Source organism: Lissotriton helveticus, chromosome 5_1, assembly GCF_964261635.1.
Source record: "Lissotriton helveticus chromosome 5_1, aLisHel1.1, whole genome shotgun sequence".
Classification (NCBI taxonomy): domain Eukaryota; kingdom Metazoa; phylum Chordata; class Amphibia; order Caudata; family Salamandridae; genus Lissotriton; species Lissotriton helveticus.
The window spans coordinates 1,651,797,387-1,651,869,475 of NC_136065.1; the positions used below are offsets into that span (position 1 = coordinate 1,651,797,387).

Sequence of the window (72,089 nt, forward strand, 5' to 3'; positions counted from 1 at the left end):
TCACCAGGGCACAAGTCGTGACATAGGTTTCTTGAAGATGGAACTTCAGCAGCCTGCACCTGAAGAGACACAGAATGAATGACGTCAGAAAGTCCCTTGCAGTAATCCAGGATCAGGTCATCTGTAATATTCAACAAAGCTGTAGTTGGAACAGACGGAAGTCTCATTGCCCTCCCCATTAAAACCTCATGTGGAGAGAGACCTGTCCTCCTGTCTGGTGTGCTACGCATACTCATGAGTACCAAGGGCAGAGCATCAGGCCAGCTTAAGGACGTTGATGAACATACTTTGGCCATTCGGGACTTTAGAGTTCCGTTTATCTGCTCCACGATACCTGAAGCCTCTGGTCGATAGCTACAGTGCAACTTCTGATCAATGTTTAATGCAGAGCAAAGCATCTTCACAACTTCACTGTTGAAATGAGTTCCTATGTCTGATTCCAAGGAGGTCGGCACCCCAAAGCGCGGGATCAACTCTCTAAGCAACAACTTTGCTACTGTGAGTGTATCGCACCTGCGTGTAGGGTATGCTTCGACCCATCTGGAAAATATGCATACAACCACCAGAACATACCTGAGGCGGTTGTTTTTTGGCATCTCAATAAAATCTAATTGCATTCGGTTGAAAGGCCCCCCAGACCTCCCAATGTGACTCATTGTAACTGGTGTTCTTTTCCCTACGTTCAATTGCTGACATGTGACACATCGTTGACACACTGCTTCTGCTGCAATCCTAAACCTTGGATTATACCAAGTCTGCCTAAATAACCTCAGCATGGCATCTCTTCCTAAGTGTACTGGACCATGTATCTGTCATGCCATTGGACTCACTAATTCATCAGGTAATACTGCCCTTCCATCTGCTGAAACCCACAAATCCATTTCACTTTTCACACAACCTGCTGTTTCCCATGCCTTTTTCTCAGAATCAGGTGCGTTCTCTTGCATGTCTTTTAAATTCTCCCAGGTATCAACTGTCTCTAGAATCATGTTTAGCTCTGTCTTTTCCTGAGTCCCACCTACTTCCACTTCCGTGAAAGAATATCCTTGCTCCGCCCAATATCGAGCAACTTCGTCTGCATATCGATTACCTTGTGACACAAAATCTGTATTTTTGGTGTGGGCTACACATTTAACGATCGCAAATGCTGCTGGACCTTGTAATGCTTCTAACAACAGTCGCACAAATTCCCCATTTCGAATAGGCGAACCAGAGGAGGTCATGTAACCTCTCTGAGACCACAATTGCCCAAAATCATGAACTACACCGAAACCATATTGGCTATCTGTATAAATGGTGACTCTAATTTTGCTACCTGCTAAACAGGCACGTGTCAATGCAATGATTTCGGCTACCTGAGCGGAGTGTACTCCTTCCAGGCAAGCGGCTTCCACCACTCCAGTAATGGTGCAAACAGCATAAGCTGCTCTCAACCGACCAGTATCGTCTCTTAAACATGAGCCATCAACAAAGAAAATTTCATCAGGGTCAGTCAACGGCTCATCCACAATATCTGGTCTTGGCTTGGTGCATAGTTCAGTCACATCAAGGCAATCGTGATCTTCACATTCTTCGCCTTCTATATCATTAGGAAGTGGCATCAATGTAGCAGGATTCAAAACAGAGCACCTCTTAAGGGTCACGTTCTCCGCAGCAAGAATAACTTGCTCGTAGCGCGTGAGCCTATTATTGGTTAAGTGCTGTGTCTTGGTCCTGGTCATTAACAGTTCTACAGAATGAGGTACATACACCACTAATTGGTGTCCCATTACTATATTTTCACACTTTTCAATGCTGACACCTGTTGCAGCAACGGATTTGAGACATCCGGGCAACGCTGCGGCTACCGGATCTAAAGTAGCCGAAAAGTATGCAACTGGTCTACGGGCATTTCCATGAGTTTGTAATAAAACTGACAAAGCACAACCCTCTCTTTCACAGCAGTAAAGTGAAAATGGTTTTTCGTAATCAGGCATCCCCAAAGCTGGAGCATGGCACAAGTCCTCTCTCAGCTGTAGGAACAACATCAAACAATCCTTGTCCCATGGTACCGGATCACTCACCTCCTTGTGCGTCAGTTTTTGTAAGGGTTTTGCTTTCAGGGAAAAGTTAGCTATCAACTGTCGGCAATAACCGACCATTCCTAGGAACATCCTGACTTCTCTCTGTGTCGTAGGCGAGTTCATCTTCATTATCGCCTCTATCCTATCTGGTGACACCTTGCGCTTTCCTTTTTCTATCCGGTGACCCAAGTACTGTACTTCTGTCAGACAGTACTGCAATTTGCTCGGAGATACCTTATGCCCATTTTCAGCTAAATGGTTCCGCAAGGCGATGGTATCTATCTTACAAGCTTCTTCCGTTCCTGACGCAACAAGTAGGTCGTCTATGTACTGGACCAGAACCGAGTTCTGTGGCAGTAGTAGACTTTCAAGATTTTTCTTCAATAGCTGGTTGAAAATTGATGGGCTTTCTGTATACCCCTGTGGGATACGACACCATGTTAGGACACGATTTTCCAGCCTAAAAGCGAAAAGATACTGGCTCTCCTCATCTAATGGAATGGAAAAGAAAGCCTGACAAAGATCTATCACTGTGAACCACTCAGCTTGGAATGGTATCTGAAACAATATCACTGATGGATTCAGTACCACTGGACAACATGAAACAACTATGTTATTAATCCTTCGAAGATCTTGTACTATTCTAAATTTCCCACTAGGTTTTTGCAAACCCATAATCGGGGAGTTGCATGGACTACCCACGACTTCCTTCAGTATTCCCTGTTGAATCATAGAGTCGATTACGGGTTTTATTCCTGCAATCGTCTCCGGGGTCAATTTGTATTGAGGCGTTCCTGGATATTCAACATTTGGTTTTACCATGATCTTCACTGGTTCTACTCCTTTGATCAATCCTATCTCTTCTCCAGTAAAATCCCATACCTCTGATGACACCGTATCTCGTAAGTCCCAAGGAAGCTCCTCCACAGCCAGGGTAGGATACAGTTCTACGCATACTCTCGAATTTGCAACTTTAAAGGTAGCATCATCGTCTGTAGTCTGTACCTCCACTCCCTGAGGTGTGCAGTATATTGTGCAGTTCAGTTTGCACAATAAGTCTCTTCCTAACAGACACACAGGACTAGAATCACATACTACAAACTGATGTTCATCGGTGTAGTTTCCTATTTTCACTAGCACTGGTTCCGTCAAAGGGCTAGTCATTCTCCTATTTGCGACTCCTACCACTTGAATTGTTTCCCCCGACATTGGTAGATCTGGAACCACTACCGATCTCAAAGTTGATTGAGTAGCTCCGGTATCTACTAAGAATGTTGTAGGACACCCTGCCACTTCAGCCTCAACAAACGGTCCTCTTTGATCCACCTCTAGAACTGCCCCGAGGGTACAGTCCTCCTCTCTACTTACACGTCGTCCCGTCAATGGATCAACGTAATAACACTCTTCTTCGTCTATAAAAAGAGGCATTTGTCTATAGATCTTTACCCCTGTCGTAATCTTTGGTGGCTGCAGGAACTGAGCTCGTGGAGCCGAAGTCCCCCCTTTGGCCACCTTACTCCTTGGCACTGTCACCCCTTGAACCGGAACTTCTTGAATTTCCTCCTCCCCTACTTCTAGGTCTCCGTTTTCAGGGTTATAGGGACACTCGCGTTTCCAATGTCCCACCTGGTGACACTGGTGACACTTTGTCGTTTTTTTCAATGTAGCAACGTCTATTCTAGGTCTCGGGTTTTCCTCGTTGTCCTTATTCTGACTATTTGATTTCCGTCCCATTGTCCCTGTTCCCTGTTGCTGCTGTCCACCCTTTCCAGCCGACTGCATCTGCACCATCATCAGTTTCTCCTTTAGTTTCTTTGCTTTGGAATCTATTTCATCACTGCAATACCTTGCGTATCTCAAAATTTCATCCAATGGTTTGTTTTGCCAACAAATTAAATGTTGCTGAATCATCAAACAAATATCAGGTCTCAATCCCAAAACGAACTTCGATACAAACTGTCCTATCTCCTTGGGATCCATTACATCTAATCCACTGTATTGTTTGAACGTTTTCAGCAATCGTTTATAAAACTCATGAACTGTCTCCTTGGGTTCCTGTCTTGTTCGGTCTATTTTTACCCAATCTATATCTTGTGGTGGCACCTTCTCCTTCAGCCATGTCATCACCCTTTCATATTTTAACATTACTCTTTCTGACGGTCCATTAGTACGAGCATCCCTTTCTGGTTCTGCAGTTGGCCATTCGACACTAACCTTGCATGCTATCCACAAGTCTCCTGGGACCACAATGTCGAATAAGGTGTTCAGATCAATCCACAATACTTTTGAAATCTTGACAAACCTCTCTACCTGCTTGTACCACTCTACGGGATTTTCCCTTAACTTCGGAAATGAGTTGGTAAATGCAGCCAAATCTCCCCTACTCCAGGGCACGTGTACATAACTCCCATTCGCTATTTCTCACAAAGGGAATGCCTCCATCTGCAGTAGCCTTCCCTCCGGAGACATCACATTTGCGCTCCGCCTAACAGTTCCCTTTTTGGACCACCTCTCTTCCCATTTGTCCAGATCTCTCCATGCTCTTATTCCTGTGATCAATTCCCTTATGTGTGTTTTTAATCCAGTTGTCCTCCTCTCTTCTAAGTCCTGATCTGAATAATGCAACCTATGGTTACCCTGCAATGCCTTTGTTCTGGACAAATCTACCATATACTTGTCTGCCAGTTCAGACAGTTTCTCATGAGTTGCTCTTGCCTTTCGAGTAATATCCTTTGCTATAAACAGCAGCTCATCTTGTTCATACATGTCAATCCTTTCTAAAGGCAACGCACCATCTATTATCTCGTCCAGGTCAGATTTTAAGCTGGTCACATCGAGTCTTTTGGCTTTTATCACAGCTTTCAGTATGCTATCTCTAGAGAGTCCATTTACATCTCTCCCATCACAGCTCTGAGTCCTACGTCTGGGCTCAGGCGTGTTATGGGGAGTCCTCCCATGCTCCCATCTCTCCAGGTCCCATGCAGTTCCATCCTCTCTGGGTGTATAGTGAAACACTTCTCTATTTCCCATAGTCCCACATTTCCCATTCTGCCTGGTTTCTCTAGGTGCATGGTAAGACATTCCATTATTCCTCATGCCTTCGCAATTTGCCTGTGATCTCTGATCAATCGACGCATGGCAAGATCCTTCGCAGTTCCCCATGTTCCCACGATTCCAGTGCTGTACGTTATCATCAGGTGCGTGGAGAGTGCACTTAAACCTATCCCTGTACTCTTGTGTCCTTTGGTCTCCCTCACTTTGAATGAGACGAGACGTCTCTCCACACTCCGTACTTCTACCTTTTCGCTCCTGCCCATTTCCACCGTCAATATGACGTGTAACTCCTCTACTCTCCTGACTTTTACCGTCCCACTCCTGACTGCTTTCGCTAGCCCCGCAGTGAGATAATGTCCCGTTGCCTCGATTTCCCCATTCAGCTTCTGCTCTTGACCTGTTGCTCGGTGTTTCTGTGGACCTATCCCATTCCTTCAAGTCAGCCATCAACTCTTTATAGGATTTCGGCCGTCGTCCCCTCAGGTCCATCGGTCCTCTCTGACCCCCCTGCTCTGTTACGGGACCCACTGCTGAATCCAATGGGGTGCTCCACGTTATCGGTCCTGGCAATTGCCTCCAGGCATTTGTCGTGTTATTCCTTCTTTCCATCTCAACTCTTTCTCTGTCTAGCCGTACCTGTTCTTCCTCTCTCCCTTTCTCTGGGTGATAAACCGACACTATAGGACCTATGGTAACGGGTACTTGAAGATCATCTGGCAATCCATAAGACTCAACCCTCTCTGTTGCTGGCATCTTCTGCACCACAACCCTTCCGACTACACTCTGTACAGGACTATGTTGAGGTGTCTCCTCAGCTTTGGTAGGTACCCAATTCGTTATAGGGAGTGGCCTATTCCCTTCTATGTCAACCCTATCTTCCCTTGGGAGCTCAGTACCTTCTATCTCCCTATTGTCCGGAGGTGGTCTATCTATCAACAACCTATTTATTAGGCCATCCTCCGACTCGCTCTCGTCATCCTCTTCTATGGGTCTCTTTTCTCCTGTAACCTCTCTCACTGGGTACAACTTATCCACTTCAATCGCCTGTACCCTCCATTTCTTGGTTTCCGCATCCCATTTGGCATCTTGCACTGCCCTTACTGATCGCTTTACCCTTTCTTGGTGTCTGTTCTGATTCCTGTTGTGCGCCGCCCTAATCCACGCATTAAGGGCCTCAAACTGTGTTGATCTAGGCAAAGGTCTCAATGAGGACATAACTGCTTTCAGCTGATGCAACACTTCTAGTCTAAACGTTCCGTATTTCGGAAAAGTCAGTTCTTCATTCCCTTCTGTAATCTTACTCCAAGTATCAAGCCACAGTATAGTATGCAACCCAACATTTGTTGCCATATAGTGAGCTGGTGTACCCTCTGGCGGTGCCTCTTCCCCGTAATAAGATTCTCTTCTTTTCCTCTTAAAGATCGCTCTCAAACATTTAAAACACTTCATGTTCAAAATCTACAAAATTTCTATTTTCTCCGCGTTCGTTTACTTCCTGATGACAATCCACCAATCCCAGCGCGGTTCTCGCTAACCAGCCTATCACAGCGCGGCTTCACACCAACCAGCCTATCACAGAGCGGCTTCACACCAACCGGCCTATCACAGCGCGGCTCTCGCTGACGTCACTCGTCTCCCCTTCGCAGCAGTTCCCCTCCTTTCTCAGCTCGTCTCCCGGCCATGCATGCGTCCCATTCAAACTCTGAAAAAAATGATTACTTCCGACCAAGCGATCACTTTCCTTGACTGTACGCCCACAGTCTAACTGTAATTGTCACCTTAACTGACGAAATGTCTTTCCGTGTACGTCCAGACAATCGCCTTAACTGATAGGTTACTTACACATGGTAACTTTCGACCTGCGTCCGTTACCCACACACCCACTCTTGCGTTCCCCCTATCTCGGTCCTGCGGGCGATCAATGGTACCTCATGACCCCCTTTACTCTGGTCGACAACTACTCTGGATGTTCGATACACCCGAACCACTTAAGCTCTTCTCCGAACTTAAGATTTTCACCAGTTCACCGGTTCCCCAGTTTGCCAGGTTGCCAGTTTACCAGTTTTCCAGGTTGCGCGTGCTCACAACCCTCCCTCAATCACACTACAGGCATTCAACTCCGCATGACATTACAATACAGATACAACACAAGACACCGCAATCTGTCAACGCATGACCCTTGTTATACTCACTCTCGTCCGACCCTGCTGCTTTTCTCTCGCACCGTCAGCACCTTCTTCGGCAGGCGATTCTTCCGCTGCTCATCTCTCGATCTCTAGGGACCTTGGGGTAATCTTAACCTAGTCTAGATCACCTTCCTCTAGAAAGTAACCATCCTACTCTGCTACCAACTGTTACGGCGGGATTTCTGGTCTATTGCTATAGATCTAGATCCCAACTCAGGTCGACTGAACCGTTGATACCTGTCATAGAGTAAAAGGCAATCCACTACTAGGTCAAGCAGTTAAGGACTTACACCACTCTAAAGAACCACTTACTACGAATAAGTTTTAAAAGTTTATTATAAAGGCAAAGTTAACTGGAGATACAAACATCTCAAAATAAGATACAAAAGATATACTGGTATCAGTACAAACATACATTTTCTAAATGCTCTTAGTCGGCAGAAGAATATCACCAAAACCAATTCAAAAATCATCAGAGTTGCAAGAATAGACACAAGCTGTAACTTGTGAGTCATTTACAGAAAGGAAGAAAATCCAGATTAGACTGTCCCTACACTAGACTAAATGACATCCCTACTTAGTAAAATCTTAACCCAAAAAGGTGTCAGCCGTGGTGACTTCCAAAGAAGATCACTCACTTCCCTTAGTCTTCGTTGTGAATCGGTGTCCCGCAGTTATCCTATCTGCCTACCCATCCGCTCTCTTAGGTTTCTCAGACCATCTGCCCTAACTCCACCCAGGGGTGCTGTCCCTAATACAAAAATCACATTTACAATAGAAACGCCCTTTAGAGACGCCCCTCACGTGGTGTTGGTTCTGGCATTTTCCATGCTGATACTCCTCTGGGCCCATCGTTAGCGTTGACCTTGCTTCTCAGGCTCTTCTCCGGCAGGACGGTACCCCCCAGGAAATTCCTGAAGCCTCCTCCAGGCCTGTGCCTGGCTCCCTGAACAAAACTCTATTCATCACTCTCTTGATTGGAACCTCCTCGCACCTGCGAACAGACACTTGTACAGTGGGCCCCAGATTCCGGCCTCCACCGTATCTTCTAGCTCGTAAACCTTCGAGCAGGCTCCGCAATTTATGCTTAACATGACCTTCCTCTAACTAACACATGCAGATCAAAAGAAACGACCTTATCTATTCAGGCCTATTAGAATTACATGAAACGAGCCTGTGCACTCTGTAAACCTTTAATTTCTTAGTCTAAACAGTATTCTAACTTATTACACACAATAGTTATATGAAACACTTCTATAAAACATATATTTCAGTTCTATGATCAATAATACTTTGAATTACAACAACATTAAAAATCCATATCATGTAACAGTTTAACGGCACCTTTCATTCTCTGTGAACTGCCATGTGGCCTACACTTTTCTACGTTTAGCAGAATTACATTCTCCTCTGCAACAGCCACATAACATGGGATTTCAACATCATTCTAACATCTCTACACACTTCTACATTAGCTTTTCACACTGATATATGCATTCTATTTTGATTAAACACTCTTATGTATTTTCACTCTATAAATTCAACACTCTTATGTAATCTTTACTAAACTGATGCAACGTGCTTGTAAATATGGTGCACTTCTATTTTTTTCCTCGATTTGCGCTCTCTCAGTATCAAGAAGACTTCATGAAAACCATTGAACCATAAACTATTGCCTCACCCCTTCCGATCGCCTGACGATCGCCTGACGAACGCCTGACAAACGCCATTCGCACCCCGTCGGGCAAAGCCAAATAAGCCATGCATATTTGAAGTTCCTTTGAAAGGCAGAGCTAGGACTATGACCTCTGTTCCGACTGAGTCTGCATCCACAGAAAGGATGAAATAAGGATCTAGAAATTTCACCAAGGAGATGTGAACTTCATCCCCCTTAAAATACTTTTCCTCCCAGATGCCCCGGCTCTTAGTCAAATGAGGTTAATCTTCAAAACCCCACCCCCACTAACCATAAATATCCGACTCACCTGCTGTCCATTCAAATGATACAAGGTATCTTGTACATAGAGAGAATGTGAGAAAAAGCAGAATCGCTTCATAGATTTGGTGACCTTGGATGGGTGGGCTGGATAAAGAAGTGAACCTGATTTCGGGAAAAGGAGTATCGTGATGGGGATGAGGAAAAGAGAACATGGACCACATTCACATGTTAGAGAAATAAATATAATAGGTTGAATGGTTTTAAAAAGTTAACTTTGAGCATGAATTGTTTTTTTAAACTGCAAAGAATTAAAAAATCAATGTGGGATTGGAGACACAATCTGAGCAGAAAGCACTATAAGCTGCTATGGTGCAACTCTTATGTTGACTAGAAACATTAATATGATGACGCTCTTCTTTTGATATGTCTTTCGGTTAAATTGTATTGTAAGTAGCTGATACAGCACTGTTTGCAGCTCCTCAGTATATGGTTATCCCGTGACAACAATGTTTTCATCATATTTATTATTCTACAAATGTATTTTTAAATGCACTGATGTGTTGTTTGCATGCTATGCAAGACGGCACATCATGGAATGTTTATAAGGAGCATAGAATAGGATTGTGATATTTGCACCTGGAAGAGTCGGACAGCCAGATCCTGAAAAGAAGTAAAGACTCTCTAGCATGGGCCGTCTTTACCCTGAGTTTAATCTTTACTTTTAGTGAAATGGTTTATGAAAAACCAGTAAGCTGCTCCAGATGAGGCTCGAACTCACAACCTAGGCATGCCTCAATGCAAGTACTGCTGTATAAGTACCGCGCGCTAACCGATTGCGCCACTGGAGTTCACTGTTCTCATATCTCCCCAGTTGAGCCATCTAGAGATGACCAAGTAGATACTGGCACTGCTCCCTTATTCACTGTGCAAGATCGACTCACATGATAGCATGTTATCATGACTATTAAAAACTACAGTCCTAATGGAACAGATTTGATAATTCTGCTATATCATGTGCTCTGTCTATTGAACACCACATACATTTGCCAGTTCTGACACAGTCTAGGAGAAACTTATGATTATTTGTAATTAGCACATAGTAAGAATTTCCTAAAAAATGAAACATAGTCACCTAAGGCAGACGAGGTGGCCGAGTGGTTAAGGCGATGGACTGCTAATCCATTGTGCTCTGCACGCGTGGGTTCGAATCCCACCTTTGTCGGAACGCCATCAGACACTCTTTTGAAGGTGGGCATGTCTCGTAGTACAATTACACTCTCTTTCAAGACACAGCCATAATCCACTAGAAGGGCCCAACTGACTATTCCATTTTGGCAATTATGTCAAATTAAGGGAAGTGTTTTGTGCTTAATTGAAATTAGATCTTTCATGAAGTGTCCAGAGGATTGCCTTTCCCTCACTCCTGGCCTTCTAACCAGTTTGGATAGATAGACTGATAAGAAAGCAGCTCTTACTCCTAAAGTTTCAGCCATCTCAAGTGTATGACTGTTGACATATGTCTGCCCCACAGAGACAGATCACTTCTAATAAGTGAGTTCTCTATCTGTCACTGATTGCGGACATACTAACTAGTGTGGAAAATTAATATGTTTTGGTAAACATTATCTGCGCCATCTTGCCTTTTCCCCGGATGCCACACTTTTGTCGTGCGCACCCGCCATTTTAGGTGCCTCGATCAGAACCACCCTCTGCACGCCACTGGCCCCCAGCATAGCCCATCACCTTCGCAAAGCCCGCACTCTGACAACCCCCGCTCTCGCATGCCTTGGGTCATAAACCCCTCTCCAGCGCAGCTCTGCCTCAGAGCCCCATCCTGTTCCCGGCGCGACACCTCCCTTCATTCCTTTCACGGTCCCAGACCCTTTGATGCAAAAACCCTTTTCCTGTGCCCGTTTGTCTTCCTCGTTCCCAGGCCGACACCTAGCTCTGTCGATACTGTTTATTGCCCCTCCTCGTACAGTAGAAAGCTTCCCTAATCAAAGGACCCCCAAATTGATCAAAGCCCCCACCCTATGAGATCCGATCAAACCCCCACATTCCGTGAATCGGCGGAATGTCCAGCTGCGCGATAATCATCACCTGTTGTGACCAGGGTGGGGACTTCAACTGTAAATGTGTGTGGGAACGGGCTTGGAGCGGGGATTCCGAGAATGTCTTTCCGTACATCAAAGCATTGCTAAGAATGTGTTATATGTAATAAAGCAGTAAACCTGTATATAAGAGGCCAGGCCTCAGAGATGCAGTTAGAGCACCTCGTGACGATACTTGCTGTCCGAACTGATGTGTTCTCCTCCGGAGAGAATAAACCTTGTTTCCTGCCTTCCCGTCTCCAGCGCCTGCCTCTTCATTGGTTAATATTCTGTGGGTTCAAGTGGCGACACCGCCGGGCAATACTTAAGGATCTTTGTTCATCAGTTGTCCGTGACCTTTTTAACAATTGGCGTCCAAAACGTGGGGCCCATCAGCGACTCGTGGATCCAGTGGGAGAGGTCCTGACGACAGAGTGAACGACTGCAACGATCGGGAAGTGCACCTGTCCGATAGACCATCGTCTGACAGCCGATCATCCGAACTTCACTGGTTCCGAACAGACCTCTCTCGAGTGATCTACGGTCCTGACTGGGAACCATCAGGAGTGCCGCGAAGATTACGAGGAAAAGAGGACGATCGGGCGCTGGATTCGGAAGACAAGAAACTGTCCATGCGGTCCGGGTAAGGTCGTGTAAACACGACGAATGGCGAAATGATTATTTGAATTGTTTAGGAAATACTAGTATTACTCATTGTTAATTTATTTGGAGATCCACTGTCTACAAACGGAGAAACAACAGGCTCTCTCTTTGCAAGCAGTGGAGGATAGGTAATGCAACTGCCGCGCCTATCTTTCTCCCCCACTGATTAATTATCTGAAACTGAACTATTGTTCGCGGACTGTTTTTCTGGAGATTCTCTGTCTGCAAACAGGAAAGGCCCCCCCTCCCCTTTTTGCAGATAGCGAAAGGGTAAGGTAACGCAGACCTTTGCGGGCCTACTTATTCTCCCCACTGAATTATTTTTACCGAACATTGACTATTTGATATTGGTTCATGAGGTATTCACTGCCTGCAAACAACGTAGAATAGGAATATTCTGTCTAGTATTTGCAAGCAGTGATAAGATAGGCAGTGCTGACTTTTTGTCCCCATTGTGCTCCGTCATGTCTGTCTTCTCCCCACTGATTGGTAGCCTGTTTAGCCCGGACCGCTTATTAGAGGTGAACCATCCGGCTCCACTGGAAGGCACCCCTAATAAGGACATGTTCATGAAGCATGGATTGATCGCTATAGCCTATAACAAACTGTGGCATAAATATACGAAAAAGGATCGAGAAAGTCAGTGGCCACTGATAGGATCCTTCGATAATGACAAAATAAATGCGCTAGAAACAGCCCTTGGTAAAAACAAGACAACACCCACTATGCTTGATAGTTTCGGCATGTGGCGCAAAGAAACTGAGCAACGTAAAAGGAAAATTGAGAGTAGGTTGGAAAAAGAGCTGCGAAAAGCAGCCCACCTAGCTGCTCAGAAATTAGAAGAAGAGATAAAGGAAAGGGAGAAAGCCAAACAGAAACTAGAAAGGGAAACCTCAAGCCAGTGCCCGGTTAGAACGTCCTCCACGCTTTACCCTGATCTACCCTCGAAACAACGAGCCAACGATGATCTGCTGTTAGGTCCTCCGATCATCTACATGCCCCCTCCATATGCCCCCTCCCAATCCTTAGCACAACACTCACCACCCCCAGGTACAAACAAGAGTAGTGCCACAGCTTCGGCCCCCATGGTCTCTGTGCCGGCCGAACCCCTTGCACCAAATACTCCACAAACGACAACGTTAGGCGACCCTGAGACCCGAGGGACCGGTTCCGCGAGAACAAACAGACTAAGCAAAGATGAGCGAACAGGGATCGACAAGATAGTAAGAACACTGGTAGAAAGGAAGGAAGGTGAAGAGTACATCACGGATATGTTTAAATCGTATACAGGGAGTCACAGACGACACTTTACTGTACGACTGTGTTACCATGTCTTGAACGCATACGAGGACCGATACCGAGACAAAGGTCCCGAGAGCCTAACGACTCTGTACCGGAAGGTCGATATCGGGGATGAGGGTGAGAGTGATGTGACGGACCTCCTTACGCGTACGCTTGAGGTTCTCCGCCACCTCACTGAACGAGAATCGGGAACTAAACCCACGACATCCGTGGCGACCGAACCACAAACTGAGCAATCTAACACCATGATGCCGATACGAGAGGCTGCCCCTTACTGGGTTCCTCCGCGAGGTACAGGGACTCACGATGACGCGAACCACCAAGATGCAAAAGGAAGGGTAGTGTACAACTGGGTCTACCAGCCATGGGACCGGCAAGAGATTCTGACATTCAGGAAATCTCTGCCTGACCTGCGTAAAAACCCCACTGCCTTCTATACTGAATTGGGTACAGCCCTAGGTTCCACGATCATGACCCTGGCTGACATCGACTTGTTTTTCGGGTTATGTCTACCCGCTGATGTGTGGAAGCAAATCCGAAAGGTCGACCACCTTGAGCTGTTTGGACATACCTGGACACAACTCGATACCATCGATAAACAACGAGGACCTGGACAAAAGCCTTTAAAAACCATTCTAGACCTTCCAGATAAAATTGTACAGAAATTAAAAACCCTGATCCCAGAAAAGAAAGTGGACTGGTCGATAGTAACGGCCTGTCGCCAGAAACCCCAGGAGGATGTATCAGAATACTTCTCCCGGTTTGAAACGGTGTTCTCCCATTACAGCGGCCAGGACATGACCACTGCAACCGGACACCATCTGTTTGTCCAGAATTATGTTAAGGGTCTGTCATCGGAGGTCTCTCAGAAACTGCAGGCTAGCGAGAGTAGTTGGGCAGCCTCCAAACCTACGGCTATCCTCCAGATGGCCCAATATTATGAACATCAGAAAAATGAAAACGATAGGGCAACAGAGAAAAAGAAGAAGGACTTGAAAGAGAGGGTGATGATGGCCCAACTGCAAGGGGTGACTAAAGGACGAGACCAATACCGGGGAAACTACCAGACGAACGCCCCTAAGGCTGCATTTCCCCAGGACCGCACTTTGACTCCCCACACTGGACGTACAGACCTTAGACAGGACCAGTGCGCTTTTTGCAAAGGAACTGGCCATTGGAAATCCCAGTGCCCAGTTCTTCTGGAAATAATCAGAGACAAAGACCCCAAGGACATAGTAAATGGACCAAGAAATAAGGGACAACAGCGAGGGCTTCCAAACGACACAACTAATGACAGATCAGGCAGACCAAATACATTTGATCGACCCAGACAGAACCAATACCAGCAATCTGACTACGATGACGCCCACGACTTTGCATAGGACTGCCAGGGGCAAGGGAGGGATCCAGTCGAGCTCTATGTTGACCAGCAAGGCCCTTACGTCACTGCTAAGGTCCTGGGTACCAAGTCTCCATTTCTGGTAGACACTGGCGCAACACGTAGTGCGTTATCTAAACGACTGATTCCGGGGGCACCCTTGTCTGGCTCACTTATAACATCGACAGGTTTCGATGGAACGCCCTCCACTAACCCTTTGTCTGCCCCGATCCTCTTTGACGTAGAAAATAACACCACTGACACCACGTTTTTGCTTTCCTCAAATAGCCCTGACGCCATTATGGGACTTGATTTATTGAAACACTTCCGAGCGACAATCAGATGTTCCCAAGACGGAGTTCGAGTTTTCCTTTACGACAACCCCGTTCTGCTTAGACATTGCCCTCCCCGACGCATGTTTTCCATCACCGATGCTGACACATCCCTGCTTGACACTCTGCCTCCGTATCTGTGGGCCAAGACGGATTCAGACGTAGGGCGCATGTTGATTGACCCAGTACACATTACTGTCCGACCAGACGCTACTCTCCCGAAACTTCCACAATACCGGATATCGCCCGAGGGCGAGAAGGCATTGGTGAAGATTATTCAGTCACTAATAGGTGCAGGAGTGGTAGAGGAAGTGGTAAGCAACGTTTGCAATAGCCCTATCTTGCCCATCATCAAGAAACAGGGAGAGGGAGATGAGAAGGCATACCGTTTTATCATCGACCTTCGAGAGATCAACAAAGTGGTAATACCCCAGTACCCTGTGGTCTCAGACATCACCACCATCCTGACTTTGATTCCTTCTACTGCCACCACCTTCACTGTCATTGACCTCAAAAACGCATTCTTTTCCATCCCCATCCACCCAGATAGCCGATACCTCTTCGGCTTCACCCTGAAAAATCGCTCATATAGGTTCTGCCGAGCACCCCAGGGCTACACAGAAAGCCCTAGCATCTACAGCCAGGCCCTCAAGAGACAACTGGATCAAGTCCAGTTACCCGACGGAGTGGTGTTAGTGCAATATGTCGATGACATCCTTTTGGCAGCCGACACCGCTCCATTAGCAGTCACAGCCACCATTCAACTCCTACACTTCCTTGCGGAAAATGGCCACAAGGTCTCCAAGAAGAAGTTACAATTCTGCCAACCCCAGGTCACTTACCTAGGCCACCTTTTGTCCAAAGAAGGAAGGAAACTCACCCCTGATCGAATCCAAACCATTCTCGAAACCCCTGTCCCTAAGACCCAGAAACAGGTTCGCTCCCTACTAGGCCTCACCTCCTTCTGCCGACAATGGTTACCAAACTTTAGCCTTGTAGTTAAACCGCTGCTTTCTCTGCTAGGTAAAGACGTCCCCTTCCCACTCCCTTGGACCGCTGAGTGTCAAACCTCCTTCACGGAACTACGAGATGCCCTTTGTTCGGCCCCTGTCCTAGGTACCCCCGATTACAAAAAGCCCTTCTTCCTTTACACTCACGAAAGGGAGGGGTGTGCTTTATCTGTCCTGACCCAGGCCATCGGCCCAAAGCAACGACCGTGCGCTTACTTCTCTGCCACTCTTGACCCTGTAGCCAGAGCCTTGCCTGCCTGCCTTCGAGCTGTAGCTGCTGCTGCAATCTCTATCCGACAGAGTGAGGGGATCGTACTCTCGAACTCCCTCACGTAACTGGTACCCCATGCAGTTGACACCCTCCTGAACCAAACCAAGACACAACACCTAACGAGTGCACGACTGACTGGATACGAACTGACTTTGCTTGCACCCCATATCACCCTGAAAAGATGCACCACACTGAACCCGGCAACTCTGTTACCCTTGCCAGAGAACGATCCCAATGTGCACCCTGTGCATGACTGCGTGACCCTTACGGACGAACAGACTAGGAGTAGGGTTGACCTCAGAGACACGGCCTTCCCTGACCCTGACGGGGAGCTGTGGGTGGACGGTTCTTGCATCAAACTCCCCGACGGCACCACTTCCGCTGCCTATGCGGTCACCACGGCTCGAACTGTAGTCGAGACAGCCCGCATTGCGCAACGATCTGCCCAGGCAGCGGAACTGATTGCCCTGACACGAGCCTGCATTCTGGCAGCAGGAACCACAGCGAACATTTACACCGACAGCCAGTATGCCTTTGGGGTGGTTCACCATTTTGGGCTCCTTTGGAGGGAAAGGGGATTCCTGACCTCACACGGCACCCCCATTTTACACGGGGATCTAGTCTCCGCCTTGATCGAAGCTGTCCTCCTCCCCAAGAAGCTTGCCGTCATCAAATGCCAGGCACACAAAAAGGTGACAGACATTATTGGACAGGGAAATGCACTAGCCGACATCACTGCCCGAACGACAGCTGAAAACAGGACGACAACACGTATGTACGTGACCAGGTCACAAGCAGAAAAATGGACTGACGCTAGGGACACTATTAGAGACATTCAAATGGCTAGCACACAGCACGAACTGACTGAATGGGCACGGGTGGGGTTGAAAGATGACGAAGGCTGCTGGCGGACAAGAGACACGAACAAATGGTTGCTACCTGACTCGTACCTGATTCCCATACTGACTATGGCACACTCCCCTGCCCACATAGGATCAGCCCCCATGATTGAACTTGTCTCCAGAGTTTGGCACAATGATAAAATCACAGACTCCGCCAAACGTCTGGTCCAACAGTGCTTGATATGCCTGCAACACAACCCCGGGAAGGGAACTGTAGTACCCCGGGGGGGTTTTGGGGTCCCAGATCACCCGTTCGAAGTCCTGCAGATGGACTACATCCAACTAGACAGATGTCAAGGCCTGAAATATGTACTTGTCGTGGTGTGCGCATTTAGCAAATGGGTGGAAGCATATCCAACCCGTGACAACACTGCTATGGCCACTGCAAAAGTACTGTTAAAGGAGTTTTTCCCCCGTTACGGCCTTTGTCGTATTTTATGGAGCGATAATGGCCCCCACTTCATAGCCGAAGTCATCCAACTCATCTTAAAGGGGTTGGGCATCAAACAGAAGTTCCACGCAGTCTTCCACCCCCAGTCTGCTGGACTTGTTGAACGACACAATGCCACACTGAAGCTTAAACTGGCCAAGATAGTGGCTACCACAGGTCTGAAGTGGCCAGACGCCCTCCCACTGGCATTGCTATCGATGCGTTCCACCCCCACCAAACATCACTTGACACCTTATGAAGTTGTTTTCGGCCGACCCATGAGCGTCTGGTCAGCACCGAAACCGACTTCCATTCATGACGTCCCGGACGTTCTAATGTCTGATTATCTGTATAAATTGACTGAAACTCTGTCTGTCATTCATCAGCAGGTGCAGCAGGCCATCCCCGATGCTTCCAGGGGTCCGGGACACACCATCCAACCCGGGGATTTCGTGCTGATCCGAAATTTTCAGCGGTCGAAGAGTTTGGAACCCCGGTGGACGGGCCCCTGGCAAGTATTAATCACCACCCGGACAGCTCTTCGTGTGGAGGGGAAAAGGCATTGGCTGCACGCACACCACTGTAAGAAGGTCTCCTCAACCCTGGCCACGACAGACAACATCGACAACCAAGAAGAGCTCCTGAACAAGGATCGACCGTCGCTAACCTGCTATCCTGATACCGAGGCACTTGAACTTTCGAGATTCTCTGATCCCACCGTGCCATCCAGAGAAGGGTATTTCCTGCGTCGAAAGGAGGGAGCATCGGCTAAGTAGACCACGAACTAAGTTGAAATCTCAGAACGGTGACCCAAAGCAATCAAGGGTTACCTGGAGAGAAGCCAAACTAAGTCTGTGGTTCTGCCCACTACCGAGCACCTTGAAAACGAAGATGATGGAAGCGCCAGATAAGAAGATGATGGAAGCGCCAAATAAGAAGACGATGGAGACAACAGGAAATACCCGCTACAGAAATCCAAGAACAGATAGACTCCATAGCTCAAAGACAATTGCACTCTTCATTGTAATCCTTTTCTGCTTTCTCCTCATGACCACGCTCTGGATTGTGGAGGAAAATGCACCTGCTCACGAAACATTCCTGACCACCGCTCAGCCTACCACCACGAAGGAACATTATCTGATTTCGCTCTCTCCTCAACTCCGAGAGAGACGAAAGGAGTTTTGGAATAACTCTATCGTACAACTACTTCACCAACACAATCTCGCCACCAATGCTACCAACTGTTGGATCTGTGGGTTGCTACCCCACGCCACTGGACACTCGATACCATTCATCCCTTCGCCCTTCTCAGTTCATGGCTCCTGCCTTGCTTGGCTGATCCTCCTGCAAGAAAGCTATAAGGACAATACCACCTCCAGCAAAACCGTAACGCATTTCTCCCACGGGGTCAGGCGAAACAGAACAAAGACACACTTCTGCCCGCAGACCTCCAACGACTCACTCCAAATGGACATCCCTGCTAAGGAGCGAATTGAAATGCAGGTGTTCAACAATCCAACCAGACCCACCTTCTCCTACCTGCGGAAGCGAACGGCTGCCACCTTGACTGTAGCTCTGTCAGTCATCAATGTCACAGGCCACATGTGCATAGAAGGACTTGGGACACAGCTGGTGGGTCGCAGTACTTGCCGTTTTAACAGAACTTTGGACTCCATGGATCCACCTTCCTTTGTGTCGTCCCCAAACATGTATTTCGTCTGCGGCACAAAAGCCTACACCTGGCTCCCCAAAGGCTGGGGGGGCACTTGTTTCATCTCTTTCATCCTTCCTCCGACTTATGTGGCCCCAGCGAATCATCATAGGCAAAAACGAGCCAAGGACATTGAGCAAGCCGACTCAACAGGAGCGCAGTTCCTCGATGCTATGAAGGGACTTGTTCCTCTCTGGGGCCCGATGGCAAACAGCCGTGCCATCCGACATCTGACTCAGGCAGTTGAGACAACAATGAACATCACAGCTGGTATCTTTGCTAACAACACCGCCGAACTCCAAGCGGTCCGCTTGGTGGCCCTTCAGAACCGCCTTGTCCTGGATGTGGTTCTTGCGGACCGTGGTGGAGCATGCCGCATTATTGGGTCCAGCTGCTGTACATACATACCGGACAACTCACCCTCAGTGTACAAAGCCATCGAGCATCTTCACAGACTCTCTTCAGAAGTCCACCAGGAACAGGGAGAATGGTCGCTTGGTGGTTGGTTCTGGAACACTGTTAAGACCTGGGGCTGGAGACTGTTCACCATTATCCTAATTCCTGTAGTTGTAATATGTGGTCTATGCTTAGGAATCCAATGTCTGCCACCCCTGTGTTCATTATGTGCAAACTGTATTTGCCCTAAGACTGTGGACTTTGGAAACGAACGCATGGGAGCTTTATATGATGCCGAGGTTAAGAATTTGATGAAGATTGACATTGAGTAGACAAGTTGGCTAGATATGTTAAAGGGAGGACTGTGGAAAATTAATATGTTTTGGTAAACATTATCTGCGCCATCTTGCCTTTTCCCCGGATGCCACACTTTTGTCGTGCGCACCCGCCATTTTAGGTGCCTCGATCAGAACCACCCTCTGCACGGCACTGGCCCCCAGCATAGCCCATCACCTTCGCAAAGCCCGCACTCTGACAACCCCCCGCTCTCGCATGCCTTGGGTCATAAACCCCTCTCCAGCGCAGCTCTGCCTCAGAGCCCCATCCTGTTCCCGGCGCGACACCTCCCTTCATTCCTTTCACGGTCCCAGACCCTTTGATGCAAAAACCCTTTTCCTGTGCCCGTTTGTCTTCCTCGTTCCCAGGCCGACACCTAGCTCTGTCGATACTGTTTATTGCCCCTCCCCGTACAGTAGAAAGCTTCCCTCATCAAAGGACCCCCGAATTGATCAAAGCCCCCACCCTATGAGATCCGATCAAACCCCCACATTCCTTGAATCGGCGGAATGTCCAGCTGCACGATAATCATCACCTGTTGTGACCAGGGTGGGGACTTCAACTGTAAATGTGTGTGGGAACGGGCTTGGAGCGGGGATTCCGAGAATGTCTTTCCGTACATCAAAGCATTGCCAAGAATGTGTTATATGTAATAAAGCAGTAAACCTGTATCTAAGAGGCCAGGCCTCAGAGATGCAGTTAGAGCACCTCGTGACGATACTTGCTGTCCGAACTGATGTGTTCTCCTCCGGAGAGAATAAACCTTGTTTCCTGCCTTCCCGTCTCCAGCGCCTGCCTCTTCATTGGTTAATATTCTGTGGGTTCAAGTGGCGACACCGCCGGGCAATACTTAAGGATCTTTGTTCATCAGTTGTCCGTGACCTTTTTAACACTAGAGCTATCAGTATTTTCATAAATGTGAATACTCTTATGTTCTCAAATCAAAATGGAGTTTTTCCTACTTCCAAGAAAAGTGTCTTAAGCATGCTCTTCAATTTGTGCACGCATGTAGACATTCAAATGCAACTGCATTTCCATACAGAGTCTCAAAATCATAGATATCTTCATACCAGTAAGAATACATGAAGCGATTTACATACTGCAGGCAGGCTGGCCTTGTAGCTCAGTGGCAGAGCACTGGCCCTGTAAACCAGGGGTCATGAGTTCAAGCCTCATCAGGGCCTTTTTATATGTGAGTTTCTGTATGTTGTTTCCAAGTCATTCTTTCTAGGAGTCACACCTTGTCTTAAGTTTGCTTATTGACAAGCTTCCCTTTCCTGCTTTCATCGTATCAAGAAGACTTCATGAAAACCATTGAACCATAAACTAGTGCCTCACCCCTTCCGATCGCCTGACGAACGCCTGACAAACGTCATTCTCACCCCGCCGGGCAAAGCCAAATAAGCCATGCATATTTGAAGTTCCTTTGAAAGTCAGAGCGAGGACTATGACCTCTGTTCCGACTGAGTCTGCATCCACAGAAAGGATGAAATAAGGATCTAGAAATTTCACCAAGGAGATGTGAACTTCATCCCCCTTAAAATACTTTTCCTCCCAGATGCCCGGCTCTTAGTCAAATTAGGTTAATCTTCAAAACCCCACCCCCACTAACCATAAATATCCGACTCTCCTGCTGTCCATTCAAATGATACAAGGTATCTTGTACATAGAGAGAATGTGAGAAAAAGCAGAATCGCTTCATAGATTTGGTGACCTTGGATGGGTGGGCTGGATAAAGAAGTGAACCTGATTTCGGGAAAAGGAGTATCGTGATGGGGATGAGGAAAAGAGAACATGGACCACATTCACAAGTTAGAGAAATAAATGTAATAGGTTGAATGGTTTTAAAAAGTTAACTTTGAGCATGAATTGTGTTTTTTAAACTGCAAAGAATTAAAAAATCAATGTGGGATTGGAGGCACAATCTGAGCAGAAAGCACCATAAGCTGCTATGGTGCAACTCTTATGTTGACTAGAAACATTAATATGATGACGCTCTTCTTTTGATATGTCTTTCAGTTAAATTGTATTGTAAGTAGCTGATACAGCACTGTTTGCAGCTCCTCAGTATATGGTTATCCCGTGACAACAATGTTTTCATCATATTTATTATTCTACAAATGTATTTTTAAATGCACTGATGTGGTGTTTGCATGCTATGCAAGACGGCACATCATGGAATGTTTATAAGGAGCATCGAATAGGATTGTGATATTTGCACCTGGAAGAGTCGGACACGCAGATCCTGAAAAGAAGTAAAGACTCTCTAGCAAGGACCGTCTTTACCCCGAGTTTAATCTTTACTTTTAGTGAAATGGTTTTAAAAAAAAACAGTAAGCTGCTCCAGGTGAGGCTCGAACTCACAACCTCGGCTTGTCTCAATGCAAGTACTGCTCTATAAGTACCGCGCGCAAACCGATTGCGCCACTGGAGCTCACTGTTCTCATATATCCCCAGTTGACCCATCTAGAGCTGACCAAGTAGATACTGGCACTGCTCCCTTATTCACTGTGCAAGATCGACTCACATGATAGCATATCATGACTATTAAAAACTACAGTCCTAATGGAACAGATTTGATAATTCTGCTATATCATGTGCTCTGTCTATTGAACACCACATACATTTGCCAGTTCTCACACAGTCTAGGAGAAACTTATGATTATTTGTAATTAGCACATAGTAAGAATTTCCTAAAAAATGAAACATAGTCACCTAAGGCAGACGAGGTGGCCGAGTGGTTAAAGCGATGGACTGCTAATCCATTGTGCTCTGCACGCGTGGGTTCGCATCCCATCTTCGTCGGAACGCCATCAGACACTCTTTTGAAGTACAATTACACTCTCTTTCAAGACACAGCCATAATCCACTAGAAGGGCCCAACTGACTATTCGATTTTGTCAATTATGTCAAATTAAGGGAAGTGTTTTGTGCTTAATTGAAATTAGATCTTTCATGAAGTGTCCAGAGGATTGCCTTTCCCTCACTCCTGGCCTTCTAACCAGTTTGGATAGATAGACTGATAAGAAAGCAGCTCTTACTCCTAAAGTTTCAGCCATCTCAAGTGTATGACTGTTGACATATGTCTGCCCCACAGAGACAGATCACTTCTAATAAGTGAGTTCTCTATCTGTCACTGATTGCGGACATACTAACTAGAGCTATCAGTATGGTCATAAATGTGAATACTCTTATGTTCTCAAATCAAAATGGAGTTTTTCCTACTTCCAAGAAAAGTGTCTTAAGCATGCTCTTCAATTTGTGCACGCATATAGACATTCAAATGTAACTGCATTTCCATACAGAGTCTCAAAATCATAGATATCTTCATACCGCAGTAAGAATACATGAAGCGCTGTGAGAGTGTGGTGTGATGCAAATGCGGCCCTAGGTTGGTGTGGTAGATTTACTCGAGCCACCCCCCTGTATGACTCGGAATGTTTGGGTTCTCTGTGGCGAACGAAAGTGTTTGATAAATGGGACATGATTGGCATAAGTAAGGTTGGCGACTTGTGGTCAAAGGGGACGGTTAAGTCCTTCGATGCACTGCGGCTGGAATACGACCTGGGCGGGACTGAATTCTTCCGGTAGGCTCAGGTCCGTCATGCCTTGTTGTCGGTGTAAAAAAAAAAAAAGAATACATGAAGCGATTTACATAATGTAGGCAGGCTTGCCTTGTAGCTCAGTGGCAGAGCACTGGTCTTGTAAACCAGGGGTCATGAGTTCAAGCCTCATCAGGGCCTTTTTATATGTGAGTTTCTGTATGTTGTTTTCAAGTCATTCTTTCTAGGAGTCACACCTTGTCTTAAGTTTGCTTATTGACAAGCTTCCCTTTCCTGCTTTCATCGTATCAAGAAGACTTTATGAAAACTATTAAACCATAAACTACTTTTTTTTTTTTTTTGTCAGAGCATCGTTTCTGGTTCAGATACATCAATCGTCACCTTCCACAACACCCTATTTATTCGTAAGTCGTTGGTAACAAACTTGGCAACAAGTGCGCAAGCTATCCCATTGACCTTTTACCTGTGAAGGGAAAAGGTCACGTTAAATAAAATACATACAGTAAATTATTTACATTTACTCCACCTGTCTTCATCCGTTCTCTCCTCTCTCCGGTCGCCAAACTGGTTCCTGGATTGAAGGAAAAAAATAGGAAAACACAGGTTAGTGGTCCCTCTGGGGGCCCCTTGAGTGACAAGGAGGCCTCCGTTGGGGTTGCTTTTTGTTCCCTGAGTCTTTCTGGGGCCCCTGCGTGACAGGCTACCCCTTGGGTCCTCAGGTTTCGTCTTCGCTGTCTCCATCTGATCCGTCCAGTGCTGCGTAGTCGCGCAGGAGGCTGTTGATCATCTTACGGCATCCCAGGGTTGATGTCTCCTTTTTCCCTACTACCAGGTGGTTTCTGGAGAACAGAAGGACATCTTTGAAACAGCACAGGAGCCTCCAGCAGCCCTGAAGGTCACGTAGTGCGTGTGTCCCTGGGAACAGTCCATACATCACAGAGTCCGCAGTGATGCAGGTCGTAGGTATCCAGGCCCTGAGCTCTGTGCCCAGGGCCTTCAGCAGGTCCTGTGCGTACGTGCACTCCCAGAAGAGATGGTGTGTTGTCTCGTCCACGGTGCATCCTCTTGGGCAGGACTTGTATCGGTTGAGTCCTCTTGCGTGCATGAAGGCTCTCACGGGAAGTCCTCCTTGGATGGCCATCCAGGCGGTGTCTTTGTGCTGGTTCGTCAGGCGTTTGGATGCGACGTTTCCCCACACGTGGTCTGCTGTGGCTGAGGGGAGGGCGCTGATTGGCTCGCTGACGTCTCTTGCACGTATCTGTTTCTGGACAAGCTTGGAGGTCCATGTGGCGGGGCTGGCTGCCTCCAGGCCGAATTCCTTCACAAACTTCTCCACTTCTTTGTAGAACCACGGGGTCTCCCAGTTGTACGGGACGACGCTCACCCACTCAGCCCATCCGAGGCGCCTCCACGTGGGCAGCAGGAAGAAGCGTGCCATCAGAAAGCAGACGTGGCTCTCATCTTCTGTCCTCAGGGTGTTCCTCACGCAGTGGCACACGAAGATCCCTCTCAGGATGGTGGCGATGTCCGGCACTCCTTTGCCTCCCTTGTCGTGGGTCTTGAACATCACCGCCCTCTTTACTCTGTTCATCTTCGAGCTCCAGATGAAGTAGAAGATCATTCTCGTGATGGCCTTGGCCGTTGTGGTCTGCACTGGCCATACTTGAGCGACGTACTGGAGTACTGGCAGGGTCTCGTTCCGCAGGACCAAAGACTTACCTTCGATCGTCAGCTTCCGGAGGCTCCAGAGTCCCAGCTTCTGCCTCGTCTTTGCCAGTCTTTCCTCCCAGGTCTTCTCTGCTGCACCTTCTCCGCCGAACCAGACTCCCAGGATCTTCAGGAAGTCCCTCTTGATGGGGAATGGTAGTGAGTCTCGGGGGGGTCCAGTGTCCGAAGAGCAGGGTTTCTGACTTGGCGCTGTTGATCTTCGCTCCTGATGCCTTCCCAAACTCGATACAAGTCCTTTCCTGTTCTCTTATGGACGGTCCGTCTGCGCAGAATACTGAGACGTCGTCCATGTACAGAGAGCACTTCCCTTCTCCTTTTCCTCCGCTTCCCGGTGCCTTTACTCCTCTGATGTTACTGTTCTGCCGGATGCGTTCCGCGAGGAGTTCTATTACGCAGATGAACAGGAGGGGGGAGAGGGGGCATCCCTGCCTCACCCCTGACAGGACCGGGAAAGGGTCTGTACTCCAGCCATTCACTGTTGCCGTGCTGGAGATGTCACTATACATTGTTTTTACCACGTCGCAGAAGAAGTCCCCCAGGCCCAGCACTCTGAGTGCCCGGTCCATGAACTCATGGGAAACGTGGTCGAACGCCTTCTGCTGGTCCAGGCTGACCAAGGCCGTCGGGATCTTGCGACCCTTGACGTACTCGATCGTGTCCCGGACCAGGGCCAGGCTGTCCGCGATTTGCCGTCCTGGTATACCGCAGGACTGGTCTGGATGGACTATCTTTGCTACCACTTTCTTTAGGCGGTTGGCCATTACCATCGCGAGAATCTTGTAGTCCACATTGAGGAGAGAGATGGGACTCCAGTTCTTGAGGTCTTCTCTCTCTCCCTTCTGCTTGTACAAGAGTGTTATCATGCCCTCTCGCAGGGATTGCGGCATACTGCCCTTGCCCACCATTTCCTCGTAGAGGGTCAGCAAGTCCGGCCCGATCAGGTCCCACAGTTCGACATATAGTTCCACTGGGAGACCGTCGTTCCCGGGTGTCTTGCCTCTCTTGGAGGTTGTGGCGGCCAAGTGCAGCTCTTCCAGGGTGAAAGGCGCGTCTAGGCCTTCTCTCTCTTCCGGACCCAGTGTCTTTGAGATGCCCTCCAGGAAACTGTCCGCCTGGGCTCTCTCCGACTCCTTCGGTGAGTAGAGTTCGCCGTAAAAGTCTGTGACGACTCTCATGACGTCCTCTTTCTCACTTTGGAGGTTGCCCTCCGAGTCCCGAAGTTCCACCAGCGATGTGTGAGCTGAGTGAATTTTCTTAAAGAAGAACGAGTTGCATTTCTCGCCCTTCTCTAGGTTCTCGGTTCTGGTCCTGAAGATGATTTTCTCGGATTCTTCCCTAAAGTGCTCTGCGAGCCCTTTTCGGGTGTCCTCCAGGTCATCATCCACGTCCCATCCCCTGAGCTCGAGTTCGTACAGTTGCTGCAGTTTGCTTTGCAGCCCCCTGAACGTCCTCTTCTTTTCCCGTGCAGCAGCTCTGCTTGCATCCTGGAAGAAGCTCCGGAACCTGACTTTCACCCATTCCCTCCACTCGCTGGCGGATTGAAAGAGGCCCTTCATGTCCTTCCACTCTATGTACGCGTCTCTGAGGTTCGCCACTAACTCCTCGTTGTCCAGCAAAGAGCAGTTCAGTTTCCACGAACCTGGGCCAGCGGGGAACTTCCCTGTAAGTTCCCCTCGAAACTGACTGCTCTGTGGTCAGAGAAGTGGATGGCGACCATGGAGCTTCGCCCAGGCTTTACTGTTGGGGAGGTGAGTAGGAGGTCGATCCGTGAACGCACGGATCCATCCGGCTTGCTCCAGGAATAATTCCTGGCGTTCGGCCCCATGCTCCCGATGACATCCCGGAGGGACGCCTCCTTTATCATCTCCACCAACAGCCTGGACGTCACATCCATTCCTGCAGAGCCTGGCCCACTGCGTCCGTCCAACTCTACTATGCAGTTGAAATCACCACCCATCAGAATGGTTCTGGAGGTCACGAGTTGCATCCTGAGCACCCTGAACACCTCAAGTCGCTCATTCTTCTCCGGGGGGGCATAGACATTGATGAGCCGAATGGGCTCACCGGCCCACGAGCCGTCCACGACCAGCACTCTGCCGTTGACCTGCTCGGTGACCTTGTCCACGGTGAAATGCCTTCCACTAATCAGAATGGCCACTCCAGATGATTTGCAATCGTTCCCTCCAGACCAAAAGGATGGCCCGTGCGTCCACTGCCGTTCAAGCTGGCTGTATGACTGGGTGTACGGAATTCCGCATTCCTGCAGAAGCAGATATCTCGGTTCTGGGTGGCCAGGAAGCGCAACGTGCCGACCCGCCTGACCTGATCCTTCATGCTTCTGACGTTTAGGGTGAGCAATGATATAGCCATTGTCTCTGTGCTATCGGTCAGTGTCTGGTTTCGGTACCTACTGGGGTTGAAGGCCCTGGGTGTCCCTACTGTGCTTGTAGGTTGTCCTGTTCCCCCGGTGGCCCCCACTCCACTGCGGCGTCCCCTGTGTATTCGACGAGCTCCTCGTTTTCTACTACCAGGTCCCATTGGTCTGGTATGGCTATGGCCGCCAGGCTGTTGAGTTGGCGGTGGAGGTCTTGGAGGGTTGACTCCTCCTCTTCCTGCTTGTCTCTCTCTTCCTCCTCCATCTCCTCCTCCTCGTCGCTCACTATGACGATGTGGGTGTCGTTTTCCGTTTCGTCATCGGTGCCCGCGTTGTTCACCTTCTTGCTCTTCAGGAAGTCCTCCTTCCCTTGTAGCTTCCTTTTCTGGGGGCCTGTCCGTTGGGTGTTTCCGTCTGGCCCCTCTACGTCTTCCAGTGTCTCCGGCTTGGATTCCGTTGGTGGTGGTTTTTGTGCTGCCGCCATCTGGATCCTTGCGCTGGAGCGTGTTTGCTCTTTGGCTTCTGCGAGTTTTAATGCTTTCTGGCGCAGCGACTGGGATTGTACTGTCGCCCATGACTCCTCTATGGGCACCCAGTCCTTGCTGTCTTTCTTCTTTCCCTTTTTGTCTGTTTTCTTGGCCACAGTTGCCTTGGCAGAGTCCTTTTTCTCCTCCTTTCTCGCCTCCTGGGTCTCTGTTACTGGCGCTGGTTCCTTCGATCCAGTGTCCTCCTCTGACGATGCTGGTCCTTGCGGTGCTCCGTCCTTGGGGGGCTCCGGTTGTTCCTTGGCTGATGTTTCCTCAGCCGGTGTGGATTCCCTCGGGGGTTCCTTTGGCTGGGCCTGCCCTGACTCTCCATCCTCCGGGTTTCCTTTGGGGGTCCGGGGTTCCTTGGCTGGTGCCGTCACAGTAGGTGGTGGTGGTCCTGTGTCCAGTCCTGCTTTGGGTCCCTCTTTGTTGCTCTGGCCTGGTCCTGTGGGGGTTGCTGTTTTTGGATCCTGGCCCTTCTGCTCCACCTTCTTGGGTGTCGCTGTTGTTTTTCCCGATTGGTCCCTGGCGTCTTTCAGGAGGGTGTTCAGGCTGGCGTTGGCAGTTGCCGAGAGCTTTGGCCTTGTCTGTCTCCATGATTAGCTCCAGGCTGGGCTTGCTGCAGCGGCTGCTGCGTATGTCTTCGGCAAGTCTGACTTGGGGCATCGGTAGTACGTGTGGCCCACCTCTCCACAGAGGTTGCACTTCCTGATCCCTTTGCATGAGCTTGCGTCGTGTCCGGACTGCTTGCATATTCAGCAGAATTTCACAGGGCAATCCCTGCCGGCGTGGCCCGTGCCATCGCACTTCCTGCAGGTGAAGGGTTGTCCTGGGTACTTGATCCTCCCCATGTCTGATCCTAGGTAGAAGCTGGCCGGTGGGTGTTTCATGCCATCTCTACCTGATGGGTCATTGTGGAGGTCAATCTGTGCCTGCCAGGTCGTGTTCCAAATTCCATTGGGGTCCCTGACCTTGGTGGGTCCTGTCAGGATGGTGCCATACCTTTGGAGGAGTGACGCGATGTCCTTGTTTGGGATGTGGGGGTTGGTCATCTCAACCGTTATCCTCTTCTCCGTGGTTGCTGGCTCCATTCCTGCCGTTACACTGAAGTTGCTGTAGGGTGTGTCCTCCTTCCCCTGAAAGAAGTCCCAGTACTTCTTGAAGAGAGCTTGAGTGAAGAAGCTGAGGAGGAAGATCATTCCTGATGCGGATGCCTGGCAACTCAGTATCTCGTCTCCCTGGACCCCTGCTGGTTTGCGGATTTTGTTCACGAATGAGGCTCGCTCCATTCGGGGTCCGGTTTTGTCCTTTATCTCCCACCGCATGAACCATAAACTATTGCCTCACCTGACGAACGCCTGATGAACGCCATTCTCACCCCGCCTGGCAAGGCCAAATAAGCCATGCATATTTGAAGTTCCTTTGAAAGTCAGAGCGAGGACTATGACCTCTGTTCCGACTGAGTCTGCATCCACAGAAAGGATGAAATAGGGATCTAGAAATTTCACCAAGGAGATGTGAACTTCTTTCCCCTTAAAATACTTTTCCTCCGATTGTATTGCTCGCACCATGGCCCATGGTACACTCGCTACACTACTGACTTCAAAACCCCCCTGTGGGGAAAATCCCAAGCTCTTGTCTCTAAAATGCTAGGTTGCTCTCAAATAGGAAAATCTTCAACTCTCCGCCCCTATCACATACAAGGCGCTCGCTTCCTCACAATCACTTCATAAATATCATTTAACCATTCCAATGCGTCTAGTAGCAGCGCCTTGACATGTCATGCCAGCGGCACAGGCGCTATAATACAAAACAAGCGTTCCTCTTATCTAGAGTGAGGCATAGTTTGAAGAGGGCGAGAGAAAGCTAGAGAGAGCCTAGGAACTAATACACCAGGTGAAATAGCAGACAAACTTCGATGATGAGGAAATAAACACACAGACATGTAAAAGAACGATGAAAAGAACAGTTATTCAACGAGAACTAACGGAGCCCATGGCTGACTGTAGTCCAGAGACGGGGACTGGGAGAGTCAGCTGGTCAGGCAAATGACGTCACTCTCCCAAAAATGCAGGCGGCGTGAGGCGTCATACCCTCTAAACACCAAACCAAAACCGAAGCGTGGTTCTGCACATAATAATGGAATGTAACGTGAGCAGCTTTTCACTACAGCTGTGCACCAGCCCCGAAGCTATCCCGGGTAAGAGGTTTATAATAGCTGCTTGGTTCGTTATGTGCTCGAACTGGTCCTGACATAACATAAATCAAAAACAGCTCGTCAGGGAGCGTGCTGGATTCTCGCATAGGGGCTGGCTTGCTCGGTCGAGCAGACATACTCAAACTTTCAGCCTAGAAAGGCTTTCTTTCCTGAGAAGAGAGGAGAAAGCCTGCCAAAGAATACGAAAACAAGCAAAAGAATTACAGCAAACATTTACCGTGGCTTTCAACCGACTCGCTTAAGTCAGAGTCCCCGCTCTTTCTTGTACTCGAAGCTCTATGTGCCATAAGGCCTGGTGCTATGTCTGCGGTGTGCGCCGGTGCGGGGAGGGAGGAGCGCGCCTGCCCGTCGCCCGCCGCCTGGTATCTACACTAGGGTGGATGCCGGACCCCAGCCTGCTATCGCTCCCTTCCTCAGAGCGTCCTGAGCGCTTCGAGTAAAAGCTCTTGTTGATGGCCAGTGCAACATTAGGGGCGGTGTGGCGCAGTGACTGGGCATGCGCGGCATTAGACCAGTAGTGCGCCACAGTGCAGGAGGTAACCTCTGAAGCTATGGCAATTATCATATAGGTTGGCCCGGCAGAGATGCAGGTTTACAAAAGGGGTGGCTCTAGCCACAAGACCTGCTTGCACAGATAATGTGATGTCACCTACGAGGTAGTGTTTAATGTTTGTTTCACCTACGAGCCTCAGTCCTGCTTGCACAGATAATGTTATGTCACCTACGAGGTAGGGTTTAATGTTTGTTCTGCATTTGAAGTGCGGGCGCCGGCCCGACACGCCCGTTGTGCACTGGTTGAGCGGCAGAGACAGATAAAATCACGAATTGCAGTGTACACGATAAGTAATTCGGTGTTGTTTTTCAGGTCGCGCCAGGGAACACGTCGCAAGGACTGGCAGCCGCAAAGGATTAACAAGTATATCAGCAGGTCGCGCCCGGGAACACGTCGCAAGGACTGGCAGCCGCAAGGGATTAACAAGTATATCAGCAGGTAATTCATGGGCGAGTCCGACGGTGGTTGTGTTAGTAACTGGAGCATGCAATAGTCAGCACAGCTGATCCGGTTGCCAGCAAACTCAGCAAGGAGTGGTGCTACTCCACGTGTTTTTATTGCCAGTAGACTCAGCAAGGAGTGGCACAACCTCACGTATTTTCTCACCCATAGGAACCCGGAAGGGCAGAAGCCACCGTGATGAGCACTCGCGGCGCCGCATTACCACAAGAAGGGCTGTGGGCAGAATTTCTGGCAGTCGCACAGGCTAAAGGGCCAGCATGGGCTCAGGGTTTCATCGAGGCGCGTAGCCAAGAGGAGGCTGGTCGACCCAGCTCCCCCGAGCACGCAGCGGGCCCCTCAGGTGAAGGGATGCGAAGGTCCACTCGGAAGCGAAAGCACACACGCAAGGAATTTCCGGCCGAGCCAGCTCGAAACGATCCCCAGTCGACGACACTTCCCCCCGCGGCGAGGCCCGTGGAATTACCTGTGACACCTGCCATGGTGCATGAGTCGGCCGCGGGACTAACAGACTTGGCCCAAATGGGTAAGACAATGGACGAAATGATGGGATTAATGGCACTCTTTCAAAAACGTTTAGATGATGTGGCGGCGGCACAGAAAGGGATGGCCCCCCCGGGCCTACAAACTCTGATCCAGTAATGCAAGTGTGGGCTCAGCAGGGAACTACTGTGGGGTCACACGGTCCTGGGACTGCAGTAGCTGGCTTGCAGGTTTCCACAGTTGCGGTGCCGCTGCCAGCTGCGCCGCTTGTCACCCCCGCCACCCCTCAGAATGTCGGCCAGGTGCCCGCCACGGGGTCAGCGCCCGCCTCGGGGAGTGCGGTAGGGGGCGTAGCAACAAGTGCGATCAGCAGCACGGCTGGTCCAGCAGGATTAGCACAACCTGGTCCGGGTGGGGCCGCCCCGGCGCAATTGGATACGGTACAACCGGCCGGTGGGGGGTCGGGCAAACCAAGCGCTACACACGCCCCGCTGTCATCAGGTCGCTGCTCCCTGGCCCGGCAGGTACCTCAGGCTGCCAAGGAAGGGATATGGAGGAGGGAGTATATTGATATTTTGACGCAGTTGATGCATGACAACGCAAGTGCAGACACTAGGAGGATGGGGAAGAAAGATGATGAGAAAAAAGTTAGGTACCAGCGTTGGCCTGAGAAGACAATAGAAAATTGGACCGAGGCTTTGAACATTTTAGCGACAGTAATAGTGCAGAAGGACCGAGCTCAGAGTGAGGCATTGATGGAATACGCCAACACCATCCAACAGGGAGCAAGGGAGTCCAGGGGGATGGGCTGGTTCTGGTACGATCAAGAATTTAGGAAAACAATGGCTAGCTGCTCTGAATTAGGGTGGGACCATAAGGATATCCAGCTCTGGATCAAACACATGTGCAGGACAGGTAATAATCAGAGAGACACACCGTACAAGGCACAAGGTGAGTTGGACACTAAGAAGTGGGAGCAGTTCCCGAGGCGTTCCTTCCAGCAGCCCTTTCGGGGGGGGGTCGGGGGAGGGGCCAGGGATCCGGACCGAGACGTTTCAACTCTGGAACTTGTAGACTGTTCAATGGTGGAACATGTACCTGGGGTAAAGCTTGTAAGTTTGCCCATAATTGTAGCAAATGTGGTGCCCAGCACGCAGCAATCACTTGTACCAACGGCCAGAACCCCTCCCCCTCCACAGCACAGGGAACGGACGGAGCACGCCAGTAGGGCATTGGGAAGCAAGGGCCTCTCTCCCATAGTGTTGCAGAATTTTTTCCCTTTACTCCGATTGTACCCGCTTGTGAAGGAGCGAAAGTTACTGGCTGAAGGTTTTGTGGATGGCTTCAGGATACCTTACAAAGGGCCTCTGGGTTCCAGGGATGCTTTGAACCTCAAATCAGCCAGGGACCTACCACAGGTTGTTGGTAATAAGATTAAGAAGGAAGTTGATCTGGGGAGGGTGGCGGGCCCATTTCCTCCCCCCCCCCTGGAAAATGTTTTTGTTTCACCACTAGGAGTTGTGCCAAAAAAGCAACCTGGGGCATACCGTTTGATTCATCACCTATCTTACCCTGAGGGCAACTCGGTCAACCATTGGCTGGAGGAAGGGGCGTGTTCAGTGTCCTATTGTTCACTGGACATGACCGTAGACATGATTAGGAGAACGGGCAAGGGGGCTTGGCTGGCCAAGGCTGACATTGAATCAGCGTTCTGCCTCCTGCCTGTTCATCCCAATAGTCAACACTTGTTAGGCTTCAAGTGGAAGGGCGCATTCTTTTTTGATCGCTGCATGCCTATGGGTTGCGCCGTCTCGTGTGCCTATTTCGAGGCGTTCAGTTCCTTTCTCCAGTGGGCCCTCACCAGCAAGCATGGCATTTCCCAAGTCACACACTATCTGGATGATTTCCTATTCTTTGGCAGGGAGGGTTCCCATGAGTGCACAGAAGCCTTGCGGGCCTTTGAAGAGCTGGCAGATCATTTGGGTGTCCCCCTGGCTCCGGGAAAAACAGAGTGGCCTTCTCAAATACTCACTTTCCTGGGCATCAAACTGGATACCATTAAAGGGGAATCTAGGCTCCCAGCTGACAAGGTTAGTGACTTGAGGCTGGACATTAGGTCACTGGTCGGCAGGAACAAGGCAACACTTGAGGAGGTTCAGAGTCCTTTGGGCAAATTGAACTTTGCAGCACGAGTTATACCAGCAGGCAAGGTGTTCTCTCGCAGGCTAGCAAAGGCTACGGCTAACATTGGAAAGAAACATCACCTAGTGCGCCTGGGTCCTGGGTTGAAAGCAGACCTCCAGATCTGGGATGAATTTTTGAGGAATTTTAATGGCACCGTGATATGGAGGGCACCTTGGGAGAGCAGCCAGGAACTTTGCTTGTTTTCAGATGCGTCTGGTAGAGAAGGTTTCGGGGTGATCTTTGGTGAGGAGTGGTGTGCCATGCGGTGGCCAAACGCCTGGCGCAAGAAAGGGGTGACCGCGAACATAACAGTGTTGGAACTATTCCCCATAGTGGTGGCACTACACTTATGGCCGGATGGACTGGGCAACAGGAAAGTAGTCTTTTGGTCAGATAACATGGCCGTGGTCCAGGCCATCAACGGGTTGTCAGCCAACTGCCCAATGGTCTTGAGCCTGCTCAGGGAATTAGTCAGGGCAGGTTTGCGAAGTAACACTGAGTTCAGGGCAAGGCATATCGAAGGTGTGAAGAATGTGGCAGCTGACGCTCTCTCTCGCTTTCAGTGGCTCCGATTTCGATAGGCTTGGCCGCAGGCGAGGGAGGCGATGACACCATTCCCGGCACCACTCTGGCGACTCCTTCAGTGGGGGAGTGGTTGAAGATGATGGGACAGCGTTCTTTGGAACAGGCTACCCGGAGAAGATATGCGGCCCAGCTGACCACTTTCCGGGCAGTAATACTGTCACTGGGAGCATCTGCTCTAAGTCCCGTAGAACAGGTTGAGACTTTTGTGGTGTGGGCAAAGGAGACGGGCAAGGCACATTCATGGGTGTGCGGCCACCTGGCTGTGCTCAAACATGAGACCAAGCTTAGCGGAGCCGAAGATCCCACGGGTGCATTCAGGATTAGGGCAGCGTTGAAGGGGTGGGCCCGTGAGGAGGTTAGGTCCCCCGACAAGAGGGTAGGGATCGAATTCCCCGCATTACAGCGTATGATGGACATTTTGCCGTCAGTGACCAATTCTATTTTAAAGTACAAGGGAAACCCAAAGGAGCAATAGGTGAGGGACCTTGGGTGCATATATTGTTTCAAGGAACAGTGGTCCCTAACAAGTGATTAATGATTTTAAATAAATATAGATTCGAAATAAAAGTCTATATAAACTGTCCAGCCGGACAGGGTTTAATAACACAATTGTTGAATTTGTAAGTCAATTAAATACAATATCAAAAGTGGGACACAGCCTGTGCCCTACTACTGTATTACAGACAATTGTGACATGTGTAGACATGAATGAGTCGAATCATCCAGTGTGAGGTGTCACCTCACACTGGATGATTTGATTTGATTACTAGTTAAATCACAACAGTGGATTTTGTGCAAATATTTGTCTGAAAAGATTTGGAATACAAGCAGACTGCCTGTTCTTGCCTCATTCATGTCTATACGTGTCACAATTGTCTGTAATACAGTAGTAGGGCACAGGCTGTGTCCCACTTTTGATATTGTATTTAATTGACTTACAAATTCAACAATTGTGTTATTAAACCCTGTCCGGCTGGACAGTTTATATAGACTTTGATTTCGAATCTATATTTATTTAAAATAATTAATCACTTGTTAGGGACCACTGTTCCTTGAAACAGTCAGTGACCAATTCAGCATTCGAAGCCCAGCTTTTTTCAACAGCCTTCTGCTTAGCGTTCTTTGGCGCCTTTAGAGCTAGCGAGTTAGTGGCCAAATCCAAGTCAGATAGATCGGGGAGAGCCCTGGACATGATGGATGTTTGTGCTACGGATTCCCTGGTACTGTGGGTTCGGAAATCCAAGACGGACCAGGCTGGGAAGGGAGTGTCAATCACATTGCAGGCGCTGGAGGACCCCAGATATTGCCCGGTTGCCACAGTTAGGGAGTACTTGAAGATCAGGCCACTGTTGGGAGGTCACTTCCTAATCCATGCTGATGGCACACCACTAACTAAGTTCCAGCTGGAGCGCGTAATGGGCTCAGCCTTGGCCGAGGCAGGTTTGTCAGGGACAGGTCAAAAATTCTCCAGCCACTCATTCAGGATTGGGGCAGCTACAGCCGCATTCAGGGCCGGGTTGGGCGAGGAAGGAGTCAAAAGGGTAGGAAGGTGGTCATCCTCTCGCTACCAGCGATACATCCGCCCTTAAATGTTGCTGGGCACTACGATTTACTAAGTGACTAGTAATCTGTGACATATGTTAATTGAATGCTACGCTTTTGGGTGATCAGGTCGCTGTATTTATGTGTCATCACGTCTTTCAAGTTGAGTTTGCAGTGTTCACGTATAATGTTTATGTCACATCACGTCTTTCGATTGGAGTTTGCAGTGTTCACCAATAAACAAAGTTTTAATGTGACGGTGTTTGGTCCTCTCCCTCCTTTTAGTGTGGCCTGAACATTGTCTTGTTTCTTTGCAGCTGACTGTTGCGTGTGGGTGATGGGCCATTCTTACGTTCCCAGGCTGGAACGATGGGCGACATCCAAGAGATGGAATTTGGCTTTTGCAAGGACACAAATTTTGTGGTTGGGTGTTCCTGGAATGAAATGGGGTCACCTGAAGTACAAGCTTGAACAATGCCTGGTAGTACGGGGCGGTTCTCCCAATATCCTCATTATTCATTTAGGAGGGAATGATCTGGTCACGTTGGGGAGGAGGGCCCTGATTCAGGCCATGCAGAAGGATGTGGCAGCGGTAACCAACAGGCTAGGAGCCACCGAGCTATTTTGGTCAGAAATTGTACCTCGCAAAGTGTGGAGGGGTGCACGATCGCTGTTTGCAATAGAGCAGTCCCGCAGGAGGGTCAACAGGTCCATGCAGAAGTTCATGGAGAAGAGGGGCCTGGGGTTCATTAGGCATGCACTCATACAGGAAAGAACCGAAGGGTATTACGAGAGCGATGGGGTGCACTTGTCTGGGTTGGGTATGGATGTTTTCCTCCTAGACATACAAGAGGCTTTGTCAGCGGCAGGTTGTAAGTAGCGTGATGGGAGGGGGGGCTCTGTCATCGACGGGGGCCTCCTCCAGAGCTGTGGCGGAGCACAGGGCGATCTGGAAGCAGACGGACAGTAAGGGTACCTCTGCGGCAGAAGGGTACAGTAAGGGTACCTCTGCCTGGCACAGTAAGGGTGCCTGAGCCAAGGACCTGGAGCCGAATTAGGTTCAGGGAAAACCGCGACGGCGCCCCGTTAGTCCTTCGGGCGGTCGGGGGGCCTGAACCGACCGGGGGTGTGCCCCACCGCTTCGCCCTGACAGGGGGGGCGGGAGTATAACGAAATGGTAATGTGCTGCACCGTCAGAGCATCGACTCGCCGTGCAAGATGGCTCCTTAGGCTTGCGGGACAGCGAGGGGCTGCCTGCTTTGGATCGCCTGTAAGATGACCCACCATAACGTCATACCTGTGTTGTATGAAATAAACCTGCAGCAGTTCTTTCCTACAAATATGTCTCCTGAGTTTCCTTTTGGGAAGTGTAAGTGTGTATTTGTCAAGCGGGGGGAGCGCATGGTGGTGTGGGCACTATGGTGTATGTCTGCGCACGTGTGGGCGTGTGTGTCTCTCGCCACGATCTGCATTTAATCACTCTGCATGAAGTAAAGAAAACGAATGAATATGACGATCTCAGTTCATGAACACCGATAAAACCCAAGCAATCTGAGGGTCAGTTGTTTGAGTCCACATAAGAGGGCATCTGGATATGAAGACAAAAGAAGGAGCTCCAAAGTGTGGCTGAGCCCCAAAGAACCACGCAGACTGTCAAACATAACATCTGCCTGGGGGATTTCACATCGACAGAACATAGCTGGGACAAAACTGACACTTCTGCTGTGCTTCACCAAATAAACTGGGGAGACATCAACTAAACTGAGCGCACTTCGATGTCTGCCAAGGAGCTAACACTGGGAATTCATGCTGCAAGGAGATTACAACCTATTCACATGACAGCTGTGTGAGGGAGCTCACATTGGCAAAGCATGGTTATGGCAGGGAGCTCACACTGGCAACGCATGGCTATGGTGGGAGGGGGCTCACACTGGCAAAGCATGGCTATGCAGGGAGCTCACACTGGCAAATCATGGCCGTGGGAGGGTGCTCACACTGGCAAAGCATGGCTATAGGGGAGCTGACACTGGCAAAGCATGGCTATGCAGGGAGCTCACACTGGCAACGCATGGCTATGCAGGGAGCTCACACTGGCAAAGTGTGGCTATGCAGGGAGCTCACACTGGCAAAGCATGGCTGTGGGAGGGAGCTGACACTGGCAAAGCATGGCTATGGGGGGAGCTGACACTGGCAAAGCATGGCTATGCAGGGAGCTCACACTGGCAAATCATGGCTGTGGGAGGGAGCTCACACTGGCAAAGCATGGCTATGGGAGAGAGCTCACTCTGGCAAAGCATGGCTATGGGGGGAGCTGACACTGGCAAAGCATGGCTATGCAGGGAGCTCACACTGGCAAAGCATGGCTGTGGGAGGGAGCTCCCACTGGCAAAGCATGGCTATGCAGGGAGCTCACACTGGCAAAGTGTGACTATGCAGGGAGCTCACACTGGCAAAGCATGGCTATGGGGGAGCTGACACTGGCAAAGCATGGCTATGCAGGGAGCTCACACTGGCAAAGCATGGCTGTGTGAGGGAGCTCACACTGGCAAAGCACGGCTATGGGGGAGCTCACACTGGCAGAGCATGGCTATTGGGGAGCTCACACTGGCAAAGCAGGGAGCTCACACTGGCAAAGCATGGCTGTGAGAGGGAGCTCACACTGGCAAAGCATGGCTATGGGGGAGCTAACACTGGCAATGCATGGGTATGCAGGGAGCTCACACTGGCAAAGCATGGCTGTGGGAGGGAGCTCACACTGGCAAATCATGGCTACGCAGGGAGCTCACACTGGCAAAGCGTGGCTATGCAGGGAGCTCACACTGGCAAAGCATGGCTGTGGAAGGGAGCTCACACTGGCAAAGCATGGCTATGGGAGGGAGCTCACTATGGCAAAGCATGGCTATGGGGGGAGCTCACTCTGGCAACGCATGGCTATGCAGGGAGCTCACACTGGCAAAGCACGCTATCGGAGAGAGCTCACACTGCCAAAGTATGGCTATGGGAGGGAGCTCACACTGGCAATGCATGGCTATGGGAGGGAGCTCACACTGGCAAAGCATGGCTATGGCAGGGAGCTCACACTGGCAAATCATGGCTACGGGAGGGATCTCACACTGGCTAAGAATGGCTACGGGGAGGAGCTCACACTGGCAAAGCATGGCTATGCAGGAAGCTCACACTGGCAAAGCATGGCTGTGGGAGGGAGCTCACACTGGTAAAGCATGGCTATGCAGGGAGCTCACACTGGCAAAGCATGGCTATGGGGGGAGCTCACACTGGCAAAGCATGGCTATGCAGAGAGCTCACACTGGCAAAGCATGGCTATGCAGGAAGCTCACACTGGCAAAGCATGGCTGTGGGAGGGAGCTCACACTGGTAAAGCATGGCTATGCAGGGAGCTCACACTGGCAAAGCATGGCTATGGGGGCAGCTCATACTGGCAAAGCATGGCTATGCAGAGAGCTCACACTGGCAAAGCATGGCTTTGGAGGGGAGCTCACATTGGCAAAGCATGGCTATGGGAAGGAACTGGCAAAGCATGGCTATGGGGGGAGCTCACACTGACAAATCATGGCTATGGGGGGAACTCACAGTGGCACAACATGGCTATGCAGGGAGCTCACACTGGCAAAGTATGGCTGTGGGAGGGAGCTCACACTGGCAAAGCATGGCTAAGGGGGGAGCTCACACTGGCAAAGCATGGCTAAGGGGGAGCTCACACTGGCAAAGCATGGCAATGGAAGGGAGCTCACGCTGGTAAAGCATTGCTATGCAGGGTCGTAACACGGGCAAAGCATGGCTATGGGGGAGCACACACTGGCAAAGCTTTGTGGTAGGGAGCTCAAACTGGGAAAGCATGACTATGGGAACGAGCTCACACTGGCAAAGCATGGAGATGGGAGGGAATTCACACTGGCAAAACATGGCTATGGGAGGGAACTCAAACTGGCAAAACATTGATATAGGAGGGAGTTCACCCTGAGGATCTATGCTGGAAAGAGGTTACAACCTATTCACATGACAGCTGTAGGACGGATCTCACACTGGCAAGGCATGGCTATGGGCGGGAGCTCACACTGGCAAAGCATGGCTATGGAAGGGAGCTCACACTGGAAAAGCATGGCTATGGAGGGGTTCTAACACTGGCAAAGCATGGCCATGGAAGGGAGCTCACACTGGCAAAGCATGGCTATGGATGGGAGCTCAAACTGGCAGAGCAAGACTATGGGAGGGCGCTCACAGTGGCAAAGCATGGCTATGGGAGGGAGTTCACGCTTGCAAAGCATGTGTATGGGAGGGAGCTCACACTGGCAAAGCATGGCTATGGGAGGGAGCTCACGCTGGCAAAGAATGACTATGGGAGGGTGTTCACGCTGTCAAAGCATGGCTATGGGAGGGAGCTCACACTGGAAAAGAATGACTATGGGAGGGAGCTCACGCTTGCAAAGCATGACTATGGTAGGGAGCTCATGCTTGCAAAGCATGGCTATCGGAGGGAGCTCACGCTGGCAAATCATGACTATGGGAGGGCGCTCACGCTTGCAAAGAATGACTACGGAGCCGTCCATGTAAAGGAGTCACTAATCCAGCGTTCTGAAAAAGAGACCCTACTGCCACTCTGTTGCTCGAGTGGGTTTATTTCCTTGCTTTTGTGCTTTTGTGCTGCCAGCGGACCTCCCGCCTGCCTCCCGCCGCCCCTTCGCTCTCAACACCCCAGCGAGGGGCCGCAGTGCGGAGTGTGGCGAGGGGCGGACTCCAAGGTCCAGGAGCCCTTGAGGCCGCAGCATCACCAGTCACAGCGCCAGGAGGCGCTTAAATTCAGCACCGGCCTCATTGAGCGGGGGAGCCGTCCATGTAAAGGAGTCACTAAACCAGCGTTCTGAAAAAGAGACCCTACTGCCACTCTGTTGCTCGAGTGGGTTTATTTCCGTGCTTTTGTGCTTTTGTGCTGCCAGCGGACCTCCCGCCTGCCTCCCGCCGCCCCTTCGCTCTCAACACCTCAGCGAGGGGCCGCAGTGCGGAGTGTGGTGAGGGGCGGACTCCAAGGTCCAGGAGCCCTTGAGGCCGCAGCATCACCAGTCAGCACCGGCCTTGTCTCGCGGGACGCCGGGCGAAGCCCGGGCCAAGGGCGGGCCCGTTTTTAGCCCGTTCTAGACCGAACTAGGCTGGGCTGGGCCCCCCTCTTTGGCCCAACGTCTGGGGACCTAGTCATCGACTACATAAGCACCCAGGACTATGGACTGGTGAGACCGGGCAGGCTTGTCTGTATTAATCCTGTCTTGTCTTACTTCCTTTTAATTGCTTTGTTTGTTCGTGGATGCATTAGGCTTATTTGTTCCTTCCCTCTAGTGATCCCACACACCCTGCGAAACACTAGCCGTCAAAGAAATAGCTAGCCCCCATAAGGTATTGTCAGAATCATCTGCTTGCTGTTTTTGTCGATTCTTATAATCACTTTCTTTATTTATAACTAGCAGTCATGACAAGAGGGAGCAGGAGCAAGACGGCCTTGAACGCCGCACAAATTACTGGCCCTTTAGACCATTTCATTTCTAGAACCAATGAGGTCATTGACCAAAGCATTATTCTGTTGGAGCGCAGGGTCTCCCGAGACCTGGCAATAGCGAGAAGGTCATCTTTGGGCCTTCTCGCTGCTGCTCAAACTCCTACTCAGCTGGGGACAACTGTGCCTTTGCTTTCGTCCTCTACTGTTACTGCAGAGATTCACACCGTCCCTGGCACAGTGGATCTCTCGGTTACTCAGCTTTCCCTCGATTCACAATCGACTAATGATCTGGAAAAAACGCCAGACCTACTTCACAACCAAACACAAAATGAACACATTGATGACCATTCCTTGGGGTGTAGAGAGGGAGCTATACCAAAACATGGAAAAAGTTCAAAAAACAAGAAAAAGAAAACTAATACCAATTTAAACTCCACGAATATCATATCACCCACGCCTGTTATCACTGAGCAAACCGCACATTGGTCAAAGAGAACCTCTAACCCCCCCATCCTTCCAACAGAAATGCTGGAAATAGTAACCAGCACAGGGGCGGAGGGGCCTTTTTGTAAAACTTGTGCAGCCAATAACTCACTCCTAGTAGGACTAGGAGAGCTTCTCAAACGTCACTTCCAACCCATAGAGAAAAGCCTCATGAATGTCGAAAAACAGCTAGCTAAGCTGACCGCTCAGCCATTCACGCAGAAAACCCTGGGTTCTAAGGAGGTGGGGGGGGATAAGCAAAAATCAAATAAGATCCAAGGTAACCCACTTAATCAGGCCCCCCCTGCTAAAATAACGCCCCAATCTACAAAGGTATCGAAGGCGCAGCTAAAGCCCCCGATACCCGTAGCCACGCCCCAGGCTCCCCTAAAAGTCAAACAAGTGCAGATAAATACACCTCAAAAAGAGTCACAGCCAACCCCTGTTGTATTAAAAAGCCGCCCACAAAAACCCACTCCGTTGCTACCATCAAACGCAGTGGCGTTTCAGCCCACAGTGGCTGGTACGCAAGGAGCGAGACCCAGGCGCCCTATACATCTGCCACATGAGTCATCCCCCTATACCGTTATACTTACGGGGGTGCCTGAATTGGCAGATAACACGGATGAACCATCTTGGTCACTCCAAAATAAAGTGCTACAATGGTTAGGTCTCAATCGACCACTTAATCAACACTCCGCGTGCAGAATCTCCACCGTACGCAGAGTTTATTGGATCGGAGACACCAGGAAAAGCCTACAAGGTGATTGTGTCATAGTCACCTGTGATGACCCATCCTCAGTCAATTACATCTGCTCATGGCCCTCTTTAGAGAAAAAGGGAAAGGTCGATTCCCTTCGCCTATCCTTTTTCTATCCATCTTCCAACATCCATGACCATGGAGCCACATCGTTATGGGATCAAGGCTCGGAGTGGTCTTGGAACCAGGTGGGCCCATGGAACAGGCATAGGCCCAGGGCCTGGGAACCGAGATACTGTCCCCCTAGAAGGGATTACTTTACCACAGAGGGTTGGAGGGGGCTAACTACTAGAAACAGATATGAGTGTCTCGACATGGTCGATTGACCACGAGAGGCCCAAACCAGTACCCCACAGATTCATAGCTCCAAGCCATATTGCACAAGGATAGTGAGTGAACCCATAGGGAGCAACTGTACATACCCTATTGATCACACAAGCCAGCCCCCCTCACGCATTAATTCATATCTATTAGGTACACACGAACTTCCCACCCCTAGTCAGACTGACTCCAACAATCACTTAGGTAATTCAGTCAACACGGACTCAAGCGGGGAAGATTCATATAACTTTGAGTTGCATAGGCTAAAAGTAAGTGCAAGTCCAATCGCCCAAAAAAAAATCCCGACACATGTAGCAAGTATAGGCACTATTGCCTTAACATCCTGGAACATCACAGGCCTTTCGAAAAATGCTAAGGATCCAACCTTTTTGTCCTTTATTAACAACTTTGATTTAATCTGCATGCAGGAGTGCTGGGATCAAGAGGCAACCCACATCGAGGGGTATAGTACCCTCTTCTCAGCACCAAGTCTAGGGCAGCGGGGGAGGGGCTCAGGAGGTTTATGTACCTATCTGTCTAATTTGTCCAATCTGACAATAGAAAGAATAGATTATGGGGGGCCCATGTACAGCAAGTTCAAACCCTGGCAAGGGTTTCTCCTCAGGGGCAAGGGTGCGAGTCTCACGCTAATTCATCTATATAACAATATCATACACAACGAGGGCAAGCTGCTCCTAGAGGATTTAAACAACTGTTTGAACAACGGGTCTAAGACGGCGGGTGGCATCCTCATAGTTGGGGACTTTAACTGCCACCTGTGTCCTCACAGTGGTGCTGACCGGTGTGGCATTTATAACTTAAAAGGTGAACCGAGTACCCACTTTGAGCACACCCTATTCGGTACCCACTTGAACCAACTTATGCACACCTGGGACTTAGGCTTCGTAAATGAACTATGTGAGCCGATGGTTCCCTTTCAAACAACTTTCCATGGCAGGGGCAAGGGGACTATTATAGATTTCATGCTAATGTCCAATAGTCATCAGGCTATAGTACAGGACTTTGCGACAGAGGAAATGGCGATGAGTGACCACTTTCCAATCAGTGCTTATTTCACTACAGGCACTATGGCCACTAATAATAATAAACTATCCGAATCACTATACCGTCATTCCATCTCGTTGGCAAGCCGAAATGGGTATACGATCAAGTGGGCTAAGGTGGACCCTAAAAAATTCCTAAAGGAATTATTATCAGAGCACCTAGGGGAGATCATGATATGCTTAGAAGCTTGTCCCGATCCGCATAAAAAAAAAATAGCCTATGACAGTATAGTAAACACTGTTAACATAAAACTAACAAAGAAGCAAAACAATGGCGATAAAAGCAGCCAAATTACTGGGTGGTTTGACACTGCCTGCAGGAAGGCCCACACCGATCTTCCCCAAGCAATAAAAGCTAAACCTAAAATAACTGAGGTAGTGAGATCAGCCAGGGCAACATATAGACATGCCATTCAGAATCGGAAAAAAGAGATCAAAGCCCACGCCTGGGAGGCCCTGATTAAGGCCAGTTCCTTGCATGATGGAGCCTCTTTTTGGAAAGAAGTCAATGCTCCCTTCTTCACAGATAGGAAAACTGACTTATTAGAGGTAGTCATTGCAGAGGACACATGGGTCAGATACTTCACAGGGCTTTATTTAAGCGACAATTTGACTACGGCTGGCCCCCCTGCGGCACATACTCAGACCATCCTCCCCACACCTCCGATAGAGACATCTACCACTGATATATTCCCACTAGATATCACCTTCCTTCCACACGAGGTTGAGCAGGCCTTGAGAGAGAGTGCCAGTGGCAAAGCCCCAGGCCCAGACGGCACCCCCATAGATCTTTTTAAGGAAAATATGGAGCTTTGGGCCCCGCTCCTTTCAAATGTTTTAAATTCTTATAGCAAGTTAGGGTTCCCGGCTACCTGGCAGGAAGCCATTGTGATCCCAATATATAAGAAGGTAAATAGAAAGGACCCAAAATGTTACAGGCCCATATCACTTCTCGACTCCCTAATGAAGGTAGCAGGTAGAGTCATTCTTACCAAGTTACAAACTTGGGCCACAATGGAAGGGGTACTGTCCAAATTCCAATATGGGTTTAAGAGTGGGCTAGGCACGGTAGAGCAGGGCCTTAACTTGGCATTGATCACTAGTAAATACACATTGGCAAAAAAAGGGAAGCTCTATATGACGTTTGTCGACCTGAGCTCGGCGTTTGACTGCCTGAGTCATAACGTACTATGGAGCACCCTTAAAGACCTGGGGATAGACCCAACAATACTAAACTTCATAAAAGAATTATATAGAGATCCAGGGGCTTCGGTACGCTACGGTAAAAATGGCGAATGCTCCAAGAAATTTCACATTGGGAAGGGCGTGAGACAAGAATGCATTTTAGCGCCCTTCCTTTTTAATCTTTACATAAATAAAGTGGCTGATAACTTGTCTAGTCTGGAGGTGGATTTCCCCAAAATCAACGGCGCGTCGGTCCCGATCTTACTATATGCCGACGACGCCGTCATCATGTCTAGAACCCAGCTGGGCCTGCAGAAGGCCCTAAACGGTTTTTCCACCTTTATGGGCTCCAGAGGGCTAAAGATCAACGTGGGAAAAACGTACACGATGTGCTGTGCATCAAATCCAAACCCCAAACTAGCATGTAAAACTTTCGTAAATGGTACAAAGATAGACCTGACCAAAACTTTCTCTTATTTGGGCATTGTTTTTAACAACAGAGGTACTTGGACCACAGCTATCTCCTCGTGTAACATGGCGTACTCACGCACCATTGGCGCGGTTAAACAGTTCGCCAAGAAACTGGGTGGTAAACCGGTTGATATATTGTTGAAGGTCTACGTAGCCAAATGCGTTTCCACCGCAACGTACGGGGCTGGTATCTGGGGGACAGGTGACTGCAATCAAATCCAATTAACTGAAAATGCATTTCTTAAGTACTTGCTAGCAGTCCCAAAATCGATATCCACTACTGTCTGTCACAGTGAACTGGCCCGCGTACACATTGTAGATCTAATTAAGATACGACCAATCATGTTGTGGCACAAAATTTGGACATCAGACGAAACATTCTTTAATAGAGAAGTGATACAGGATTGCATGAACTTAGCCGCGGCCAGAAAGATCACATGGCTTCTGTATATAAAAAAGTTTTGTAACTCCATTGGCCATCCAGAATTCTTTCTAACCCCTACCTCTTGCTCCTTGACATCTAAAAAAGCATTGAAGGAAATGTGCTTAGATCTGTTAGAAGGCAGGCGATGGTATCTGGATGGTAATAAATCCTCTGTCATTTCTCATCGTCCTCTTCTTCATGGTCCAGGACTACATCCATACTTGGCACCCGAAACTTCCTGTTATACGCGGATGCTATTCAGCAGGATGAGGACTGAATGCTTTTATAGAATGATAACATTTCCTGTACCCAATGACTGGTCTGGCACATTAATAAACTGTCCATGTGACGACGTGTCCGCGCAGTCAAACATTCACAGCATTCTTTTCTGTAAGTACTATGAATGGGGAAGGAAGAAGTACCTGTTACCCCTCCTAAAGGCCTGGGGCCTCAGACAATGTAGATTTGCCCTATTTAGACTGTATTTGCTACAAGATGAACCTACCAGAGCTGCAACTGCTAAATTTCTGAAGTTCATAATGAGATGCAGATCTACGATGGCCTAAATACTTAAAAGAATGAGAAAATTAACTTTAATGTGTGTTCTCTTCTAGATATCTTTCGCATGAAATGTTTCATCCGCAACGCCTTTTTAGCATTGTATTTTTAATTTTTTTTAATTCTTTTATATAATTTTCTATCATGATAAAAAAGGATGTATTTTTATGTGCTTTTATGGTCTTTTAACAAAAACCGAATAAAGCTATCTTTGACTTGACTTGACTTGACTACGGAAGGGAGCTCACGCTGGCAAAGAATGACTATGGGAGGGAGCTCACACTGGCAAAACATTGCTATAGGAGGGAGTTCACACTGAGGATCTACGCTGGAAGGAGATTAGAACCTATTCACATGGCAGCTGTGGAAGGGAGCTCACAATGGCGAGGTATGGCTATGGGAGGGAGCTCACACTGTCAAAGCATGGCTATGAGATTGCTATTGGAAGAGATCTCGCACAACAAGGCCTGGCGAAGACACTACTCGGAGTGGGCTCAGCCTGATAAGGTACTACTTACAGAAACAATGCTAGAACTAAGCTTTCTTAAGGGGTGGAGTGTATGCTGCACAGACGTGAGAGAACGGGCAGGGAACTGAAGAGGACAGGATATTGCTTGGATATAATGCTGGACTTAGGATCTGAGAAGTGAATTATTGTTTGGGTGGACGCGAAAGAAACATAGTCTGTAATCCACTATCTCATCTTTGAGGGTATATATTTCATGTGTATTACGTTGCGTTTCCTCGCGGACATATTCAGGAGCTGGCGGTTCATTTAGGCTCCTTCTATACAGAACGTCAGACTTTGAAGACAAAAAGAACTTCAACCTTTGTGTAATGAGTGCACTTCAGAAGCTGCAGCAGCACTTCTAAGGTGTGGGACGTGTAGCAGGGGACAGCTGAATTCAATAGTTATCACTTGAGGACATAAATTGGACAGGGTGGAAACTTTACTCAAGAACATGTAGAGTTGGGTGCATGGATTCACACTGAGTTAATCGTAATCAAAGGATCATTGCCTCCACATCAACCTTGAGGTGAGCATTTTTCATGTTTTCTTGTTTTAAGCTTACTTGTGAACATGTTTTCCATCAGGTAAGCAGAAAATAATCAATTATTAAAAATTAGACCTACAGAAATAATTAGTAGAAAATAGTGGTATGGCAAATGAGGTTATACGATGAACAGAAACATGTAATTTCCAAGGTCAGCATGCTTTCCAGACCAGTTTCCTGTGCACAATCCACGCCAAGTTATTGTTTTTGTATGAACTGAAATCACAGTGAGATTATAACGCACGGTGTTTCCTGCCTCATCAAAAACTCAACGAGGAAGGATTTGTTTTTTACTGCTGCCTGTACAAATAACACATTACCGTTAGTCAATCGTCACTTGAGAAACAGCAGTGTTTGATTGTGTGTGGTTGTCAGTAGTCGTCATACAACTTACAAGAGAGTGATGTTTATTCTGCGACAATGTGACTCTCAGGTAACCTCTGTATGTAGGGAGCTCTCTTAACCTTCCTTAGGGAGACAAAAGGCACAGCATCTTGAACTGATGGCGCCTATCACTGGATCGTGCAGGTTTTCTTGGCATCTTCTTCTAAACATATTTGACCACATAATTGGAGTGAGAGAAAAAGGTGTAGGTTAGTTGAGACGAGATCCTTGCACCTCGTGTTCTTATCACTCTAAAGGCCAGATGTATCAATGGGTTTTACCCATTCTGTGTCTATGGGAAAATGTGTTCATACATATGGCTCTAAAAGTGTAGTCAAGCAACAGTGTCAAAGGCCTCATAGGTGGTCTGAACACGGTGAGACTTTGATGTTCATTGAATGGGAGAAACTCAGTGCATCCAAGGCCGAGTCCATACTCATGGATGGCGCCAATCTGACAACTAAGGGACATGTGTAGCTTTCTGATCACAGGAAGGCTCATGCAGTCTGTACTTCACACACAGCACCGCATTCCTCTGCTAACATATCCATGTATTTGTCCTATGAGAAATACTTAAGGAATATTATTTAAGGAGCCTGGATCTCATGCCCAGAATTAACTTCTATCTTTAGTTAAATGATTACTGTCCACTATCCAGGCCAATGTTCCACTCGAGATGGGTAGAGGAACCCCCTGGTGATAGGCCTCTCTTACCACAATGAAAGGTGCCCTGTCAGCCTGATCCCCCCCCCCCACATGAGAACAGCTCCACCGTCTTCCCCGCTAGTTCGTATGAAATGCAAATATTACTAAAAGAAAGCAACACTACAAAGACAAATGATGCATGCAGGGAGGGTTGGGGCAGATCACAGCTCACCACTCGCAGAGAAATGATCCTTTTCCGACTACCCTTGCAGTTCAGAGCCTTCTTCACTGTGAACATCACAAATGATCTAAAATCTCAGCATATTCTCATATGTACGACACAGACTTTCTGATTCAACCAGATCTCCCTCCCTTACTAACCCACACAGTGAACCTTGAAGCCCATTATATTGATGCTCCCGGAAGCCATGTGAAAGGCATCACAAGCACTCATGAAGTGAATACGCCTGGTTACCTTGAGGCTGAAATGTGAAGTCCTCCTTCGTCTCCTGCGATAAAGCTCCAAGTTCCACATGTATGACTGTTTTTAGTGGTTGCAAATAGAGATGCGACCGCTAAAACAGCTTTTGAAAATATAGCATTTTATTGCTCGCAAACAGCGCATCGGGCTTTTTGGCATTCACCAACCCTCATTTGCGAGTTGGTTACCTCACGAATTAGGGTTTGCGATTAGTTATTAGGATGGGGAGTGTTAAGGGCATGCCTTCCTAATGACAAGTCACTCTGGTATGTGAAATATTTTGCTATTGGGCATGTGGTTGTAAAACAGTTGTAGTTACCACCAACTTCAAGTTGGTAGCAAATCATTTGCAAGCAGGAGGGGTTCCCCAAGGGACCTCTTGCCCTATGTGAAAGGTTGCGCCAAAGGACCACTGCCCACTCCAAAAATGTTTCTTAACATTTTTGTTTTTTAAATGAATTTTAAATGAATCCCATTTCCTTAAAGAAAAAAGGGCTGCCCCTCTCCCCCCTAAAAAAAAACGAACTGCTTTATTTAAAAAGCAGTCACAGACACAGTGGTCTGCTGACCCTAGCAGGCCACCATACCTATGAGTGCCTTCCATTACCAATGGGTAGCAAATTGTGACCTGCCTCATGAATATTAATGAGGCAGGTCCTTTGCGACGCATTTGGGAATTGCAAACAGTGTCTCAGACACTGTTGTACATTAGAGGTTGCAGAGAGTAGAGATTCACAAACTGTGAGTCACAATCTCTAACGGTCGTAGATCTGAACTATACAAACCCTATTTTTAGAGTTGGTAACCTATTACCAACTCGAGAGATAGGGTTTGCGAGTCGCTATTAGGAAGGGGCATGTCAAGGACGTGCCCTCCTAATAGCGAGTTGCATGGTGATGTAAGATTGTCTTGCGAGCTCAATGTGCTCACCAGAAAATCGCGGTTTGCCACCTACTTCAAGCAGGTGGTATGCCAGTTGCAAACAGGAAGGGTTCCCTAGGTACCCCTTCCTCTTTGTGAATGATAGCAAAAAACATTTTAAGAGTGTCAGTGGTTCAGCCAACCCTTAAAAAATATAATGTTAATTTCCCTTTTTTAAATACAGTCCGTTTTCCTTTAAGAAAAAGGGGGTACGTCTAAAAAGAAATGGCAATATTTAAAAAGCAATCACAGAGATGGTGGTCTGCTAACCCTAGCAGGCCACCATCTGTTTGATTACAGACCATTCCCAATTGGCTGCAAATTGCGACCTATTCCATGAATATTAATGAGGTAGGCCATTTGGGACCCCATTGGGAATCACCAAATGTGTCTGAGACACCTTAGTACTTTTCGTTTTGCGACTCGCAAAATAAAATGACCGTACATGTGGCACCATCAGTGTAGCTAGACCTTTGGTTGCCCGTGGCGGTCCCTGCATTTGCCACCCCATGGCAGGCACATGTAAGAGCGGGGAAGGTGCTGCCAATTTTTGCATGTGCTACCACACAACACACAGGTAAGAGCGCGGGGCGCGGCCCCCAAAACCCATGCCATCGGGGCAGACCGCCCCCCTTGCTACTTCACTGTGTGGCCCCATGTTGTATAAATGTTCACAGTAAGAGAGGCGGTTTTACAGGCAGTGGCTCTGGCTCTTTCTAAATCTGTCTACTTCTCCAGACACCAGGACGTTAAGCATAACAAGCCATTTTTAGGGGTGTTTATGGGTCTTGTGCAACACAACCGTGTCAAGAACTACTTAGCTGATTTGGAACATTTATTTATAATATACAATTATTTAACCCTAGATGGTTGAGGTGGTATACATACATTCGGTATTCGCCATTCAGTACAACGGAGGTAGATAATAGTACATGGACAGCATAGGTGACTAGTAGTCAACAAAGAATGATCCACGAGGGAACCAGTACGCTTCATAATACACAGTTTTCAAACATTAAGTGATTGAAGTAGTAAACATAAATTCGAAAATCGATTTCAATACAAAAGAGGTAGGCAGTAATAGGTGACTAGATGTCAAAATAGAGTTAAAGTCTTAGGATGTGAATTTGTTAATTAGCATTTTTACTTCTTTTTTGAAGGAGGTAAAGGAAGAGATTCCACGTATCATTGGAGGTAGGGAGTTTCAAATCTTCGGTGCAATCCCTGAGAATGTTCTGCAACCCGTTCTCTTTTTATGGAAGGATTGTGGTTTTAGTAGTAGTGAACTTGCAGTCCGCAATTATCTGCATCCTCCCGATCGCTCTAGCTTTTAAGCTAAGTAACTTGGGGTATTGCTATACAGTACTTTATGGGTCATTCAAGCGATCGTTAGGTGAATTCTTGCCTCGTAGGGCAGCCAGTTCAGAGCTTTCAAGGTCGGAGAAATGTGGTTATTTCCTTTAGTTCCTGATACCAGTCTGGCTGCAGCGTTAAGCGATGCTCTCAACGGGGCCAGCTTGTATTTGGGGAAACCGTATAGAGTGGTGCATCCATAGTCTAGTCTTGGAAGCACAAGGGTTTGTACTACCATTTTTAAGTCGGTCTGAGGGAGGAAGGGTTTACGTTTCTTTAGTATATTCAACTGGTAATTAGCTCCCTTGGTGGCATTAGTAATTTGCACCTGCATGTTCAGGTGTTTGTCTATGGTGACCCCCAAGGATTTTTCAGAGTCAAAGATGTGGGGAGCACAGCCAAAGGAAGTTAGATGTTTCAACCATAAGTCTATCTTGGGTGTGTGGTTGGGGTGGAGATGAGAAGGAATTCTGTTTTTTTGGAACATGAGGTGGTTGCCAGTGAGCTAACTTTGAGTATTCTATAGAATAGCGTTGAGGGAGATAAAGTCTTTTGGTGAGGATATTTTCATATACAGTTGGGTATCGTACGCATACAGGTGATATAGAATGTTCGCTGAGTTCAATGCATTTGCCAGGGGCTCCATTAGTAGATTCAAAAGAATGGGTGAAAGTGCGGATCCCTGTGGAACCCCTATGGTGACCATCGAGGGTTGAGAGAGTGAATGCTTCATCTTGATTCTTTGTGTTCTGTTATTTAGGAAGGAGGAGAACCATTGTAACACTGAGCCCGTAAGGCCCATCCTTCATTCCGGTAGGGACAATAGATTGTCATGCTCAACCGTATTGAAAGTGGATGATAAGTCAAGAAGTATCAATAGGCATGATTTGTTGTGGTCTAGCATTTTTAGTAGGTCATCTATTATGTGAGTGAGTGCAGATTCCGTGCTGCGACCTTGACGGAAGCCTGATTGGTGTATGTCTAGAAGGTTGTGGTTACATGATTGTATTAGTACACATTTCTCCAGCAATTTCGCCAAAGTGGGGATGTTGGAGATAGGGCAGTAGTTATTGAGATCTGAGGGGACAGAGTCGGATTTCTTTAGTATAGGTTTGACCTGTCCTACTTTAAGACAGTCCGGAATGGAGCCTTGTCCCAGAGAGGAATTTACAATCTTTGTCATAGGGGTAGAATATATATTTTTATCATTGTTTAAGTAAAGAGGGAGGTAGGGGGTCAAAGAAGTGATTGTAGGGGTTGATTGCTGGAATAGTGTTATAGATTTCTTGTTCAGGGATGGGCGAGAAGGTGTGCCAAGAGGCATTGTTTTTTGTGGTTTCCATCGGAGTACTAAAATGGACCTTGATCTGAGAGTTAAGTTTAGTATCATGAGCAATAGGATGTGGAGGCCATTCTTAGATTGAATGTGGAGTTCAAAGGACTTTGTCTTTTCTAGGAAGAAATTGGCAAGCTCATCGCAGTTGGGTGTAGCCAAATCGTTCAGTTCCATAGAGTTAGGTGTGTTGCGCGCTTGTTGTTTGACGATTTCGAATTGTTTTTGGGGCGGTTGATGGCTTGGTTCAGTTGGGTTTTGAAAAAGTCTGCCTTGGCCTTTAGAATCTCCCTGCTGTATGAATTCCTCAACTCTAAGATGGTATAGGTGATCAGCGGAGGGTGCTGATTTCCAAAGTCGCTCAGCAGATCTTAGCTTGTGTCGATCAGAGTTGAGGGTCTCATTGAACCATGGTTTGGAGATTTTAGAGGAATGTCTTTTTACTTGGAGGGGCGCTGTAGAGTCAAAGATTTCAAGCATAGTAGAATTGTAAAAGACAGTGAGGTCATGTACGTCAACCATGTCTGTCGTGGGGTTCAGGGCGGAGTTGCATCGGTTTACAAGGGCGATGAGGTTAATATTGTGAATATTCCTTTTCCACCGTTTAGTTTTAGTGGGTTGGCCCCTTTTTGGGATTACCTTGATATTAATACAGAAGAGAATTTTTAAATAGTTCATCCAGTCACATGAAGTGATGTATTCTAATGATACAATGTTCGTTTTGATAAGGTCTAATGTCTCTCCCTATCAACATAAATTTACCTTCATGCAATATTTGATGTTTGTCTTCAGTTTATATAAAGCACACCTAGCTACAGAGCTGTAGAACATTGCTACTTGGGTTTCGTCTTTACAGTTAAAAGTAAATGAGGCATTACTTGAAAAGGAGACTTGCCTTTAATACTCTCGTAAAAAGTTCTTCTTCAACTCTCGGGTTTCTACTTCTGTTTCCACTGTGAGTAGCTGTGTGATCTATTAGGTACTGCATCATTTTTTATTTACCATTTTTTTTAGGAAAAATGATTTGTGACGTCATGTGTAATACACATCCCAATGCATTTAGCTGCTTTTCTGCAGCTTTCAGTGAATCTCATGCATGGGTGTATGTAGTGAGGGGACGCAGGGATATATCTCCCCCAGAGTTTGTAATGGGGAAACACGGGGGACAAGGGTGGGTGGGGACAAGGGCACAAAATAATTTCACCTCACTCTTGTCAGTCACTATTGCTTTGACGTGCTAATTGCCCTGCACATGACCTGTGACTTTTCTTTTTGAGGTGTTGCAAACCTAGAGGATATTTTTCTCACCTCGCGCTGGCTGCCCCGCTGCCTGCAGTCTGAACTTCCAGGGCAAAGGAAGAGTCTTGAGGTGGTTTGTTGATTGCTGTCTGCATCCTGCCCCTCCTCAGCCCGAACCTACCTTATTTGACTGTTTCACACTGCGCAATTCAGCCACTCAAAGGCTAATGTTTTATTGAAATGTTTATTTTGAGCAGTTGAACCTCAAATTAGCATTGGACATAGTCTAAGCACACATCTTGGGTTATGGTGTGTCAGATGTGTTGGTCTGTCCTAATATTTACACAAATAACAATTTAAATACCACTAGGTTGTCCTTTTTCTTTTATAGTGCTACTCAACCATATCAGAGCGCTATATATCACTCATACACATTATACATTGACAATAAATCATGTGTGTAAATCAATTTACAGGATGTGTTACATAAGATAATGAGGGTTACAAGGTGTAGGAGTCACATGTCCTTTCCTTTATAATTCATTGTGCTATATGAGAAGGATTACAACTTATGAACTCCAAGTAACTAAAGGATCTCCATATTAAAAGCAATAACCCATTTACCCATCTACACAAAAATAAATACCTCATATATGTGTCGCAAAATGTGTTTTGGGGGAGACATTTTAACCCTCTATGCTACTTTAATTCAAAAGTGGGACTCTCTCTTCTATGTTCTAGCATGTCCAAAAACAACCTTTCTTCAAAATGCAATTTGCATGTTAAATTATTTTTATAAGCATGTTCTAAACCTAATGGTTTGGTAATATGGAAATATTCACCCATATGTGTTTACCACTTACTACCTTGTTTAGTTCTCTTATAATTTGGTACTTTAGAAAATACTAAGTCTACATCTGTATATTTGTACTCCAATGTACCTTCCATGTAAATTACACTACTAATAACACAACATGAAACAGCATATGTTAAAGAAAGATGGTGGTATATTATACCTTCAAAGACAGACAATGGTAATTTCATGCAGACATAGCAATCACTCACATTTATGGTATAAGTATATTCATACAACAATTTAGTAAACATATTTAATGAAAAATCATTAGTTGATTCATAATGATGGAAAATGCTTCCATCTAATTGTTCTTCATAAGTATTCGTTATTTGTTCAGCAACATCTTTCATTCCGTCAATAGACACATATTAGTTTTATTTCCGGGGGTATTCACATTAACAATTGGTATGACAACAATTAATAAAATCCACATAAATGTTAGTAGAAAAACATTACATAAGCAAATTTTAACACATCTACATTTTAGTTTAGATTTTGGTTGTCCAGTCACTTCATTTCCTGCCATTTTAGTACTTTACAAAAAAGGAAAATCTAACAATATCTCTTTGTTAGGGCCTAAGAAATCTAAATAAACTCTTATCTAATATATATATATATATATATATATATATATATATATATATATATATATATATATATATATATATATATATATATATATATATATATATATATATATCACGCTCTTGGGGTGTCCCACATTTCGAGCTGCACTCAACGTGCGTGTGCTTTCCCCAAAGCATTTCATCTGGTATGGGGAGCTTCGTGAATTCGTGTCTTTAAAAGCATCTGATTGGCCAGACGCGTTTCGCAATAAGCTTCCTCAGCGGCCATCAGACAGAGTGCATGGTGGTGACTCATTAACCACATTAAAGCAATATCGTGCGTCCTGGATGGGCGGGTCATATGACTCAACACGTTGCATCATGGTAAAATGAGTTCTTTATTTCCTCCTGTATGGATGCACCCAAAGTCTTTTGCTCAATGAAGGCTCTCACATGAGCCCCGAATGCGGCAGCTCCCCTCAATTCATCACGCATGTTCCACCTCCGGAACTCCACTTCTCTCAGAGTCCCGTGGCCCCCCATTTTCTTTTCCGGGGCGGTGCAGCCCAGCGACAGGACGGCCGCTTGTTACATCACGCTCTTGGGGTGTCCCACATTTCGAGCTGCACTCAACGTGCGTGTGCTTTCCCCAAAGCATTTCATCTGGTATGGGGAGCTTCGTGAATTCGTGTCTTTAAAAGCATCTGATTGGCCAGACGCGTTTCGCAATTAGCTTCCTCAGCGGCCATCAGACAGAGTGCATGGTGGTGACTCATTAACCACATTAAAGCAATATCGTGCGTCCTGGATGGGCGGGTCATATGACTCAACACGTTGCATCATGGTAAAATGAGTTCTTTATTTCCTCCTGTATGGATGCACCCAAAGTCTTTTGCTCAATGAAGGCTCTCACATGAGCCCCGAATGCGGCAGCTCCCCTCAATCCATCACGCATGTTCCACCTCCGGAACTCCACTTCTCTCAGAGTCCCGTGGCCCCCCATTTTCTTTTCCGGGGCGGTGCAGCCCAGCGACAGGACGGCCGCTTGTTACATCACGCTCTTGGGGTGTCCCACATTTCGAGCTGCACTCAACGTGCGTGTGCTTTCCCCAAAGCATTTCATCTGGTATGGGGAGCTTCGTGAATTCGTGTTTTAAAAGCATCTGATTGGCCAGACGCGTTTCGCAATTAGCTTCCTCAGCGGCCATCAGACAGAGTGCATGGTGGTGACTCATTAACCACATTAAAGCAATATCGTGCGTCCTGGATGGGCGGGTCATATGACTCAACACGTTGCATCATGGTAAAATGAGTTCTTTATTTCCTCCTGTATGGATGCACCCAAAGTCTTTTGCTCAATGAAGGCTCTCACATGAGCCCCGAATGCGGCAGCTCCCCTCAATCCATCACGCATGTTCCACCTCCGGAACTCCACTTCTCTCAGAGTCCCGTGGCCCCCCATTTTCTTTTCCGGGGCGGTGCAGCCCAGCGACAGGACGGCCGCTTGTTACATCACGCTCTTGGGGTGTCCCACATTTCGAGCTGCACTCAACGTGCGTGTGCTTTCCCCAAAGCATTTCATCTGGTATGGGGAGCTTTGTGAATTCGTGTCTTTAAAAGCATCTGATTGGCCAGACGCGTTTCGCAATTAGCTTCCTCAGCGGCCATCAGACAGAGTGCATGGTGGTGACTCATTAACCACATTAAAGCAATATCGTGCGTCCTGGATGGGCGGGTCATATGACTCAACACGTTGCATCATGGTAAAATGAGTTCTTTATTTCCTCCTGTATGGATGCACCCAAAGTCTTTTGCTCAATGAAGGCTCTCACATGAGCCCCGAATGCGGCAGCTCCCCTCAATCCATCACGCATGTTCCACCTCCGGAACTCCACTTCTCTCAGAGTCCCGTGGCCCCCCATTTTCTTTTCCGGGGCGGTGCAGCCCAGCGACAGGACGGCCGCTTGTTACATCACGCTCTTGGGGTGTCCCACATTTCGAGCTGCACTCAACGTGCGTGTGCTTTCCCCAAAGCATTTCATCTGGTATGGGGAGCTTCGTGAATTCGTGTCTTTAAAAGCATCTGATTGGCCAGACGCGTTTCGCAATTAGCTTCCTCAGCGGCCATCAGACAGAGTGCATGGTGGTGACTCATTAACCACATTAAAGCAATATCGTGCGTCCTGGATGGGCGGGTCATATGACTCAACACGTTGCATCATGGTAAAATGAGTTCTTTATTTCCTCCTGTATGGATGCACCCAAAGTCTTTTGCTCAATGAAGGCTCTCACATGAGCCCCGAATGCGGCAGCTCCCCTCAATCCATCACGCATGTTCCACCTCCGGAACTCCACTTCTCTCAGAGTCCCGTGGCCCCCCATTTTCTTTTCCGGGGCGGTGCAGCCCAGCGACAGGACGGCCGCTTGTTACATCACGCTCTTGGGGTGTCCCACATTTCGAGCTGCACTCAACGTGCGTGTGCTTTCCCCAAAGCATTTCATCTGGTATGGGGAGCTTCGTGAATTCGTGTCTTTAAAAGCATCTGATTGGCCAGACGCGTTTCGCGTTTGAGTCACCACCATGCACTCTGTCTGATGGCCGCTGAGGAAGCTAATTGCGAAACGCGTCTGGCCAATCAGATGCTTTTAAAGACACGAATTCACGAAGCTCCCCATACCAGATGAAATGCTTTGGGGAAAGCACACGCACGTTGAGTGCAGCTCGAAATGTGGGACACCCCAAGAGCGTGATGTAACAAGCGGCCGTCCTGTCGCTGGGCTGCACCGCCCCGGAAAAGAAAATGGGGGGCCACGGGACTCTGAGAGAAGTGGAGTTCCGGAGGTGGAACATGCGTGATGGATTGAGGGGAGCTGCCGCATTCGGGGCTCATGTGAGAGCCTTCATTGAGCAAAAGACTTTGGGTGCATCCATACAGGAGGAAATAAAGAACTCATTTTACCATGATGCAACGTGTTGAGTCATATGACCCGCCCATCCAGGACGCACGATATTGCTTTAATGTGGTTAATGAGTCACCACCATGCACTCTGTCTGATGGCCGCTGAGGAAGCTAATTGCGAAACGCGTCTGGCCAATCAGATGCTTTTAAAACACGAATTCACGAAGCTCCCCATACCAGATGAAATGCTTTGGGGAAAGCACACGCACGTTGAGTGCAGCTCGAAATGTGGGACACCCCAAGAGCGTGATGTAACAAGCGGCCGTCCTGTCGCTGGGCTGCACCGCCCCGGAAAAGAAAATGGGGGGCCACGGGACTCTGAGAGAAGTGGAGTTCCGGAGGTGGAACATGCGTGATGGATTGAGGGGAGCTGCCGCATTCGGGGCTCATGTGAGAGCCTTCATTGAGCAAAAGACTTTGGGTGCATCCATACAGGAGGAAATAAAGAACTCATTTTACCATGATGCAACGTGTTGAGTCATATGACCCGCCCATCCAGGACGCACGATATTGCTTTAATGTGGTTAATGAGTCACCACCATGCACTCTGTCTGATGGCCGCTGAGGAAGCTAATTGCGAAACGCGTCTGGCCAATCAGATGCTTTTAAAGACACGAATTCATGAAGCTCCCCATACCAGATGAAATGCTTTGGGGAAAGCACACGCACGTTGAGTGCAGCTCGAAATGTGGGACACCCCAAGAGCGTGATGTAACAAGCGGCCGTCCTGTCGCTGTGTGGAAAAGTAAATTTTGCCATGTTCTGTGTCCCTACGCCTCATCCATCATATGTTATGTGTGCATGACTAATATGCATATGTTATTCCCCATGTCCGATTAATGACGCAATTACAGTTGTGTCCACCTTTAGTATGTTAGTTTCCAGTCCTCGTGAATACTACGAATATCAGGCCTATGTAAAGTTACGTTGCCACGTTTCTCAGTGTGCACGTTATTCCATTATAAAGTCCCCGTTTCCAGGCCTCAACAGGGCCCGGACATCAGATTCAGCTCCTGTCTCCTGAAAGCCTCGCTAAGGAGCGATACAGCCCCCACCTGTATCCTCGACCTTTCACTTACTCCCTGCCTCGCAGTGCCCGGTGCAGCTTGGCTCTGCCTCTGAGTCTGCCAAGAGTATGTTATAGTTCCAGTTATCAGTTCAGTCCTCCTTCTCTGCATTCCTAAGCCACTGAACTGCATCAATAGTTTCCGTCATTGTCTAGCCTTCTCGTCTCCATGTTAGAGAAATACTGCATTTAATGGTCATTTAATATTCTTCATCACGCACTACATGTAGAATAATGCATGGTCCAGTCTTAGAATCAAGTTAGCCTTTCCCTTCATGACTTCTAGTTTATATCAACATGTTCCCTAAACACCAGATACCAGATAGGGTTTAGGTACATGTCGCTCCGACCCTCCAGACTCTAGTCTCTGCTCCTAGCACAGAGTTCGTAGCCCCCAGCTTCTCCTAGTGATACGTCATTGCCAGTTTACGCGCACCATTAGGTTAGAGGTCCCGGCTCCTCAGGTAGCCCCCTCCAAAGTTTCCGCCCATTCATGACATATTCTGTTACGTTTTCATCACATGCCTAAGTGTACTCCCAGTTACACCTCTTTTTACTGTTATCTTTCGCGACTGCTACGCGTCACGCCTTCTGCTCCACCCACTGCTACGCCTACTGCAATGTAATGCTATGTGTTTGCGCTATGTATATAAGTTGATGTATTGTTATTAAAAGTTAGCGCGCTCATCCCAGATCAAGCCCCGGCAGCTGCTGGGCCCCAGTTGTCCTGCTGGGCCCTGTCACCTCTGTTCCTATGCAGGTTGTCCTGATCCTGTCCTTATGCTGTAATAAACCTGCGAAAACTCCTACTACCTCGAATCTTGACTCTTATTTTATTGAGCTATCTGTTATTCATTCATTCATTCAAAAATAGATCCGGTATTATTTATTTATATACCACATAATGGCGCCCGAATAGGGACTTGCCCTTTCCCCACGCGTCGGTGAAGCCACGCCGACCCCCTGACCCTCTGCAGTCGTGACGGAACCATACCGTGCACTGGCAGATATTTCTGCTCCAAGTATCCCTCAGGCCCACGGAGGAGACGGAGGAGGCGGTCCAGCATCCAAACGAGACGGTGGAGGAACGCGGCGAGTCCCGACCAGAGCCCAAGCCGAGAGTCCAAGGTCCGAGGTATCCGGAGGCCCACCTGTAACTGAAGTCGTTCGTTGTCCGTCGTCCAGTCCCGTCCGAGGCCTTCCGTTCCGTGCTGCCCGGTGAGTACCATTGCTGGGGTAGTATCTAGACAGGACCAATCTAAATTGACTCCTGGTCCGTGGGTTGGTGGTGCCCAGACTCACAAACGAAGTGTTCACCTAGGTGGATACGGGTCTTGATGCGTCCCTTTATGGGACCGGTATGTTCCGTACTGTTACAGCAGTGCATCCAGTAATTCTAGTCTGTTCCGTTCTCGAGAAATTCTGTTCTGTTTCTGTTCTCAGTATTTCAGGTAATATTCTGTTCGAACTGTTATTTATAATGTTCTTTATGTATTTTACTGTTGTGGTATGAGTGCGACGTGATTTTGTGTTTTCATTGTGTATTGTATTGTGTCCAGATTACAGTTCAGTCATGCCGCTCTTTTCCAAGTTACGTCAGATAAAAACTAGAAAGGGTCTGTTAGAGGAAGCGGTTCCTGTCCCGCCCAGGGACAGTCCAGGTCACTTTATGTATCAGAAACATGGCATAAGCGCCATATTGTATCTAGATTTATGGGTAGAGTATACCAAACAGTTAGAAGAAAAGTATAGATGGCCCGTATCGGGTACATGGGATGCCGAATGTATCATGCGAGTAGAAGAAGCATTATGGAAAAAGAAAGCCAGACAGTCACAGAAAGATGCCATCGAGTTATGGCGTAAAGAAGCGCATAGAAGAACCGAAAAGGAAGTCAGAAAGTCAGAGTTAAGTAGAGAATCCCAAGAACGAGCCCAAGAAAGAGAATTAATCGAGATAGGTGAACAAGTCAAAGCCGAACAGTCAGACAGACAGAGGCATGCCCTTATTAGGGGTATGTATCCTCTTCTTGCCGAAGGTTTGCCAAAAGCGACCCCAGAGGCATCCAGTAATTTCCCGCCACCATTAGTTCCGACTAAGCTACGTCACAAACAGACCGCAGCTGATATTTTTATTTCGTCCTATTTGGACGACACAGTCCCCGAATATGCAAATCCTGTTCGCGCTCCGCCAGTCCCTGCAAATCAGGCACTTCCCGCTCCTCCAGACACCGGAGTACCTGTTACGGTACCCCCGGTCCAGCCTACAGTTCCATTTCCCACTCTGCCAGGACGTAGAGCCTCAGTAGACGACTCCAGTCTAGGGGCCGCAGGAGGAGCTACTCCTCAAACCCCGCCGCCACACAAGCGTTTATCAGCACTCGAATTACATGCTCAAGCATCACAGCGTACTCCTAAAAGTAATAAGTCTGTCACAGAAATCAGACAAGCCCTTGGCGAATGTGTCTATGACGCAGTCCCAGGCGAGTATAATATGGTTTTATATTCCGTACGCGTAAGGAGGGTGACCGAGTATCTAGTCACCTTACCGAATATGAAAGAAGATCTAGACAGAATATATCGTTTCATCCGTACAGGGGATGATCCAGAAAGTATTGGCGAGATTATGTCTCAAAGGAAAGCCGAGATCCAGCTCATGATATTAAAGTTCCTGATCAATTGTCTAATAAGAGAACAAGATTATCCGTCTAAAGATCCCGCCGAAATGAGAATCCTGACAAGGTGGAGTGATAATATAGCCGAGGGTAAGCACAAGACCATTAGTGCTATGGAGAGTATGTACAAGAAAATCCGTAAAGAAATAATAAAGATACACGAACAGCGTAAAGCAGCACAAGTAAGCGAGAAAGAAAGTATCTCTGATCCTGAAGAGGAAGAGAACGAGAATTCCGCCAGAATAGCGTATGTAGGAAAATCTAGATTTCCAGATCGCCATTTACGCCTAGAACCCAAGTCTATTTTTCATCTAGCACCAGAACAAGGTTCTCTAGAACAAGTATTTCAAGCTACCGATCACATTTTGAAATCACGAGTCGGTTACAGTGAGTTAAGTACTATGCATGAACAAGAACTAGCCCGATCAGCAGTCCGATGGATTACTGATTCTACCACTTTTCCAGACGAAATAGTGGCACAAATGTTTCTGAAACTGCCCCCAGCCGAGCAACGACTGGTGGGTATGTATATGATCCAGTACCTCATTACTCTGTATGAGGGTCAACACTCTGATCCAGGCCCGTTACACGATATCCTGAACGAGTTACTCCAGTATAAATGGAGAGGTCTAGGTACCGATTTAATTAGTGTCATTCTAGAACAGCGCCACAAATATAGAACGTTCCTGAACCCGCATTTTGTTCATGTCTCACCCCCAGAAAGTAAATCATTCTACATAGACAGACAGAATCCGTTACGAGAAGTCCACCCAGTCCAAGGGGCGGGTGGCGTAATGCAACGAGTGTTTGTATACACTCCGATTTCAAAGATGGAACTTCTTGAAATGAAGAAATTAATTCCCTGTCATGACAAAGATCCAGCAGGGTTCCATAGAGAATTAAAAGACATGCTCCGTATGGGAGAATACACTTACCCAGATATCATTAAAATGTTAAAGGTCCTGTTACCCGCAGGGGTGTATGAAAAGTTAAAGGAAAAAGAATGGGAGGTGGGAGAGAAAAAGATCGATTGGACAGCTCTAGAAGCTGAAGACAAGGCACGAGTACCAGGTACCGGTCTTGGAGATAAATGTAAAGAATTACCAGAATTATTGATTCAAGTTTTACCCAGATTATTGACAACGAGAAAAGAAGACTGGGATGCAATCTCAGCCTGTAAACAGAAGCAAGATGAAGATATTAGTGATTTTTATTCTAGATTTGAGAAATGTTTCAGTATCAATAGTGGTCTCAAGACAAGTAGTGAGTCATACCCTCACCTTTTCGTTACCAAATTAGTCGAGAATTCAAGTCCACAAATTAAAAATCGAGTTTTGAAAGTCGAAAGCACCTGGCAAGCGAATACTCCGTCCCAGATGCTCCAGATGCTCCAGTATCACCAGAATAGAATCAGGGAAGAGCAAGAACACGAGAGAAAACGTATGAAAGACACGAAAATGAAAGTGCTGGTTGCACAATCTGTTCCTCAAGACAGTCAGAAGAGGGGTCCGAATCAAGCCAGTCATCCTGCAGCTCCCGTTAAAGGGAACTGCAATTATTGTAAACAGCCAGGTCATTTTATAAACGAGTGTGCAGTTCTGAAACACAACATAGCTACTGGTAAGACTAAAGAAAGACCACGTCCGCCTAGACAAGAACAAGTTTCACAGATTCCTCAGCCACAGAATGCACCACAGACAGTTACAGCTCCGCAGCCTATTGCTGCCACACAGCATGTCACATCACAGATGTACCAGTATGCACAGTCCGAGTATCCAGAGTACCAGTCATATTCATGAAACAGCCTAGAGAGGGAGGTAGGCTTGCCTCTCATCGAGATACCTGTAGATCAAGAAGGTCCCTATGTTCACAGTCAAGTATTAGGGAAACACAGAAAGTTTTTGATCGATACAGGGGCAAGTAGGACCACAATTAGTCATGCCGAAGTTCCAGGGGCTCCGCTCTCAGGCTCAAGAAATGTTTCCCTTGGATTTTCAGGAAAGCCAATAGTTAATGAGATATCAAAGCCAGTCACTCTAGAAGTAGGTCCATTGTCCCGCACTACTGATCTGTTACTTACTAAGTCATGTCCAGAAAACCTATTAGGCATTAAGACACTGAAGGAGTTAGGTGCAGTTATTTGCTGCTCCCCAGAGGGAATACGTCTGTTCCTACGTGACTTTAAGGGTCACTATGTATTACGAGATTTTGATTCAAGATTGTCTAATGTTCCGCAGCATCTATGGGCGCAAGGTCCAACTGATGTAGGTTACATGCAAATCACACCCCATCGTGTGACTCTCAAACCAGGTGTAGTGTTACCCCGAATCAGACAGTACAGATTGCCATCTGAGGCTGTAGCAGCCTTATCCAAAATTATTGACGAGCTCATGGTTCAAGGAGTAGTTGTAGAAACTGACTCCAATGTATGTAATTCTCCGATCATTCCAGTCATGAAACGTACTGATCCAAATGCACCCCCAGTATATCGATTAGTGATTGATTTACGAGAACTTAATAAATGTATTATTCCTCAGTACCCAGTTGTTCCAGACATCTCTTCCCTATTAACAGCCATTGATTCCGAAGCCACGTTCTTCACTGTCATAGACCTCAAGAATGCATTTTTTAGTGTTCCTATTCATCCAGACAGCCAGTTTCTTTTCGGATTCTGTTTAAATGGAAGGAGCTATATGTTTACACGCGCTCCTCAAGGTTTCACAGAAAGCCCTAGTATTTACAGTCAAGCACTTAAGAGACAACTAGACAACATTCACATGCCAACTGACACTGCCCTGCTCCAGTATGTCGATGATCTCCTGATCACAGCCCGTTCTGAACGTGACTGCGAACGAGCGTCACTTACAGTTTTGTATTTCCTTGCCGAGATGGGGCACAAGGTGTCCCCTTCGAAGCTTCAATTCTGTGTCCAGCAAGTGGTATACTTAGGACACTTGCTGTCCAAGAGGGGTAGGCAGTTGACACCAGACCGTATCCAGTTAATAGCGAGTCTTCCCCAGCCCAGAACCCAGAAGGAGGTACGTGCTTTTATCGGCCTTACTTCTTATTGTAGACAATGGATTCCCCAGTATGCATTTCTAGCCAAGCCACTGATACAGTTAACGACACAGGAGGCAGCCGTATCGACTGTCCTCCCTTGGACATCTGAACATACACTTAGTTTCAACGAGTTAAAGAAAGCCCTATGTCAAGCTCCAGTTCTAGCTACACCGAACTACAGTAAGCCTTTTACACTTTTCGTTACTGAACGTGAAGGTACAGCATTATCTGTTCTTACACAAGATCAAGCAGGACAATACAAGCCCTGTGCTTATTTTTCGAGCACATTAGATCCAGTCGCCCAGGCGTTGCCTGCGTGCCTCAAGTCAGTTGCAGCCACAGCTCTAGCTATCAGACAAAGTGATTCCATAGTTTTAGGACACTCCCTGACAGTACAAGTCCCACATTCCGTGGAAGTTCTTTTAAACCGAACACAAACACAGCACTTGACAATTGCACGTTTAACAGGTTATGAATTGACACTGTTCCAGCCACACATAGAAATTAGACGCTGCAACGTCCTAAATCCTGCTACACTGTTACCATCAGTTAATTCAAATCCAGACACACATGACTGTGTGGAAGTAGTTAACATTACGACAAAGCCAAGACAAGACCTGACAGACATTCCGTTACCAGATCCTGACCTGACACTTTATGTGGATGGTTCATGTATGAGAACTAGTACAGGAGAACTAGTCGCCGCGTATGCAGTAACTACCGACACCGAAGTTATTGAAACACACCGTATTGATACCCTGTCCGCTCAAGCAGCAGAGCTAGTCGCTCTGACACAAGCTTGTATACACGCCAAGAACCTGAAAGTTAATGTTTACACAGACTCACGTTACGCATTTGGAGTTGTACACGACTTCGGAGTGCTCTGGCAGGAGAGAGGTTTCATGACTTCTCATGGAACCAAGATTCAGCATGGTCTCCTTATTCAAGCCCTGTTAGATGCCATACATTTACCGACATCTATTGCTATCATGAAGTGCAAAGCACATACGAAAGTTACTGACATTATTTCCCAAGGTAATGATCTAGCAGATCGCACAGCCAAGCTTACAGCACAGACTTCAGACATTCCAGTTAACCTGACACACACTCCAGATCCGACTATATGCATGACAGTTAAGGACCCTACACAAGATGTCATAGATATCCAGTTACATGCTACTCCCGATGAAATCAAGAAATGGTCTGAACAAGGAGGGGTCCAGACAGATCAAGGATGGTTAACGAAGGGTAGAGCCACGTGGTTTCTCCCCGACTCTATGGTTCAAGTCATTATCAATACCGCACATAGTCCAGCACATTTAGGAGAAAAAGCTATGTTAGACAGTATCCAGAACATTTGGTTCAATAAGCATTTACGAGCTGCAGCCAAACAGAAAGTCCGTACCTGTATGATATGTTGTTAGTTTAATCCAGGTAAAAGTGTCCCGGTGGAACAAGGTGGTTTCCAGCCCCCTGACCACCCTTTTGAGGTCCTCCAGATGGATTATATTCAGATGGAGCGATGTCGAGGTTTCAAGTATGTCCTTGTAGTCGTATGCGCTTTGTCCAGGTGGACAGAAGCATATCCAGTCCCAGATTACACAGCCGCGACCACTGCCAAGCAGTTGGTTCGTGAATTCTTCCCTAGATACGGACTCCCTAGAGTCGTATATTCTGATAACGGTCAGCCATTCTCCTCAGAGTTAATGAAGCACGTTTCCCTTTTGTTAGGGTACCAGTGGAAGTTCCATTGTGTACGCCATCCTGAAGCAGCCGGTCTAGTCGAGAGACATAATCAGACCCTGAAAATCCGTATTGCCAAAGTTTGTAAAGAAAAAGGTGTGGACTGGCTAGTAGCTCTGCCAGTCGCTTTGTTTTATATGCGCATGGTCGCACATTCCAGATCAGGTCTGTCCCCGTATGAGGTCGTATTCGGCCGCCCCCCTAACATGTGGGGTACTCCTAGACCCCGAAGTATTACCGATGTTTCATGTAATATGCTGACAGATTACCTAGCTTCCTTGATGTCTGCCCTCAACTCATGTCGTTCACAGGTTGCCGCCGCATTTCCAGACAATACCGAGGTGGCACCGCACGAGATCGTTCCAGGCTCCTTGGTGATGATCAGAAATTTTGACAGATCAAGTCCGCTGGAACCACGTTGGAAGGAGCCACGTCAGGTCCTCTTGACCACCCGTACCGCCGTCAAGTTGGAAGGCAGAAAAGGATGGGTCCACCTTTCTCATGTAAAACTTTTTAAAGGATTAAAATCCGTTTCTAAAAACATTTCCCAGGATTTGAAAGACTGCCAGAATATTGCTCTTAAGGACTGTCCCGCACAAGACATTATTACTACAACCCCTCCCTGGTTAGAGAAAACTCCGCAGCAGGAGTATAAGTTAAAGCTCAGGTCTAGTAAAATAAGTCAGTCAGTTTGATTGTATAAGTCCTCCCCTAGGTGAAACGGTTAGACTGTTTCTGACATGTATAACATAGACCCCCATAGTGAGAGAGTCAGTCGAAGTTCAATTCAATGTATCGTTTTTCTGAGTTTCATATTATTCATCAGCATTTTGATTTCCTGCACCAGCTATGCGTTCTATCTGTATTTTCCAGTTCCTCATGTAAATATGTCTGCTAATGCTACAGTAGAGCACACGTTTAGTGATCTGCCTCCTCACGAATATTCTTACCGCCTTGCTATGCGCAACAACACATTTATCCGTATGTTACATTATTCACACCAGACCAGCAATGCCACTAATTGTTGGGTGTGTGGTCGACTCCCCCCTTTCCAGACACCGAAGGGAGTTCTGCCACTCTTTCCTTATCCATTCTCACATAATGGTTCATGTGGAGCATGGTCCACGTTAACGTCATCCTCAACAGATATGTCTTTTCTTAACAGTACATGTTTTCCAGACAAGCAAGGTCTTCCCCACAGAACAGGTTTAGATCTAGAAAATGAAGTATATAATTTAGGTAATTATTCGTCGAATTTCATGGTCCTGAATGTTCAGTCTGATACTACTCCAGACTTACCTGCTATTTCAGTACTACCTGTCAAAGGCGAATTATGTGTCCGTAGTTATGGTTCCATACATGTAGGTCATAGTGAATGTACTACTGTTATCCAGTATAGTGACAGTGGGAAATCTGTTTTCAAAGCTTCACGTCATTCTTATTTTATTTGTGGTCAAACTGCATATGTTCGTCTGCCCCTCGATTGGGAGGGAACCTGTTACATTGCCTTCCTACTGCCACCTGTTTTCCTAGCCCCATCTGATTATCACAGAAACACACATCTAGTACACATTAGACATAGAAGGGAGTCCCCAATTGTCGATTATACTGAAACTACTCTAGAACAATATACAGATTTCAATAAAGGTTTCTTCTTCTTCGTAGGACCTGTCCAGAATAGTAAACTAATCCGTAGGTTAACAAGAACCCTTGAAGCTGTAGTAAATGAGACTGCCTCTGCTCTAGGTAACTTAACCGAAGAACAATCTGCTATGAGATTTGTCGTTTTGCAAAATCGTCTCGTCCTTGACGTCATACTGGCCGATAGGGGCGGGGCCTGTAGAGTCATCGGATCTAGTTGCTGCATTTTCATTCCAAATAACGCGCCGTCTGTTTATTCAGCTATAACCAGACTCCATAAAATTGCCCATCTGTTACACCAAGATCCAGGCACCTGGACATGGTCCGGTTGGTTCTGGAATATAATTTCCGCCTGGGGATGGAAAGTCCTGTCCTTTTTAGGTATTGCAGTAGCGATCATATTTAGCTGCTGCCTCTGTATACAATGTGGCCCTGCGATTTGCAGCATGTGTGCTACCTCTTGTATTCCTAGTCCCAAGCCCCGTTCTAAATCCCGTTCCAAGACAATTCGAGACGAGCAAATGGTACTGTATGAAATGATAGATGGTATCATGAATATTGATGTTTCCTGATGGAAACGTAGTGACAAGGAGGGAATGTGGAAAAGTAAATTTTGCCATGTTCTGTGTCCCTACGCCTCATCCATCATATGTTATGTGTGCATGACTAATATGCATATGTTATTCCCCATGTCCGATTAATGACGCAATTACAGTTGTGTCCACCTTTAGTATGTTAGTTTCCAGTCCTCGTGAATACTACGAATATCAGGCCTATGTAAAGTTACGTTGCCACGTTTCTCAGTGTGCACGTTATTCCATTATAAAGTCCCCGTTTCCAGGCCTCAACAGGGCCCGGACATCAGATTCAGCTCCTGTCTCCTGAAAGCCTCGCTAAGGAGCGATACAGCCCCCACCTGTATCCTCGACCTTTCACTTACTCCCTGCCTCGCAGTGCCCGGTGCAGCTTGGCTCTGCCTCTGAGTCTGCCAAGAGTATGTTATAGTTCCAGTTATCAGTTCAGTCCTCCTTCTCTGCATTCCTAAGCCACTGAACTGCATCAATAGTTTCCGTCATTGTCTAGCCTTCTCGTCTCCATGTTAGAGAAATACTGCATTTAATGGTCATTTAATATTCTTCATCACGCACTACATGTAGAATAATGCATGGTCCAGTCTTAGAATCAAGTTAGCCTTTCCCTTCATGACTTCTAGTTTATATCAACATGTTCCCTAAACACCAGATACCAGATAGGGTTTAGGTACATGTCGCTCCGACCCTCCAGACTCTAGTCTCTGCTCCTAGCACAGAGTTCGTAGCCCCCAGCTTCTCCTAGTGATACGTCATTGCCAGTTTACGCGCACCATTAGGTTAGAGGTCCCGGCTCCTCAGGTAGCCCCCTCCAAAGTTTCCGCCCATTCATGACATATTCTGTTACGTTTTCATCACATGCCTAAGTGTACTCCCAGTTACACCTCTTTTTACTGTTATCTTTCGCGACTGCTACGCGTCACGCCTTCTGCTCCACCCACTGCTACGCCTACTGCAATGTAATGCTATGTGTTTGCGCTATGTATATAAGTTGATGTATTGTTATTAAAAGTTAGCGCGCTCATCCCAGATCAAGCCCCGGCAGCTGCTGGGCCCCAGTTGTCCTGCTGGGCCCTGTCACCTCTGTTCCTATGCAGGTTGTCCTGATCCTGTCCTTATGCTGTAATAAACCTGCAGAAACTCCTACTACCTCGAATCTTGACTCTTATTTTATTGAGCTATCTGTTATTCATTCATTCATTCAAAAATAGATCCGGTATTATTTATTTATATACCACAGCTGGGCTGCACCGCCCCGGAAAAGAAAATGGGGGGCCACGGGACTCTGAGAGAAGTGGAGTTCCGGAGGTGGAACATGCGTGATGGATTGAGGGGAGCTGCCGCATTCGGGGCTCATGTGAGAGCCTTCATTGAGCAAAAGACTTTGGGTGCATCCATACAGGAGGAAATAAAGAACTCATTTTACCATGATGCAACGTGTTGAGTCATATGACCCGCCCATCCAGGACGCACGATATTGCTTTAATGTGGTTAATGAGTCACCACCATGCACTCTGTCTGATGGCCGCTGAGGAAGCTAATTGCGAAACGCGTCTGGCCAATCAGATGCTTTTAAAGACACGAATTCACGAAGCTCCCCATACCAGATGAAATGCTTTGGGGAAAGCACACGCACGTTGAGTGCAGCTCGAAATGTGGGACACCCCAAGAGCGTGATGTAACAAGCGGCCGTCCTGTCGCTGGGCTGCACCGCCCCGGAAAAGAAAATGGGGGGCCACGGGACTCTGAGAGAAGTGGAGTTCCGGAGGTGGAACATGCGTGATGGATTGAGGGGAGCTGCCGCATTCGGGGCTCATGTGAGAGCCTTCATTGAGCAAAAGACTTTGGGTGCATCCATACAGGAGGAAATAAAGAACTCATTTTACCATGATGCAACGTGTTGAGTCATATGACCCGCCCATCCAGGACGCACGATATTGCTTTAATGTGGTTAATGAGTCACCACCATGCACTCTGTCTGATGGCCGCTGAGGAAGCTAATTGCGAAACGCGTCTGGCCAATCAGATGCTTTTAAAGACACGAATTCACGAAGCTCCCCATACCAGATGAAATGCTTTGGGGAAAGCACACGCACGTTGAGTGCAGCTCGAAATGTGGGACACCCCAAGAGCGTGATGTAACAAGTGGCCGTCCTGTCGCTGGGCTGCACCGCCCCGGAAAAGAAAATGGGGGGCCACGGGACTCTGAGAGAAGTGGAGTTCCGGAGGTGGAACATGCGTGATGGATTGAGGGGAGCTGCCGCATTCGGGGCTCATGTGAGAGCCTTCATTGAGCAAAAGACTTTGGGTGCATCCATACAGGAGGAAATAAAGAACTCATTTTACCATGATGCAACGTGTTGAGTCATATGACCCGCCCATCCAGGACGCACGATATTGCTTTAATGTGGTTAATGAGTCACCACCATGCACTCTGTCTGATGGCCGCTGAGGAAGCTAATTGCGAAACGCG

At 47.7% G+C, this 72,089-nt stretch overlaps 5 non-coding genes across 5 annotated transcripts; 4 read left to right on the forward strand and 1 right to left on the reverse strand.

Annotated features, from left to right (window-relative positions):
* Positions 1-10,382: 10,382 nt before the first annotated feature.
* Positions 10,383-10,464, forward strand: TRNAS-GCU (transfer RNA serine (anticodon GCU)). Its single transcript has one exon. It is a non-coding gene; the product is annotated as a tRNA-Ser (tRNA).
* Positions 10,465-21,175: 10,711 nt separating this feature from the next.
* TRNAT-UGU (transfer RNA threonine (anticodon UGU)) lies at positions 21,176-21,247 on the forward strand. The gene has a single exon. It is a non-coding gene; the product is annotated as a tRNA-Thr (tRNA).
* A 1,155-nt stretch (positions 21,248-22,402) lies between these two features.
* On the reverse strand, positions 22,403-22,497 carry TRNAI-UAU (transfer RNA isoleucine (anticodon UAU)). Its single transcript has 2 exons — positions 22,460-22,497; positions 22,403-22,438 (listed from the first exon to the last, which is right to left on the reverse strand). It is a non-coding gene; the product is annotated as a tRNA-Ile (tRNA).
* Positions 22,498-22,786: 289 nt separating this feature from the next.
* Positions 22,787-22,868, forward strand: TRNAS-GCU (transfer RNA serine (anticodon GCU)). Its single transcript has one exon. It is a non-coding gene; the product is annotated as a tRNA-Ser (tRNA).
* Positions 22,869-23,734: 866 nt separating this feature from the next.
* On the forward strand, positions 23,735-23,806 carry TRNAT-UGU (transfer RNA threonine (anticodon UGU)). The gene has a single exon. It is a non-coding gene; the product is annotated as a tRNA-Thr (tRNA).
* Positions 23,807-72,089: the final 48,283 nt, after the last annotated feature.